Genomic DNA, 72,089 nt, shown 5'->3' with positions numbered 1-72,089 from the left:
CCAGACCGACTGATTGGAAGCGGGGATGGTGGAGGTCTAAGTACCACACTGAGTCCGGGACTCAGGTGTGGGGGCTTAGAGTCCAAGTTTGGATGGGGATGTGGACCCCTTGATAGGAGAGTGGTGGGTTGGTCCTACTTGTGCCTAGGGTACAAGCAGAGCGAGTGTTTTAGGGTACCCAACTAGGCATATTGATTCGCGAATCGCGTGGGTAATCCGGTACGACTTGTCTACGATCTAGCACCATAGTAAGAACTGGAAGGTGAAAGATGATAAAATGGTCCTGATTGCTTACCACCTGCTTGAAAGTAGCACAGGTGCTTACATAGAATGGTTAGTTAATGAACTAATAATGACTGCTAATAAAATTAATATAAGGACACATGTTTAGTAATGCTCCTGCAAATGCAATAAACCCACAAGCTAGATAGCCTTACAGATCTTTAGAGTCTTTTCTTTCTCTTGACGGGTAAGTCTTACAGAGTACAATCGAGTACTTAGGGTTTGTTCTACCCAGTTACAGGTGACAGGAACATGTGGAGCTGACACTTGTGTGTGGAAACCTCCTGGTGGGCTCAGCGAGGATTTCCTTAACGTTGCGGACATAGAGTTTATTTAAAACTTCCACCCAAAATGTTTTACAATGGGAAAACTTATAACCTGTTATGATGTATATAACGGATCATCAGTGTTAATGTTTAACTTGTCATTAAATGATTTTGTTTCCGCTGAAACTCTGATAACATGGTTATTTTTCACTGTTATAAACAATGAATATTATACTCTGATGTTGCATGGAAAGTGATGTAAAAAATGATGTAAGAATGTTGTAAGCTTTATTCTCTCATTTGTGATCCTAAAGAAAAAAATGTGGATTTTTGGGTTCTCCCTTGGGGTGTGCTCGATGGAATCACGTAATTTAGTGTCCTCCCTTGAGTACTTAGTGTCTAATGGAGGACAACTACTCCTAGGAGGCATTAGATTAGGTGGTTCTACCACAAGCATCTAGTGCTGACTACGGGTGCGTCCAGTCATGGCACGACTTTGGTGCATGCACGCTTGATTTGATGTGGATCGGTGTGTCCGGTCGTTACTTAACCATGTGGGTAAGGCTTGTGACCATTGGGATCACTTAGCCGAGGTTAAATCATGAGGACATAGGGTCGAGCGTCTGGTCGATCTGACCAGCGCATTCGGTCACCCCGAGTTAGGCTGCTTGTTGAGCCCAACAGCTCTATTTCATGGGGGCTTCTATTTAAACCCCATGGCTAGCTCTAGCTCTCTCTTGGCCATTTTTCATTGACATAGCAACCTAGTGAACCAAGCCAAAGCCCTCCCACTCATCTCCATCATTGATTCATCATCTTTGTGAGATTCGTGAGTGAATCCAAGTGTATTTCTTGAGTGATTGCATCTAGAGGCACTTGGTGATTGTGTTTTCACTGTGGATTTCGCTTATTACTCTGTAGTGGTTGCTGCCATCTAGATGGCTTGGTACAGTGAGGATCATGGAGCAGAGGAAGGTGCTTATCTCTAGCTCTGATCATGGTGATTGTGAGGGGTTCTTGACCATTCCTCAGCAGAGAGCCAAAAGGTACTCTAGTGGATTACTCGTGACTTGTGTGATCCTCATCTTGCGTTGGTTGTGTGGCACCCGATTGCGGGTTAGGCATGTGATGCCTATAAGCGTGTGAACCTCCAAGTGACTGAATCGCTACAATGGAGACTAGCTTGCCAGGCAAGCAAGTGAACCTTGGTGAAAAATCATTGTGTCATCTTGTCCTCCGAGGATTTTATTAGTATTCATTGTGATTGATTGATTGATCATCTCTTGCCATGGCGGTATAACATTCACTACCTCTCTTGTATTTACATTCCTAGTGTAGCCTAAGCTCTTTAGTGTAATTAGTTTTGAGAGCTAGCTTGCGAGGCTCTTTAGTTAGTCTTTGAGAGCTCACTAACTTAGTGGTAGTGACTTAGCCTCTTGTATTATATAGAGATCATAGATAACTAGAATTATGGATAGGAGGCTTGCATTTTGAGTAGGCTAGCGCAACACTCGCTTCGCTTCATAATTGTCTAACCACTTGGCTTAAGTGTTGTTGTAGAAATTTTTATAGCTATCCCCTCTAGCCATTAGGACCTTTCAGCGTTCGTTGGGGTGGAGGGTCTAGGACGGCATGCTCGACGGTCGACCTGTCACATTCGTAGGCGCTCTAGAAGTTTTTGTCCACCATGATGATGCCACGAGGGCTCAACATATTCATCTTGAGGTAGGCATAGTTTCAGATGACCATGAACTTCGCATAGCATGGCTTCCTAACTATGGCATGGTATGGGTCTTTGAAGTTGACAACCTCAAAGAGAGTGTATCCTTATGATAGTGTATCACATCGCCGAACATGACCAAGAGGATGATAGTGCCTAGAGGCATCATGTGGCAGAACCGCCTAATCTAATGCCTCACAGGAGTGCTTGTCTTCCATTATACACTAAGCACTCAAGGGAGAACACTAAATTACTTGGTTTCATCGGGCACACCCCAGGGGAGAACTCGAGAATCCACATTTTTGCCATCAGGATCATAAATGAGAGAATAAAGCTTACCTCATTCTTAACCATTTCTTACATCACTTTTAATATGACATCAGAGTATAATATTTATCATTATAATAGCAGAATGTAATCATATCATCAGAGTTATGATTGATTTAATTTAATAGCGGAACATAAACATGTGATCAGGATTTCAGCAGAAATAAATACCTATTCATGAAAGGATGAAGCATTGATATATAAACTATGACAATAGGTTATAATACTTTCATTCGTAAAAACATTTAGTGAGAGTTATTAATAAAAACTACGATCGCAGCGTAAAGGAATCCTCACTGAGCCCACTAGGAGGTATACACACACAAGGGTCAGCTCTAGCATCCACCTGTCACCTACAACAGGGGAAATAAAACCCTAAGTACTCAATTGTACTCAGCAAGACTTACCTAACAGGAGGAAAGAAAAGACTCTAAGCGTATGCAAGGCTATTTGGCTGGTGAGTTTATTGCATTTGCAGGAAGCATTACTAAGTGTGCGTCCTTATATTCGATTTTCATTAATAGCTGCATTGGTTCATTAACTAACCATTATATATAAGCACATGTACTACTTTCAAGTAGGTGGTAAGAAATCAGAGTTTCTTTTTCCATTCCATCTTTCATCTTTTAGTTCTTACTATGATGCTAGGCCGTAGATGAGCCATACCGGATTTCCCGGTGATTCGCGAATCAATGCCCCCAGCTGGGTACCCCAAAAACACATGCCCCGCTTATACCCCAAGCACAAGCAAGACCAACCAATCACTCTCCTATCCAGGGTGTCTAGGTCCCCGTCCAAACTAGGACTCCAAGCCCCTGTCCCTGAGTCCTGGACTCAGTGTGGTGCAAGGACCTCATCCACCAAAATAAAACCCTAACAGTCGGTCCGGAAAGAGCTGGATCCACGACAAGAGAGCAACAAGTCTTCTAAGCGCCCATACCCAAGTATGTGTTCGGGATAATAAGTCTGTGACTTGCCTAGAGCCTTATGCAACGACCGGTCCTTAACCGACACAAACAGGGAAAACAGTGTAACCAAGCCATGCCCCGCGTCCACGGCGACACAACCTCTTATACCCACCAATACCCAAACCATATCCCTGCCCGACCACCATTTTCCTTTCCACCATTTATATTTTCCAAGTGATAATAATACAGTAATATATTTCCTATCTCTCGTGAGTGATAGGCAATCACTCGGCTTCTACTGGAGTCCTGTAGCATAGCAATCTACATGATCCTATCATACTAGTAAGACTCATAGGATAAAGATATATATGCAAGTGGGTTTCATTCAACTCCTTAAAACTTAATGCACAAATATAATTTAAACTGCAAAAAAGTAGGGGTTATGCACCGAGGCTTGCCTGGGTAAAATATAATCAGAAGTTAGCTTTCCATCATGGCGACATAATCTCCAAAAGCACTATTTCTCCAGCAACTCCCGATGACTCTATGATCCATCGACGTCCCTATTACGATATGCAATGTAATGTAATGCAAAGATGTAATTAATTGACTGCAATCATGACCCGTAAAATACAACGTACGCCTCTCGAGTTAACGAACTAATTCTAACGACAACCATACTTAGGCTACATATACACGTTGTCAGATAAGGCATTAGTTCCCCACAATTATTTTAGTTATATAAACCAAGGTGTTTCTTTATTTCATTCTATCGATTTAATCCTTATTCGAAATAGAGCATCATTAACTACCTAGTAAACTGATTATTCTGGAGCTACAAAAATTACCATGAGTACCTAATATTGCTAAGAGCCTACTGTAAAAATTTTAGATTCAACACTATCACTGATTTATCACAACAATTTATATAAGTTATATCTTTGCAATATTAAGTATCCCAATTTAATTATATAGCTCCTAAGAATATCATCAAACTATGTGAAAAAATACACTATTGGATGGATCATGATTTTAGGAACTCAACTAAACTGGTTTGGCATTATTATGATTTTTCTATGATTTACTACAATTTTTACAAGTTATTTCATCAACTAAATTGACAAATGACTTAGAACTATAAAAGGGCCAGCAGCTAATTATTCGGCCCAACTCGAGAAAATCCGCGCACGTGCGGCCCAGGCGCGACAAAGCCGAGCCGGCCTAGCACGCGGCAAAGACAGGCGAATGGCCCAAGCGGCGCAGCGGCCCAAGCGTGGGTGTGTGGCCCAGGGACGCATAGTGCGCGCGGGTCAGCGGCCCACAGCATGCGCGGCATAGGCTGGCCCAATCGGGGACGCGGTCGGTGGCCCAGTAAGCCGGCCCACATGACCAGGGCAGGATGGCGGCTGCATTTAAGCGATGAGACCCCCGCGTTTTCCTCAAATCAACCCTAGGTCCTGAGTACTATTCAAATGAGTCATGTATTTCGCAAAAACAACCCTATATAATTCTTTTGCTTGGACTCTTACCCTTCTACCCACCTCTTCATCTTCCATGAACAGAGCACTAGCGGAGTATCGACCGGCAGTGGCAATGGAGGCAGTGCACAGGGCAGCGAGGACCGCAGTGCGGCCTGGCGGATGCGGTGAACTGGCGAGGCATTGCGGCTGTGGTCCAGCACGGGTCACGGGCGGTACTCTAGGCACGGTCGGCTATGGCACGACCTAGGCAGTGACTATGGAGTACCGATAGCAGCGGCTCTAGAGGGGCATAGGAGGACCTACGCGCAGACACCGTTGAGCTACGGCGTGGTGTAGCAGCCGACTCGGTAGCAGGAGCGGGCAGTCGTGGCCATGGGGTTGTGGTGGAGCAGCATGTGCTCATGGTGATGGCGGCTGTGGGGCAACGCGGCATGGTTCACAGCGGCGTCGGCAGCCAAGCTGCGTGGTATGGGACACGGCAGTGGGGGCTCGTGCGCTCGCGCACGGTGGCATGGGTGAACCGGCTCGGCAGCGGGGCGCTCTAGAGTTCGTCGTGGAGGTGACACGCGCGAGGCACCGTTGAACTGCGGCGCGTAAAGACAACAAGGGCACGTCGGGTCTAGCGTGGCAACGGACGCGGACGAGAAGGGCAAGCAGGAGCGGCGTGTGTGCATGCAGAGGAGTAGGGAGAGCAACACTGCGGGTCCCGCGTGTGGTGCGATGTTGGCACAGACATCGGGGCACGTTAGGCTCGGTGGAGGGGGCGCTAGGGAGAGGCGACGCCATCGGTAGAGCAGCGAGGGAGGCCGGCACCAGCGGATGTAGCCATGGCGGGGTCGCTGTGGCCTTGCACATGCGAGGAGGGGAAAAGGGATGGGCGCGCGGGTGTTGCGGGAAGGGCGCCGGCAGTGGACGACGCAGTCAGGTAGATGCTCACGTGGGTAGTAGGGTGTGGAGGCTGGCGAGATGGCTCGATGTGTAGAGCTAAGACGCCTCCTCACGGCTCCAGAACAATAAAGGGAGAGGAGAAAGAGGACACGAGCGTACGAGGCAACAGTGCTAGTAGGCCACGGCTTAGAAAATCAATCAGAGATAGAGATAGACAAAGTAGAGAAGGACGGGGAGGATTTGGCTTGGCCCAAGGTGGCTGGCAGAGCGTGTCGGTTGGCATGGATAGCTCCAAAGAGGTGCGCCTGCGTCGGTCCACTACAACAGCGACGCGGCCGGCAATGCGACGACATCGAGAATAGACGAGGTAGACGGGTCGAGTATCAAGGACGAGTTCCAATACGTTACGAAGGGACTTCAGGATATTTTTGAGATAACCCCACCATGTCAAACCAACCTAGAACTACACCAAGCCAAGGTACTCGCCAGGAATCATCAAGCTATACAAAAACATGGATAATTTATTTTATCATTATATGTGGGTTAAAAACTTTAAAACATGAGAGCTTGGTTAAATAATTTCTTTTAGGCCCTAATCAAGGTGCTAAGCGAGATCGTAACACCATGGGTGTTACAACCAACCCCCCTTAAAAAGAATCTCATCCTGAGATTCGAAGCAAGAACCAGAAGAGGGGAAACGCGATCACATTCCGTAGATCAGGGATTACACGAAAGTTTACACGACTTTGAATACTAAACCACATGGGGATATAGGGATACATGGTTAAGAGAAACTTGGTACAATCGAGACCTACTCCAGCAGTCGAGATAGACGAGGACAATGGAGGAACAACAAGAAGATGATTATCCAAAACATGGCGTAGCACCAATAGATCCAAAAGCAGTCGACTGAGAAGTAAAACATCGTGAACCCTAAGATTAACTACCCAAAAGGGAACTTGAACTTCTACGACGAATCAGATCCTTTCTTCTCCTCAGATTACACCATCACCTTAGACTGACGAACCTAGCTTCACAATGTCAACTGGATCTCGTAGCTCTGCTCTGAATGCGAGAGAATGGGATGAAGAAGAAGAGCAAGGACCAAGGGTACTTTATAGCAGCGAACGGAGGTGGGGCGCAACACATCAGAAGTGGAGATGGCATGGATGAGGTACAAAGATAGGTCATGCTGTGGAGATAAGGTCGAAGACATGGTGCGCTTCTGGCATGAGCGGTGGAGGGGGAAATAAAGGAGAGGAGAGGGGGATCTGCTCGATGAGGCAGGCGTGCGGGCGATTGTGTCACCAAAAGAAGAAAGAAATGAGAGGGAAAAAGGGGGGGTTCGGTACGAGGGACGAGGCGTGAGAGTTGAGAGCCGACCGGATGCTGGGGAAAAGGAGAGATGCACAGTGCACAAAGACAGCGAGCACGGCATGATGCCACGGCCACGCAAAAATGGGGTGATAAGGGCCCAATATAGACAACGTTCGTAGGGCACGCAGTAGAATAACCCAGCATGCATAGCGTGGTCAACTAAGCATAGGGCTTGGGACATGATGTCCACTCAGACTTCCACAATCACTCCCGACTACCCGAGGCTACTTTCCTTACTACTCTTCTTTTTCTCTCCTTTACTCGACCACATCCGTCCTTCATGTAGACTAAGACCATTTTATACTTTCTTCCTCCAAAACCATCTCCTCTTGGTTACTAGAGAGAACACTTCTACATCAACCCTGTTGTGGATTTCTCGTTTGAACACCTGAACATTTCCAAGGAGAAAATTTTATAGCAAAAGTGATATGGCAGTGTAACTTGGTAAATGTACTTGGTTAACAACCTTGATACCATCACATGCTGAGCAGCGTCACATGTGGCAGCTATTCCACAGGAAGCCCTCGGTTTCATCGTGGCACCAAAAGGTACTAACCCAACAACTATTACCAATTTACACACCATGAAGGCAGTGGGGTCATAGACCACAGAGTAAGGGGGTATTGCAAAGGAAGATTCAAACAATAAGGGTTCCCTTCACAACAAGGGACAAGGAATTCAAATCCAACGGTGGATTTGTTTTAAAGAGATTCAAGTGTTCTACTAGGACATCCACAATTAGTCGATATAGTGTCCAATATTATCCAATCATAGATGATTTGCTGACATCTGAATGGCAACTTCTCTTGTAATCCACCTAACATTGCCCTTAAAAACTTTAAGCACATCTAACAAAACTTAAGGTAGATGAACGCAATAAACACCGTGAACTAAATAAAATGCATGCTCCAACGGTCTTATACGGGTACATCATACAGGCATTCAGGCTCCCATTCATGATATAGTATTCACCTTCCCTACTGGCGGATGATCTCAACAACTATGGACGACAACAACGACAAGAGTATAATACCGGAGGATAACGATGAAAAGCACTACTACTACGGGTACGGTATCCCAAGGCAACTAATCTACATCTTCTCATGGCAAGGGCTAAGTGAGAGGAATCAAGGGCTCAACTTCTGACACTTCTAAGGGTAGAGGTGTTGGCAGTGCTACAACACCAGTTCTTCTTCTTTCTAGCAGGTGGATAGGGATCCCTTCCAAGATCGGGGCATCCTGCCCTTCGGCAGCCAGTGTCCTCTGCTTGGCCCTGGTGACAAGATAGGCCACACGCAACTGATGAATATGTCGGTCTTCAGCCTCCTTCAAGGCTTCCGACATGGCAGTCTCCTAGCTCTCAGCAGCTGCAGCACTGGCATGCGGCAAGCTACACCTAGAGCATCCGGTTGAAGATCTCAGCTTCCTCGACATGCCAAAGGCACGTCCCTAGCTCCAAGGCTTGCCGGTCATAATGCTCATCCAGGACGAGCAGGTATGTGGTCAAGTGCACCACAGTTGGACTATCCTCTTGTGCATCCCACCCTTGCAAAGCCTCCATGCGAGCCCTCCATGCCTGCCAGTTCCTATCCAAAGGTGGAAAGAACCGCATGGGGGTACGGGCAATGGGCTCCTCATAGATCTGGTAGAGGTACTGCAAGGCTTTGCGGGCCACAACCTGGTAGGTGTCGGTGAAGCTAAACCTAGTTGTATTCATACTCTAGGCTTCAGTGAGGTCAGGGAACTCTTCACTCTTCCCGATGTAGACAGTAACCTCACACCACTCGGTGCCATGCTCCTCATACTTACGTCCCTCATACTTAGGATGATCTTTGACTCTGAGCTTTTGCAGGGTGGCATGCAGGATTCTAGGAAAACCCTCAATGTTCAGGCAGTAGGTACTAACCTAGGCTCCTGCCATCTCCAGAGGTGGTTGCAAGGAAGGCTGAGCGAAAAGCTGGCTCAAGGAAAAGCTAAGCGAGCTAAAGTGCATCAAGTGGTGGTACCAATGGCTAAGCCAGGTTCTACTTATAAAGGCGGAGCATTCAGTGGTCCTAGCATGGTCCACTAGGGTTCCCACGCGAGATCACTACGATGAATCGACCAAATTCTACGCGTTCGAGGTGAGCGACATCCGAGGCCATTACTGACTAGTATGACAGTAGGGCAAGGGTCTGACAAGAGCGTAGAAAAGGGGTATGGGGAGACGTGGGTCATGACAGGCGTGAACCATGGCGAATGCGGAACATGAAGCCATAGTGCAGACCTAACTCTAGAACAGAAACAGGCCAGTCGTGCACAATACGACACACGTGACACCTATGTATGGCGTATCTACAAGCAGTACTAGCGCTACAATGCACAAATAGGATATGCATGAATGCACATCCTATATGTCCTTTCACTATTGCCAACATATAGGGCAACCGTTCTCAGATTTTTGGCACATCATTCTCTCCCTATAACTAGTCGATACTATCGGACTATGCTTGAGTCAGTGTACCTATAGAAAACTTGATTAAGCCTACCTAAGTCAGCAGAGTGTCATCTATCCTACATACATAACCATAGTAATAGGGCTACTTATATAACTTCGCGTAAAAATGTCCTAACTTTTTGAAAGGAATTTGTTGTCCAATTTTAGTTTAGAAAATGTTTTCGAAGCCTTATTTCCTCATTTGCGCTCTGATACCACCTATGGTAGAACCGCCTAATCTAATGCCTCACAGGAGTGCTTGTCTTCCATTAGACACTAAGCACTCAAGGGAGAACACTAAATTACTCGGTTCCGTCGGGCACACCCCAGGGGAGAACCCAAAAATCCACATTTTTACCATCAGGATCACAAATGAGAGAATAAAGCTTACCTCATTCTTAACCATTTCTTACATCACTTTTAATATGACATCAGAGTCTAATATTGATCATTATAACAGCAGAATGTAATCATATCATCAGAGTTATGATCGATTTAATTTAATAGCGGAATATAAACATGTGATCAGGATTTCAGCGAAAATAAATACTATTCATAAAGGATGAAGCATTGATATATAAACTATGACAATAGGTTATAATACTTTCATTCATAAAAACATTTAGTGAGAGTTATAAATAAAAACTACAATCGCAGAATAAAGGAATCCTCACTGAGCCCACTAGGAGGTATCCACACACAAGGGTCAACTCTAGCATCCACCTATCACCTGCAACAGGGGGAATAAAACCCTAAGTACTCAATTATACTCAGCAAGACTTACCCGACAGGAGGAAAGAAAAGACTCCAAGGGTATGCAAGGCTATCTGGCTGGTGGGTTTATTGCATTTATAGTAAGCATTACTAAGCATGCGTCCTTATATTCGATTTTCATTAATAGCTATATTGATTCATTAACTAACCATTCTATGTAAGCACCTGTACTACTTTTAAGTAGGTGGTAACCAATCAGAGTTTCTTTTTCCATTCCATCTTTCATCTTTCAGTTCTTATTACGATGCTAGGCCATAGACAAGCCGTACCAGATTTCTCGGCGATTCACGAATCAATGCCCCTAGCTGGGTACCTCGAAAACACATGCCATGCTTGTACCCTAGGCACAAGTAGGACCAACCCATCACTCTCCTGTCCTGGGTGTCCAAGTCCCCATCCAAACTAGGACTCCAAGCCCCCGCCCCTGAGTCCCGGACTTAGTGCGGTGCAAGGACCTCCTCCACCAAAAGAAAACCCTAATAGTCGGTCTGAAAAGAGCTGAATTCGTGATAAGAGAGCAACAAGTCTTCCAAGCGCCCATACCCAAGTATGTGCTCAGGATAATAAGTCTGTGACTTGCCTAGAGCCTTATGCAATGACTGGTCCTTAACCAACACAGACAGATAAAATAGTGTAACCAAGCCATGCCCCGTGTTCACGGCGACACAACCTCTTACACCCACCAATACCCAAACCATATCCCTGCCCAGTCACCATTTTCCTTTCCACCATTTATATTTTCCAAGTGATAATAATACAATAATATATTTTCTATCTCTCGCGAGTGATAGGCAATCACTCGGCTTCTATCGGAGTCCTGTAGCATAGCAATCTACATGATCCTGTCATACTAGTAAGACTCATAGGATAAAGATATATATGCAAGTGGGTTTCATTCAACTCCTTAAAACTTAATGCACAAATATAATTTAAACTGTAGAAAAGTAGGGGTTATGCACCGGGGCTTGCCTGGATAAAATATAATCAGAAGTTAGCTTTCCATCATGGCGACATGATCTCCAAAAGCACCATTTCTCTAGCAACTCCCAATGACTCCGTGATCCATCGATGTCCCTATTATGATATGCAATGTAATGCAATACAAAGATGTAATTAATTGACTGCAATCATGACCCATAAAATACAATGTATGCCTCTTGAGTTAACGGACTAATTCTAACGACAACCGTACTTAGGCTACATATACACGTTGTCGGATAAGGCGTTAGTTCTCCACAATTATTTTAGTTATATAAACCAAGGTGTTTCTTTATTTCATTCTATCGATTTAATCCTTATTCGAAAAAGAGCATCTTAGCTACCTAGTAAACTGATTATTCTGGAGCTACAAAAATTACCATGAGTACCTAATATTGCTAAGAGCCTACTGTAAAATTTTAGATTCAACACTATCACTGATTTATCACAACAATTCATATAAGTTATATCTTTACAATATTAAGTATCCCAATTTAATTATATAGCTCCTAAGAATATCATCAAACTATGTGAACAAAATACACTATTGGATGGATCATGATTTTAGAAACTCAACCAAACTGGTTTGGCATTTTTATGATTTTCTATGATTTACTACAATTTTTACAAGTTATTTCATCAACTAAATTGACAAATGCCTTAGAACTCTAAAAGGGCCAGCATCTAATTATTCGGCCCAACTTAGGAAAATCTGCGCACGTGCGGCCCAGGCGCGACAAAGTCGGGCCAGCCCAGCGCGCGGCAAAGACAGGCGAATGGCCCAAGCAGCGCAGCGGCCCAAGCACGGGCGTGTGGCCCAGGGACGCACAGTGCGCATGGCCAGTGGCCCACGACGCGTGCGGCACAGGCTAGCCCAATTGGGGATGCGGTCGGTGGCCCAGTAAGCTAGCCCACATGACTAGGGCAGGACGGCGGCTGCATTTAAGTGATGAGACCCCCACGTTTTCCTCAAATCAACCCTAGGTCCCGAGTACTGTTCAAATGAGTCATGTATTTCACAAAAACAACCCTGTATAATTCTTTTGCTTGGACTCTTACCCTTCTACCCACCTCTTCATCTTCCACGAATAGAGCACTAGCGGAGTATCGGCCGGTAGCGGCAATGGAGGTAGTGCATAGGGCAGCGAGGACCACGGTGCGGCCTGGCGGATGCGGCGAACCGGTGAGGCGTTGCGGCTATGGTCCAGCGCGGGCTCGCAGGTGGTACTCCAGGCACGGTCGGCAGCGGCACGGCCTAGGCAGTGACTGCGGGAGTATCGGCAACAACGACTCTAGAGGGGCATAGGAGGAGCCATGCGTGGACACCGTTGAGCTGCGGTGTGGTGTAGCGGCCGACTCAGCAGCAGGAGCGGGCGATCGCGGCCATGGGGTTGCAGTGGAGCAGCACGCGCTCATGGTGATGGCGGCCGTGGGGCAACGTGGCATGGTCCGCAGTGGCGTCGGTGGCCAAGCTACACGGTATGGGACATGGCAGTGGGGGCTCGCACGCTCGCACACGGTGGCATGGGTAAACCAGCTCGATAGCGGGGCGCTCCGGAGCACGGCATGGAGGTGAGACGCGCGAGGCACCATTGAACTGTGGCACGCAAAGACAATGAGGGCACATTGGATCTAGCGTGGCAACGGACGCAAATGAGAAGGGCGAGCAGGAGCGGCGCATGCGCATGTAGAGGAGTAGGGAGAGCAACACTATAGGTCCCGCACGCGGTGCGATGTTGGCACGGACACGGGGGTAGAGCACATCAGGCTTGGTGGAGGGGCACCAGGGAGAGGTGGCGCCATGGCCAGAGCAGCAGGGCAGCCAGCACCAGCGGATGTAGCCATGGCAGGGTCGCTGTGGCCTTGCACGCGCAAGGAGGGGAAAAGGGATGGGGCGCGCGGGTGCTATGGGAAGGGCACCGGCGGCGGATGGTGCAGTCAGGCGGATGCTCATGTAGGCAGCAGGGCATGGAGGCTCGACGCGCAGAGATGAGATGCCTCCTTGCGGCCCCAGAACAATAAAGGGAGAGGAGAAAGAGGACACGAGCGTACGAGGCAACAGCGCCAGCAGGCCATGGCTTGGAAAATCAATCGGAGACAGAGACAGATAGAGCAGAGAAGGACGGGGAGGATTTGGCCTAGCCCAAGGTGGCCGGCAAAGCATGTCAGTTGGCACGGATATCTCCAAAGAGGTGCGCCTGCGCACGGTCAACTGCAACAGCGACGCGGCTGGCAACGCGACGATGTCAAGAATAGACGAGGTAGACGGGTCGAGTAGCAAGGACGAGTTCTAGTATGTTACGAAGGGACTTCAGGATATTTTTGAGATAACCCCGCCACATCAAACCAACCTAGAACTACACCAAGCCAAGGTACTCGCCGGGAATCATCAAGCTATACAAAAACATGGATAATTTGTTTTATCATTATATGTGGGTTAAAAACTTTAAAACATGAGAGCTTGGTTAAATAATTTCTTTTAGGCCCTAATCAAGGTGCTAAGCGAGATCGTAACACCAGGGGTGTTACACATCACATGTCGGCTTGGTACGATTTTGTGGAACAGAGATTGTGAGGCATGTAGCTTCCCGACGTCGAACTTCAGCCTATCGAAGGCATCCTTGTAAAGGATGTTAATGCCGCTTCCCCATCCATAAGGATCTTTGTCATTCTCATGGTCTTGATCATCACGCTGACCACAAATAAGAATCATTCGGCCTCAATAACATGGTTGGGGTGGTTACTTTTATCGAAGGTGATCGGTCTCTTTGACTACATAGGTAGAGTGGCCTAGCGAGTGCGACGACATAGACGTCCTTGTGCGTCAGCTTCTAGCACCATCGATCTTCATAGGCCTCAGGTTTGCTGAAGATAAACATGATATCTTCGACGTTTGGGAACCCTTCCTGATCAGGGTCGTCCTCCTTGTGCCACTTGTTACTGTTCGGGTGATCTATGTTCAGTGCCTTCTTCTTTTTTCTCTCTGAGCCGCCTCCTGTAGGCGATGCAATCTTTGGAGTGGTGGGTCACCCGAAAGCCATAGTTCTAGCATGGACCATTCATGATCTTGTTGCTCTGCTTCTGCTTATTGCCAATGAACCTACCCTTTGTGCTTGCGGCCATTCTTAGATGAGAGGGCCCATCTATAGGGTTGAGATGGTGGGCTAGAGGGGGTGAATAGTCCTTTCTAAAAATTAACACGCCGGCTAACCAAAACAAATGCGGAATTAAAACTATTGGTCTAGACAAGACTACACCCCTCTAAGTTCTCAAGCACCTTACAAAGATCCTAATTAGGTAACGAAGGTGCCGGGCTAGCTAGAGCTCACCTAAACAATTCTAGCTTGCAAGGTCACATAAACCTATGCAACTAGTACTTCAAGCAACTAGGAGAGCTCCTACACAATCTAGTAAGTAAAATCACTAAGCTCCTAAGCTCACTAGCAATGCTCAATAACAAGGCTACACAAGCCAAATTAGAGAGCGTAAATTACTTAGCTACACAAACTAAGCAATGTAACTAACAAGACTACTCAAGACAATTAGTCATGCAAGAGAGCAACTTATTTACTACCAAAGTAAACTAGCTACACAAGGGAGTTACTTTTAAGCTACATAAGCAAGAAGATAACTAGCAATCCACACAAGCTAACTAATTACAAGAGCAACTACACAAGGATAATTTATATGAAAGTAAATACAAGCTTGTGTGAGGGGGAATGCAAACCAACGAGAAGAACAATATTGACACGATGATTTTTCTTCTGAGGTTCACGTGTTTGCCAACATGCTAGTCCCCGTTGTGTCGACCACTCACTTGGTAGTCCGGTGGCTAATTAGCATCACCTACCAAGCCCACACATTGGACACCGCAAGAACCTACCCACAAGTGAGGGTAGCTCAATGACATGCTCTAGTAGTGTTGCTCTTCGTGGCTCCCACAGGGTGAGCACAGTTGAAAGCCCTAGTTTGGTTTTGAATAATTGATGAACCTAGGACTAACCTTTGATCTAAGTGTATGAATTAGATAAGGTAGTCCAATCCAAGTGGTGGAGCTAGATGATGGTCATGGTGAAGGTGATGGCCACCAAAGAGATGATCAAGTGCTCCAATTTGGAAAATAAGAAAGAGAAAAACAAAAACCAAGGAGATCAAGGCAAAGGTATCAAATAGGTTTTTGTTTTGGCACTCAAGACACCATAGAGGGTGTGAGTGTGTTCATGATCGATAGTCATACTATAAACAAGGGAAATCTTTGGCTAAGCGGTTATCGAGTGCCACTAGGTGACATGATTCTTGCATATGCATTAGGAAATTAGCGTGCTAACATTTGACCCTTGTAAAATACTCTGATAAATGCTAACACACGAGCACACAAGTTCTACATTTTGTGGTTACCAACTTAGAAGTAAGGGCAAAGAGGTTGAGGAGATAGAAAAAGAAAAGGGGGTCACTACATGTGACCGAGCGCTAGTCTTGGCTTGGTCGGACGCATCTGATCAGTGTCCCTAGGTGGCGTAGCACTTGGCCAAGAGAGCCAACGTGTGATCGGACATGGGGGCCACGTCTGGTCACTCAGTCTAGAGGCGGCGCAGCACGACTTGTCGATCGGATGTAGGATGATCCTGTGAATGGATGCGCAGGGGGCGCATCAGGTTTACATTGACGTATGCTGGCGTCAGCCTCACAAGTGAGCACAAAGGAGTGGAGTGACGACCGAACACTTGGGCATGTTAGGTCACCTCTGACAGGACGTGTTCGGTCAATAAAAATCAGCTCTGAAACCTTTCTGATTGTGATCTGACATTCGGTGGTTGAGAGTCCGGTCATTCCAACATCGAGTTTGGTCATTCTTTATCATGTGTACACAAGTGGATTCGACCGTTGAAGATCGACACACCGCATTCAAAGGTAGGACACATGGCGGCCATCAGTCGACTAGACGTTAGGGTGCGTCCAGTCAGGTGTGTCCGGTCAAGGCCCTGATAGGCAACGGCTAGTTGAGTCCTCAGGGCTCTATAAATAGAAGGGGCACAACTTGGGCTCACTCTCCTACACATTTTCATCAGTGATACATCCTTGTGAGACTAAGCAAACCCCTCCCAGTCATCTCCATAATTGATCCATCATCATAGTGAGATTGGGAGTGAGTCCAAGTGTATTTGTATGAGTGATTGCATCTAGTGGTACTTGGGGATCATTGTGGTTGTGGATTTCTTGTTACTCTTGGTGGTTGCTGCCACCTAGATGGCTTGGAGCAGCGGACAAGCATTGAGCAAGAGTTGGTGATTGTTCGTGACCGTCTCTCGGTGATTGTGAGGGGTCTTGTACCTTCTTCGATGGACCATCAAAAAATAACTCTAGTGGATTGCTTATATCAGTGAGTTACCTCACTTGTGGATAGGTACTTGTGGTGCCATTTGTTGGCTAGGTGTGTGATACCTATTAGCTGTCAAACCTCCAAGTGTTGGTTGACACAACGAGGACTAGTGTGCCGGCAAGCACATGAACCTCATGAGAAAAATCGTGTGTCATCTTGTGATTAGCATTCTCCCGATGATTGGATTGGTATTCATCTTGATATTAGTTTATTCCTCTACATAACAGTATAATCACCCTACTCACTCTCTCACATTCTTGCAAACTAGTTGTGTAGCAAGCTCTTTAGTGTAGCTAGTTTTGAGAGCTTTCTTGCAAGTTTAGTTTCATCTAGTGGAGCTCTTTAGTGTAGCCTTGTTGAGAGCTTTTAGTGAGTAGTGATTTAGCCTCTTGTGTGCCTAGAGATTATAGCAACTAGAATTATTGGGTAGGTGGCTTGTAACCCTTGTAGAGCTAGAGCACAATTGCATTTCACCATTTAGTGTACTAACAAATTGCTCTAGTGATCTTGTAGAGTTTTTAATAGGCTATTCACCCCCTCTAGTCATATTAGGACCTTTCAACGGTACCCCTCACAAATCCTTCTCTAGAGCACCGCACAATCTTCTTGCGTGCTTCATGATGGAGAACTCGCCACCAAGCCATCTAGGAGGTGGCAACCTCCAAGAGTAACAAGCACCACCACCTTACAACTCGAGCACCTAGTGCCACTCGATGCAATCTCACAATACAACGCACTAGAATTACTCACTTGCAACTGGATCGCACTCTTGCAAGCACAAGTGAGTTAGAGGGCATCCAAGCACTCCTACACAAGCCATATAGGCATGAGGATGCTCAGCATCCAGCCTAAGGCTAGCTAAGGCTCCTATTTATAGCACCACGAACAAATAGAGCCGTTACCCCTTTACTAGGCGATCATCGCACTGACCAGACACGTTCGATAGGGTGATCAGACATGTCCGGTCATAGCATCCGATCATTGTTGCGCTACCACATGTAATGCTTAAATGGTTATAGTCATTGGCGCCCAATGGCTAGCACTAACACATGCAGTCAGACCCTGATCGGACGCATAGGACCATGATCGGACACACCCAAGCTGAGTTCGATCATCTACGCGCCAACTTCGTCAACACCGAGACCGAACGCACCACTACGTGACCTGACGCTCAGCCAGCTAGAGTCCTATCAACTCCAATAAGGGTCCAGAGGCGAAAAATGATGACCAGACGCGTCCGGTTTAGGGTGACTGGATGTGCCATGCGTTCGATCCTCTCCTACTTTGCTCTAGTGCCATGTCACCATGGCTAGATGTAGGAACAGCATTCTTCCTGAGTCTGGTCACAACCCTGAGCCAGAGTCCAATCACTTCGCGTCTTTGCCCAAGCCTAGGGCTTAACACTGAATGCGTCCGGTCCTAAAGTCGGACGTGTCCGGTTAGTTCGTGACCAGCGTTTCCAACTCCTTTTCGTCATCCATTTCTTCTCCTTTGCAAATGTGCCAACACCACCGAGTATACACCACCATGTGAATGTGTGTTAGCATTTTCACAACCATTTTCAAGGAGTTAATCACTCAATTCACCACGCCACTCGATCCTAGCAACGATGCAAAGTTAGATCACTCAAGTGGCACTAGATGATCGATATGCAAACAAGTTTGCCCCTCTTGATAGTACGGCCATCTATCCTAAACTCAGTCATAAACTTCTCTAAACACCTATGACTGGTGAAATGAAATGCCCTATAGGTTATACCTTTGCCTTGCGCATTCTATTCCATCTCCAATGTTATGCAACACATGCACCAACCATGTCACAAATGATACGATCCACTTCATATCATCATGTGACCTTGTTGGTTCATCAATCTTGACCTCACTTGCTTTTCACCGTTACCTTCGTCCATCGGTGCCAAGTCTTGCTCAAGCTTCACTGCCACGCGGTTCATCGCTCCAAAGCCTCCAACTTGCCCTTCACGCTTGCAACCGGTCCATTAAGCCAAGTCTTGTCTTAATCTTATCCACCTTAGTCACATGACTCAATGTCATGTCTCATATGCAATGAGCTCCTTCATCACATATGTGAGCCTTGCAACAATTCCAAGCCATCTTTATCGTCATGGAATGAGTTGCTCACACAAGTGTACCTGTGAACTAATCACCTATGTATCTCACGTTTAAACACATTAGTCCACCTAGATTGTTACTCAATTACCAAAACCAAACAAGAACCTTTCACCAGCCTTGTGTGGGGTCTCAATGGCTTAGCGAAGCTAAAAGGAGCATGGTTAGGAACCTAGGTAGGACGTAGTCGGGTAGTGACGGTGGATCCATGTCACGGGTCCAGCATGGATCTTTCTAGATCTCAAAGGCTGTCTCAAGGAGGTACTCTCGACCATAGTTTTTAAGGTGTTGCCTAGGCGATGACTAGTCATCCGAGCGGGTTTTCAAATGTGGCATCATTGTCGCCGCATCCTCCTAGCGTATGGTGTCGCCTCGTGGTCGAAGTCGTCGCCTAGTCATCCTTCTCGCTGAGGCGGACACCGTGGGACTAAAAGGCATGGGGAAAGAGTGGCGCCACATGCTCGAGCGGGCGAGAAAAGAGCAGCACGATGCCCTCACGTGGGAAAAGCAGCAGTGCCATGCCTACACCTCTCGCCAAAGGCTCCCAATCCCCATCGTGTTTGAGAGAGCAAGAGAGGGAGAGGAAAGGAAGGAGAGAGGAAGAGAGGAGAGGGCGGCAACGCACCTCAAATCCAGCAGCGGCAGCGGCGGCGGCGCAGGCGATTGCCCCACGCAAGTCCGTCCCAGCTGCGTGAGGCCACCCGTCCACGTGACTCTACTCCATTGCTGTGGCCACCCGTCCTAGCTGCGTGAGGCTGCCCATCTACACAAGTCCGACTTCGGCGCCATCCGCTTCCACGACCGATTCTGGCCCCACGACTATGCTCTACTCCGCGTGACTAGCAGGTATATCCTTCCCTCCTCTTTCCTCTGCTGCTCACTGCAGCTCTGCTCTTCCTCCCCCTTCTTCCTCTGCTCTTCTTCCCCCTTCTTCCTTTGCTCTTCCTCCCCCTCGTTCTCATGCTTTGCTCCTTCTTGTAGACCTATACCCCTCTGTTGTACTTTGCTTTGCTCTCTCAAGAAAATTCACATTAGTGTTATTTAATAGAAAAGGCTCCAAAGCTAGGTTAAAACTCACTTGTTTAACAGATAAAATACCACTGGCTTGCTATACAATGTCTCAATCTCTCTTGCTGCTGCCTCTAAGTTAGCAGCTTCTAGGGTCCAGATCTCCTATAATGCATGTAGGCAATTGGCAACTACCTGAAAGTCACCGATATAATCAACTTATCTCAGAAAAGCATAGTATTCAACAAGATAGCATCCAATCATTCATTAGTTGAACCAAAACACAAACTGCAATCATTCAGAATAATAAAATACCTCACAGGCTCATAGATGAAACCATATGTAGAGTTTGATAGTTAGAATGGATAGCTAACAGGTGTGTTCCTTTGTCTGATGTGGTTGCCTAATTGCTATGAATAATTAATATATGCCTGACTGCTTGTCCGTTTGATGACTGAACTTTGTTGCATAAGAGAGATTAATTTATTGATCTGTATCATTGACTCATTGTTATATGTGTCACTTGAGGCTCTGATGGTGAACACCAGTATAAAAATGGCTGCTAGTATTTTTTTGATCTATTGGTTGCTAGTATTCAATCTCCTTAGTTTTAATTACTCTCTTGGTTCTTTCTATGCAGCACAAACCAACAGGAAAGAATGGCAAGTCCACCTTCTGTCAACAATGAGAACTATGATCCTAAGGTAGACAAAGCAAGAAAGGCCAACTCAAATGATCCAGGCTGGAAGTATGGATATTGGGCAAACCTTCAGAAGCCAGATAAGGTGACATGTACTCTTTGTGACACTAAGGTTTCTGGAGGGATAAAAAGGTTGGAGCAGCATTTGGCAGGTGGATATGGAGATGCAAAAATATGTCCTAAGACCACCACTGCCATTAGGAAGGAGATGAGAGATTACTTGGAATCCAATAAGAGGAGGAGGCCATTGTTCAACGAAGAGGGTGATGAGCCACCCGAGGAATCAGCAGATGTGGTGGTGGTGGATGCAGAGCAGCCCTAGCAGCTAGAGCTGAATCTATTCAAGTTGAAGACACTACACCTATAGAATCCAAAGCTTTCATGGTGCAGCCAAGTTCAGGGACTGTAGCTAAACAAAAGCGTGCAAATTATTTATTCAAGGCTACTGCAACAAGCAATACAAAGGCAAAGCCGAAGGTTAACAAGTCAATTATTGAGATGCTTCGGAAAACACCTGAAGAACTTATTGATGAAAGGCGTAAAGGATGTTCTCAGCCAATAATTCCAGCCAAGATAAGGACCAAAGAGGAGAAGCACTATGTGGATCAGCAGTGGGCCTTGTGGTTCTATGAGTGTGGTGTGCCATTTAATGCAGCAGTAGTAAGATAGTTTGAGATTACAGTTGAGGCAATTGCACAATTTGGTTCAGGTTACAAGCCTCCTACTCCCTATATGTTAGGTGAACCATTGCTTAAGGATGCTGTGAAATTGACCAGTTCTATGAGGGAGGAACATGAGTAGGCCTGGAAGATGTATGGCTGCACACTTATGTCAGACGGCTGGACTGATAAGAGAGGCCGCCATTTGATCAACTTCCTTGTGAACAGCCCTACAGGGACTTATTTCTTGGAGTCTGTTGATGCATCAAGTGAGGTACATGATGCATTTATGCTTGCTAATTTATTGGAGGCAAAGATTGAGGAGATTGGAAAAGACAAGGTGGTTCAAGTTATCACTAATAATGGGGCTAATTACAAGGCAGCTGGTAGAATTCTAATGGAAAGGATTTCTACGCTGTATTGGAGCCCATGTGCCCCATGTGCTGCACACTGCTTGGATCTTATGCTGGAAGACATAGGGAACTTGAAGGAATTTAAGAAGCCCATTGCAAGAGCCAAACGTGTCACAACTTTCATCTATAGGCATAGGAGAATTCTTAGTTTGATGAGAGAAAAGATAGGGGCTGATCTTGTGAGACCTGCAGCCACTCGATTTGCCACCTCTTTCCTCACTTTAAAAGTTTGCACAAGCACAGAGATGCTTTGAAGGCTTTATTTGTTAGTGAAGAATGGTTGGGGAACAAATTGGCAAAAACTGTAGCCGGTCAAGAAGTGCACAACACTGTGCTCTCTATGGAATTTTGGAATTTAGTTGAAGATTACCTTAGAGCTTCAGCACCTTTGCTTATTGTTCTTAGGGTGGTTGATGGTGATGAGAGGCCTGCAATGCCAGAGGTTGTAGCACTAATGAATCATGCAAAAGAGAAGATCAAGCTCAGCTTTGCTACTAAAAACAAGAAAACCTTGCTCAAGAATATCATTAAGATCATTGAGAAGCGTTGGGTCACAAAAAATAGACCATCCTTTGTATGGGGCTGCATTGTATTTGAACCCAGGAAGACTGCATTCTCTCATACAAGCTAATGATGATGCAATTGTTGGGCAGTTAAGAGGCTGTTTTCTTAATGTGCTTGGAAGAATGGTGGAGGATGAAGAAATTAGAAGCAAGATTGATGCTCAATCCTTGGACTATAAAGGCCTTAGAGGAGATGCATTCTCAAACAAATTGGCCAAGCAAAACCTACAGAATTTGAACCCTCGTACGTGTTGTTTTTCTTATAATTGCAATAGGTTTTAGTATGTGCAATTTAATTCCAGCAAGTATATTTCATCTCAAAATGCTAATATATATTTGTATTTGGCAATATAGTTGATTGGTGGCGTTCATATGATGGTCGTGCTATTGAGCTTCAAAGGTTTGCTAGACGCATTGTTAGTCTTTGTGCTTCATCCTCTGGTTGTGAGAGAAACTGGAGTATATTTGAGTTTGTGAGTATTGCCAACTTCACTAGTCATTGTTTTCTTCTAATTGATTTGTGCTTAGCTTGCCAATTAATGACACCTTTATTTGTTGTTTTCCCATTCTTCTTTTGTAGATGCATACAAAGAAAAGAAATAGGTTGTTGCATAAGTGATTAAATGACATTATGTTTGTTTCCTATAACCGAAAGATGAAGATCAGGTTTTAGTTAAGGCGTGAGAAAAAAGGGAAAAAATTTATCCTTTGATCATTGAGGAGTTTGATTGGGACAATGAGTGGGCGGACTCCTCCTATGTTCATCCTTAAGGTGCCTGTGGGTGTGAAATGGTGACAATGGTAATGATCTTACATGGGAACATATGGATGAAGCTGTTGGTGCATCAAACTCGCTGCGAGGCTGCAATCTTCCAAGGAATGCCAGCAGCAAACGTGCAAGAAATGAACAGACAAGGTTGGCTGAACTTGAAGAAGACTTAGGTTTGGCCAATGAAGAAGAAGAAGAGGAAGATCTACATGACGATGCTGATGTGAGTGATTGTGAGCAGGATCCCAATGGCTCCAACGGTGGCAGCGAAAACATGGAGGCTCCAAACATCCTTGATGAGTTTGATGACGAATATTGACTGTTGAGAGTTGGCTGCTAGCAGATTTCAGATCTGCACTAAAATTACTTTTGTGTTGTACTTATGCACTACTTAGCATGCCATGAGACTCTAACTTTTGATGGTTCGGCTATGTTATGTAATTGTGGCTGTGGACTACTAATTATGCCACTAAGACTATCTTATGTAGTTATATTTGTGAACTACTTGTAATGTGGCTAACTATGCCACTAAGACTCTTATCTATATTTCTGGAATGTTTGTAATGTGGCTAACTATGCCACTAAGACTCTTATCTAAGTTTATGGGCTGATGTAATGATGATATATTGATATTTGCTTGTGTCTTTTGTTGCTAAATTTCCTTGCTGTTGCTAAATTCCTTATTGCATATGCAGCTTGTTGTTTGGGAGAAGAAAAGAGAGTTCAGATCATCAAAAGGTATTTCACTATCCATATTTAATCTGATTACAAAGTATTTCTGTTACATAATTATATTAATGAGTCACACATGTTGAAACTTGTTAGGGGCTGTATGGCACATGGAAGAAGACAACTAGAAACAGGAGGATCACTGCTACATGGGCTCCAAAATTGGCAGCAGAAAGGTATGTATAAGTGTATGTTTGTGCTATCCTATGGAAGATTAGAGTATGTATATGGCATCGCCTCGCCACGCGCCTAACTCGCCTAGGCGTCTAGAAGGGGGTGGAGCCCTACACCTCGCCTTACCGCCTTAAAAACTATGCTCTCGACTGAACTTGGAGAAAGCTTCCTTAGCGTAGAGGTTCATGTGGTGGGCCAAGGCGATTGGCCCTGCCTCCATGGCACCTTTGAGCCCGTTGAGGAACATGCAGAAGGTGGGCGGTTACTCATCCTGTTGTGTGGGTGGTTCGAGGTCTTGTAGGCGCAAGTTCCCGAACCGGTCGGCGATGAAGCCCAGGCCGCCAGAAGCGATCTTGTCTCCTAGTTGCATCTGGTCGGCATCATCATCGATCCTGGTGATGAGGCCCATCTAAAACATAACGAATTTGCGTAAAAGTCCCCTATCTAGAGCGCCAACTATCGAAAGTATTTACTCCGGCAATACAAATCAGCGTATTTGCCTAATGGGAATCAGATGGGTAGCACGTAAGACATAGGGATTATACTGGTTCAGGTACATGGTACCCTATATCCAGTTTGAAGTGGATCTCTGTGTATTCGTATGCTTGGTTATAGGGGTTGTTGATTATAGCTATGCACTAGAATGTAAAGGAATATGATTCTCATCGGGGTCCCTACCCCTCTTTATATAGCCTGGGGCTATGGTTACAATAGACCCGATCGGGTAACAGATATGTTTCCTTGTTACGTAGAAAATATAACATATCATTCGATCATATTTTTCGGATATCAAAATATAGGCTGTCTACGCTTAACAACTTGATCGGCTAACATATGTGTTTACTGATACGTCGGTGTACATGAGCCTCATTCCTTAGAGCCAGGCCGACGGAGGCCAGCTTCTGCGTGTGCAGGCAACAGTGTTTGGTTGCTTGTGTCGCTGAGGCCAGACTATACCGCGCGATTGAGGCCCTGTTTAGATCCCACCCAAAATCCAAAATTTTTTAAGATTTCCCGTCACATCAAATCTTACGGCACATGCATGGAGCATTAAATGTAGGTAAAAAGAATAACTAATTGCACAGTTTGCCCGTAATTGGCGAGACGAATCTTTTAAGCCTAAATAGTCCATAATTGGACATTTTTTGCCAAATACAAACGAAAGTGCTACAGTAGCCAAAAGCAAAAAAAATTCGCATCTAAACGGGGCCTGATTGGTTGTCCAGGTTTTTGGGACGTCCTAGAGAGAAGCAGCGTAAGAAAGACCGCACGCCCGCGCCGCGCGAGCCTGGCTTGGATGAAACGGAATGGATTCTCGTTTCCCGCGGCCTGGCTCGGCGGGGCTTGCTGCATGCGGTGGGCTAGGCCCCAGCGAGCATGTAGCCAATCAATCGTCGCAAAGCTCAGGGGCAGGGCCGGTGCTTGCATGCCAACCAATCACACCCTTATTGTCTTCGGCCTAGTTGTCAGGCTTGGGCCGGAACACAGGCGGTAACCGGTCCCATATATCCAATACCATTTGTTTCGGACCTTAGTGGACTTAGCCGCTTAGTGGGTTTTCACTAACGCCGTCTCATTGATTCCTACTAGCTCAAACCAAAGTAGCGCCGTTATATGTGCGCTACAACTAAGCAATTTGGTGGCACTAAAACATGATATAGCAGCAGTAGCTGCCATAGTGCCAAAATCAACCATAGCTTAGTATAAATTTTTAGAGCAACTATAGCAAGAAGATGAGCGCAAACATGTCGTTCCCCCTATCTTGTCTCTCTCGTACCCAGTGAAAATTATATTTTAATAGAGACGGTGTGTTACAGCAAAATAAAATGATTTTCGAGTGGGCCGAAGCCAATATCGCAGTTAGCGGTGTGTCGTAGCTAATTACATGTTTTTCAAGTGTCCCACGCCCAAATCTGTCTTATTAAAACCATGTTTAGAACGAAGCTATGCCATCAACTGAGGTACAAGCTTTTTTTTTGTCCATGCTTAACATTGTATGAAAAAAATCATTTGTGCTATACTCTGTATATTGTATATATTGTATCGGGGCCTGTTTGAAATACGGGATTTTTTTTTTCTATTTATGCATTTTTTGTGAAATATTTCTTGAACAATGTTTAGGGCCTATTTGGAACGCAGGAATTTCACAGGAATCAGTTCAATTTCACAGAAAAACGCAGGAATAAGAAAAAATCCTGCATTCCAAACCTGCCTTAGGTTTTGATTCCTGTGAACTTCGGCGCGATTTCTGCGAAATGGTGCGTTCCTAACAGGCCCCAGCTTAAAAACACTCGTTAACGAATCCTGTGCGTTTGCTACGGATCCGACAGCTAAATACGGTTCATCTAGAAGAGAGTAATTAATAATAATATAATCCATGCGGGGCTTTGTACTATGGAGGGCAATCCCGTCCATCCTAGACCGGATTCGCGTCCATGCCCAAACCAAGCGAGAGAGAATAAAAACACAAGTGGGGGAGTATTAATACGGCGCCCTGGCAAAATTACAGAAAAACATGGTCTTGGTCTTCTCCTCCCACCCGCAGGCGGCGAAGTAGCACGCACAAGGAAGGGGTCCAAATAAAAATAAAAAAAAAATCGCCACCGGCGGCGACGGCGAGGCGGCTGCGGCGGCATCGGCGGAGACAGCAGCGGAAGCCGCGGCAGGGAACAGGCGTTGTCGATCGATCGGCCTGGCCCGGCGCGGCCAGAGGTCAAAAGCCAAAAAGAGGAGGAGCCGCCAGGAATTTCTTCACACCCAGGCGCCCGCAAGGAATCCAGGGAGTGAGGGAAGCCATGGGACGGAAGGGTTCGGATTCTTCTAGCTGAGTCCTGGGAACTCACGCGCAGGAGCGTGGACAGGAGGGAGAGGCTGACGCGGACGCGGCGGCGCTGGTTTTGATGAGGAAAGCTGGAGCAAAAGGTATTTGCAATCCTAGATCTTAGAAATCTGAGTACACTCCGCGGCTGCTGCTTTGCCGGCCGCCGCTGCCCCGACGCCCCGATTTGGCGGGGGGTGTGGTTCTGCCGCCGGCGCCGCCGCCACGGAGATCACCCTGGGTTCCTCTGGTTTCTTCATGTGGTGTGGATGAAGGACAGTTTCTCGCCCGTCAGACTTCAGATCTGCTTTGTCTCAGGGATCCTGGACTGTTGACCGCGGATTTCTCCTCTGGTCAACTAACGGGCTTGCAGCAGTTCTTCGTCGTCTCTACTGGTCCGCTGGAAGGAGGTGTTCATCGGAAATTCGACCCGATTCCAGATCTACCTGCCTTACGTGGAATCAGTTGTTTCCAAAAAGGAGGGAAATTGGTGCTCTCTGGTCTGAAGGCCGATAGCTGACGGCAGAAGGCTGTTGATTTGATTTGGCAAGGAGCTGTTGTGTTAGTTCGTGGGTACTGGGTTCAACTCAGGCAGAAGGACATTGGTTTTGGTTTAGCCTCTGGCTTTCATTGTGTGCTGCAGGATAAGATTGCTTGTTTGTATATGCACTGGGCTGGAACCTGGAATTTGGAACTTCTTTCTGAATTGCACTGGGAGGGTTCAAGTAGTGGCTGATGATGGGTGACCAGTGGTGGTGGCAAGGCTGCGGAGGCGTTCTATAGTTTTTTTACCTCTTGCTTATGTGCATGCTATGTGGACTGATGCTATTATTCTTCAAACAGTACCATAAGCTTTGGTGGTGTGGTGCTCAATATACCAACCTTATGTTGTTTTTGTTTTCCAGAGGGATCAATTGGATCCAAGGGTGCGGTTGATATGAATAGTTCACCTGTTTCCACAGCAATAGCAGGAAGACCATCAAATTTGATGGTATGCATACAATTTGCGAACACAGTGGTTTCTATCTTTCATAGACTGTGCCTAGCCAAAAGCTTGTTTTAGATCAGTTTGCTAAAATACCAATATTTTCTTCATTGTATTCTTCACTTTCTGCTGTTCAGGATCTTATGGTTAGCTTGGCTAATTTACAGATCAAATTTTGCGCTTGCACTGGAAGGCTATCATCTTCATCGCCTCATAATCTTGAGAACACAGATATTTCAATGACCTGCAAAGGCTGTACTGGTGAATCAACAGCAGACAGAGGTGGGCCATCGTGTAGCGGCAAGCTTAAGAATATGGGCTTGGAGCTCCCAAGGCCTTTAGATCTTGAGGTTAGATGGAAGACTGGAAACAGAAGGCAAAGAGCCACCAGGAGAGCAAGGACCTCCTTTGGCGAAGAAACAAGCAGGGATGGAATTGGATCTTTCTATTTATTTGGCTGTGCTACAAATCAAGAGATGTCACAAGATGCTGCAGTCTCTGAATCTGAGAAGGTTCTTACTTTTCTCCATTGAAATACAATGAAATAATTTAGTCAATGCATCCTTTAATGACAAAATTGTTGAATTATCATATTGTGTCTTTGCAGCTTGGAGTATCCATTCTCGGTAGACGCTTTAGTGATCCCATGGAAAATGTTCCTATAAAAAAGAGGAGATTTCATATGGATTGTTCTCCATCACCTCCACCAACTCCATTGCTAGTGGATCCATATGAGAAGATACTGGGAAGCTCTTCTAAAGCTGTCAGATCATATGAGAAGCATTGCAAGCTTAAGATGCAAGGAATTGAATATAAGGAGGAAAACAAAGGCCGTTTTGGTGCCGATGATTTTTCTGGTATTGATATACTAGCTTCTGCTGCTTGTGAGAGTGAGATGGGTGGTGAATTATTAAATGGGGAATGCTCAAAGTTAGCTCACCCACCAGAAATGGAAAATACTACTAGTAGCAGCAAATTGAGTCTATTACATAACATGGAGGATAAGTTAAATATTCCTGGTACTTCACATTGCATATATGATAGGCCTCTCGGGTCTTCTAATTCTGCTCCAGATATGAAGTCCTTATTTGTTGCCACACCAACTATCTCAGAAAATCTTGTTGAATCGGCATATGCTCCCAAGGTTAATTGTTCATCCTATTCTGCACTGAACAGTGCAAACAAAACAGAACTTGTTTCTGATGCTAAGTCTTCAAGTTTTGCAATTGCAAACCGCTCAGACAATCCAGAAAAAACTATAGGATGCTCACAGGATACAGTTGTGCAAACCAACCATGCCAATGCGACTCGCGATTCTAGGCTGCACTGGGATCTTAATGTTGCCATGGAGGCATGGGACACTGATTGTGGTGATGTTGACGATCCTTTAGTTTCTACTGTAATTGATCATGATGATGCTAGAAATGACATGAACAAACCAGGGACACCTCATCATTTTGAGTCAAGAGATGGTAGTTTAGCTGATCACTCTACTAACACAATTCATATGGCTGATGCACTAAAACATGTGTCTGCTAATACAAAGGATACATGCGATTGTCCTGCTGCCGGTTCGTCTCACCCTTTGCAAAACTTGCAGCTATTGGAATATGGATCTGTAGGGAACGATGCCCTTGCAGAAACAATGGATTTGCCTGACCAGCAGAATAGTAGGTTTGCTTCTGTTATGGATTCAGACATTACATCTGATCCAGAACCAGCTATTATCATGGAGCATTTTGCTTCAGCTGCAAATGTAGAAAAAATTGATGGTTCACATCCCCAACCTGTTCATTCTGAAGGTTTGTCTAATATGTCTTCTATCAATGTCCATGTTGGAAGTAATTCACTCCAAACAAGTGAATTGGGCACCACATTAAAGCCTTTGGCTAGCAGATTAGTTTCTAAGGATAGCACAAACCTTCCAACAACCGTTATGGATTCACACATTAGATCTGATCCAGAGCCAGCTCTTATTATGGAGCATTTTGCTTCAGCTGCGAATGTGGAGAAAATCGATGGTTCATATCCCCAACCTGTTCATTCTGAAGGTCTGTCTGATATGTTTTCTATGAATGTCCACGTTGGAAGTAATTCACTCCAAACAAGTGAATTGGGCACCACATTAAAGCCTTTGGCTAGCAGATTAGTTTCTAAGGATAGCACAAACCTTCCAACAACCGTTATGGATTCACACATTAGATCTGATCTAGAGCCAGCTCTTATCATGGAGCATTTTGCTTCAGCTGCGAATGTGGAGAAAATCGATGGTTCATATCCCCAACCTGTTCATTCTGAAGGTCTGTCTGATATGTTTTCTATGAATGTCCACGTTGGAAATAATTCACTCCAAACAAGTGAATTGGGCACCACAGTAAAGCCTTTGTCTAGCAGATTAGTTTCTGAGGAAAGCACAAACCTTTCAACAGTTGGCACTTTCCATAAAAAGGTTGCTGACTTTCGCTGGAGTGATAATAAGCTTGAAGAAGCTTCTGAACAAAGCATATCTGAATCTAAGAACCAGGAGCTTTTGGATGTTGATTCAGGAACTAGTAAGAAGGGTGAACATGAAACTGATATATTTTATGCCAACAAAAGAACCAAAGATGCAGAAGATCTCACTCATCCAGAGGACAATCATGGATCTTCTGATTGTGATATGGCTCATGCACATGAAGAAGATGGTCCTGTTACAATGATTAATTCAAAAGATTCTTTAATTACTTGTGCCAACAGTAGCACTTTAGAGACATATTGCATTTCAGATGCGGCTCCTCAGGTTCCTGGCCCCAGTTCAGAATGCCACAAACCGGAATTTATTACTGATGCGGGCAGCACTGTGGATTCAAAAGCTGCAGCACACAGCTACCAGAATGGTTGCGAAAATGAGCTTGGGAAGGTCGTATCAAATGTTTGTTTAGATCAATGCTATGAAACTGACACATCACATATTAGCAAAAATGTAGCTGGGGTTGAAAAAGTTGATGTTGAGGAGGATGATTCTCAATATGAGGATGGGGAACTTAGAGAATCTGGTGATTGTTATTGGGTGGGTGATGGATATGAAGGAGTTAAACTTGTCAATTGGCATTATCAGGTATCAGATTACAAGAATGAAGAAGCCACTCCTGGCCTCGCACCTCTCCATACTGATTCTATTGCAAAGAATGTGGTTATTCCTGTTGCTAATTACAATGGAACACAATCTAGAAAGGAAGACGTTGCTGTTTCACCTGTCTCATCTAAGCGTTCATGGTTAACAAACTGCTTAGATGGTGGACCTATTGCTGATGGAAAGGCTCAAAGTATTCATTCGAGAGGTGATACTAAGATGTATGGGTCAAACACAGGCCGTGTATCAGTTAGATCTGCTACAACAGTCAGCCAGTCTGAAAGGTGCAATGATGCCTTAGGTGATGATATGTTAAATATCAGAATGAAGAACACAGGTTGGGATATGAAGCCTGAAGATCAAAAGCACTCTCAACATGATGCAAGGGACGTGACTGATTCGTCTAACCGGTGTGTTTTGAGCTCAGATGCAGCTAGAGATGATGAGTCACTGCGAAAAAAGGGACTATCAAATAGAGATCTTCAACGAGTGGAGCGGCAAAAATCATTTGACAGACCCCAGAGGAATGAACTGAGCAGGTATAATTTTTTAGTGACTTCGTTTTATAGTCTTGCAGGTTTTTCAGTTCCTAATGATTTCAGTGTCTTGACACCATTGACTAAGATCTTGATACCCCTTATTTTATGCAGATCTGACGATGGTTATGGCTCAGGCTCAAAATCTGAAAGGACAATGGACTCTCATAGATCGCATGGCATGTATGGCGCATTGCGGCATGTTCAGACAATCGGCCGGGGGGAGTGGGTGGAAAATTCCAAATATCCTCGTTCTACTCAGCGCAAATCACCTGAATATTATAATTATGGCCCATCAGGTCCAAGGAATGCTGCAGAAGCTGCTGTCGCAAAGATGGAAAGCAGTGGCTTTGTTGTTGCACGTGATGGCACTCTAGTAAGAGCTGTTGATGCTGCAAATGCTGGTCAGATGCCCAGAAGGATGAGAAATACTTTAAGTAGCTCAGGCCGCCTGATTTCTGGACGGGGTTCCCCAATTGACAGGGATGGAGCTTGCGGGATGTCCAGAGGTCCCGTGCATGCTAGGGAAGCATCTCCAGAGCACCACTTTGGTGCAAATAGTAACCGGTCCAGTCGATATGGTCCTGAGATGGAGAAAGATCATACTACTGATGGAAATTTGAGTTCTGTCCGTTGCTCACTGTCCAGTAGACAACGAGGCACCCCAACGTCTAGAGCATCACTTAACCTTTCCCGTGCTCACAGCAGATCTCCTTCTGGGTCCAGGTCTCGATCCCCACATGATTGGGCACCTAGGAACAGAAGCAAGATCATGGCAAATGGAGGTTCAACTTTACGGAGGCATAGTAGATCTCCACCTAATCACATGGCTAAAGGTAGAATTGTTAGAATGGCTTCACCTCAGAGACAACCTGGATATGATGATCGAGCTATACATTACAGTCCATTATCAAGAAACAACACTTACTCCCAGCATGCTTCAACATGGGTTGATGGAAAGAACGGTTCAGCAGTAGATATTTCTGATGATCATAATAAAAGATATTCAAGGAGAAGCCCACCCCTGAGAATTGCCTCACGGAATGTCAGATTTGATGCAATGGACTCCCAAGGACGACCAAGGTCTGGAGAATTCTACCGTCCGACACAAGGAAGACGTCTTTATGGTTATGATAGGGAAAACAAGCATGACAGAAATGGTGAAGATGAAAGGGAATACACTGATAGATATGCGAATCATTCTGTCAAGCCATATGACCGGAGTGGTGCCGTAAAGCAATTCAGAAATAATACTGGAGATAAATTTCGGACTCGTATTTCTGCTCCCAGATCGCCAGAACTCCAAAGGAGGGCGAGTCCTCGGAGATTTGACAGAAGCTTTGAGAGATAGCTGACTAGCTGGCTGTGAATTTGCCTTGTAGGACTAAAATGGAAATTAAAGATCTGTCTGGATGATTGAACCGGAAAATGTTGCAAATCCTTGATGGAGTTCAATCATAGGGATTTGATAGAAGACTCTCTTGGCAGCACTGCTTTTTTCTGCTTATGCTGCATATGTTCAAGGGACAGAAATACTGGAACCATGCACTTCTGTAGGGGTGAATTCAGATTAACTTCATAATTTTCCTGTTTCAATTTGTAAATATTTATGTTGGTAGCAGAATCACAATCACTCCTTTCAGCTTTATTATAGCTGTTCTTTTTTTTTTTTATTTCTGATACTTTCTCATGTTTATCCCTTTTGCTTTTTTCAATGGGCATTATCCCTGTACGAGGTCCATTTAAACATGATGAATCAATTAATTTTGAGCTCAAACACTTGTGTACTTTTTACACTTATGTTTTTCATCTGGCATTTTGTATTATCCCGTTGCCAGTGTACAGTATTCCATGTGTTGTTGAATATACAATAATTTACAGTGGCCTGTGACCATGTTAAACTCTGCTCAAAGTTTGGACCAGCTGTGAGGTGAACAATTTTCTTCTTTCCTCTACATTTTCCTTCAATGTCATGAAACTGATAAATTTCTTCTTTCCTCTACATTTTCCTTCGATGTCATGAAACTGACTTTGATGTCTTTTTCTCAGGAGAAAGGTTGGCTTAGTGCTTTTGACCTTTTGTACATCAAATAGGATACCAAGGTATTTTGGCCATAATTAGTTTTGTTCCATTTTTTAGTACTTATAATAATGACTGCTTTCTGGAGTACTGGAGGAAGTCTCCGACCATCAATATTCCTGCCGTTACAAGGATTGGCATGCCATTTAAAAAAAAATGTATACAAGGGAATAAGGGACAGGCTCGACCACCACCTGAATTAAGGCAGTATTAGCATATTACGGCTGTTTGTTTACTGTCACACATTACGTGATCCAATGGTTATGAATGCAGAGCTGCCACATTGTGTCTTGTCAAATTGGCCAAGAAGTGCTGACCTGATTGTGGCATAATATACGATGGTTTAAGATGGAACAGTAATAATTTAAGTAGACAATTGGTAAACAGAGTGAGTACAGCATGGTTGACTCTTGGCATGTATACACAATACATATTACATATATCATATATATAATATAATGGATTTAAAATTGTACCATTTCAAAATGCATAAGAAATTGTCAAGAATTAAATAACATTTTTTTTGACTGGTTATTTCTGTCAGCATGCCTGCTTTGTTAATGTGTAAATCATATTAAGTTGGTTAATGTAATGAACCTAAGCACTGTAAGTCTGTTGTGTTTCTTGAACATTTGAATCCATTCAGCTCAAAATGGATGCTTTTGCATAACTACCCCATGCTGAGTAGGGCAAATGTCCATTTACTATCTTATCTTTGGATACATTTTATATACTGTCTTCATATTATAGGCAGCATAACTAACATGGAGAAAGTTATCAATCATCATGTTATTTTTCCCCTTCACCTGCACAATTGTCTGCAATCTTGTCTAATACTAGTAGTATAGAGAGTGAAATACACTCTGGGTCCCTAAACTTTTCCTGTTCTCATTTGGGTCCATAAACTCTCAAAGTGATCATATGGGTCCTTTAATTTTTCAAGTGGTTCATTCGAAGTTGAATTCAGGTCCATGATTAGAATGAACCAGTTGAAAAGTGGAAAGGATTGAATGACCTAGAATCCCAGATTATCACTTTGAGAGTTCATGGACCCAAATGAGAATGTGGGTAAAGTTTGGACCAGTGGTGCATTTCTTTCTAGTATAAATATGGTTTGTGTGGCAACCATATGCCTCGTATGGGCTTAATTGGTTCAATAGTCCATATTTCGTTATAATGTTTTGCAACATGGCTTTTGTAGTGTTGATGCTAATGTATGTGAAGACAGTTATCCTGCTGATTGTAATGCCCAGCGTGATCTTTGAGGTCCTTAGTTAAATTAAGTAGACGAGGATATTTCTATCCCTAAGGACTAAGGATTCAATCCAGCCACAGGTCCCTCTACGGCTTCCCTGACCCTAGTCGAAGACCCCATCGTGATATGCACGAATAAGACCACCAAATGTCTTTGTGGCACTAATGGTACACAGAAGTCAATGCGTGGTCATTGGTCCAATGCTTCAGGCGAAGTCAATGCGTGGTCATTGAGGCATGCTAATCCTATTCACTTAGGATTAGTATGTGAGCCATTTGCCCTAATGCTGCACTCCTGAATCCATAAATCCATTACATGAAAGTGAAATGGTTGATTTTTTCCCCACTTATGTGCTTTGGATGGTGGCAATTTTCTGGAACTTGTGACTCTTTTATGCTTGATGGCAAGATGGAGGCCCTAGTTTTGTTGTGTGCATGATGAAGATGAATAACTTGAAATTCCAAGTAAGATTCCATGCTGTCACTAGTGATTGTACACATTTGTTACTCATATTTGAAAGGGATGGATGTCATATTCTGCATCTCAATTGATCCCTTTGTTATCATGGTACCAGTATGTGTATGCCAAATTGCGGTGGTTAAACTAGGAAAGGTAACAAAATGGGTTAGAAATGAAAAAAAATAGTGCTTGTACTATTCATTAATCCGATTCTTCGATACTGCAGCTGTAGTGCATAGAAAAACTTTTAGAAGCTTAATAATTCTTTAGCTTTGAATGCATTCACCACATTCTAGGCTGCTACACTAGGTGTCTGGGGGCCAGGGGTGACGAAGCTGGCAAGTGATAACCAGTAGTTTGGATTTTAACTGGTGTTCCCTGCAATTAGCACCAGGTGTTATCATGAAGGACGTTGGACCATAGAAAAGAAAATTTAAGGGGAACACCGATGGTTCCACTGCAATCATCATTATCTATGGATCAAACCAGCATCCAAGATACCTGCATGGCAGCTTTGTTGTTGCTTGATTGCTTGCAACGCAAAGCCTCTGTTACCTCATGGCAGTGGCGTTTCAGTTTGTTGTCCTCTCATTCTTTTTTTTTCTGCACCCTTCCTCTAGGGAGCTGATGGCAACACTTGTTCATCAGAACACAAGCTGTATTCATGGTTGTCAACAAGAGAGATTTGCTGATTTTAAACCGACCTGTAGTTTCTGGTTTTTGATAAAAATTCAAGTTCAGGGCGAAAAGCGTGAGGTTGTAGCTGAAAACTTAGACCTTGGATCCTGTTACTTAAATATGTTGTTGAGTTAGTTTGAGGTCAATTGCTGCAGCATGTGTTCCACTTACCTACATTTTGTCGAACTGTTTTTTTTTTCTTTTAAAATAATATATATAATAGACATGACTCTGAACTTACCTATCTTTGTTGTAAGATTGATCTGATACACTTTATGATCCTTTTGATTTGTAGCTTAGTTATTTCTGCAGGTGTTGGGAACAAGCAGACACTGGCTCACAACAATCTGTGGGACACCTCCCGCAGCTCTATTGCAGAAGCTTGGAATAAAGCTTGCACATGCCATCTTGAAGCAGGCCAGGATGAGAATCTCCTGAACTTGTTGCAAGCATTTGCTCCTCTCAAGCCTATTCCGGAAAATGCCGGAGGTGTGACTGTGATGCGGCTCCTGGACCATCCAGACGGTTTCATGGTGGCTAGTTGTCACTGAAAAGATGTTGGAAACACGCTATTTGGTTTCAGGAATCAGGTCTCTCTGCGGTTTGCGCCCCTGAGCAAAGATTCCTAAATCTATCTGGCGTACTGCTAGATCACGTCTGTGTCTGCAGAATATGTTTTGCCAGCTTTCGTCTTCTCAAGCTGGGCGTGATATTTGCAACATGTTTGCTTATAAATTTCACGATAATGCGTCGTAACATGTGCAGTAAATTATCTCCATCATAAACGCTCGCGAAGGCCTTTTTTTAAATTAATGATGTCAAATGTGCTTAATATAAGCAATCTTTTGTTTTCGAGATGTGTGCTCAGTTGAATAGTTTTACATATCATTTGTGAATAAAAAAAGGAGCCACTGTCACCTGGTTGCTGTCGAAGAAATGCAAAGCTCTCGTCTCGATCAAGTCTTAGTAGTCTACGCCCCTTCTTGATTCAACAAAGCACCGACATTGTGGAACAACTGCCAGTTTTTGCCACTCAGTTTTGGACTTTTGGTACACTTCGCAACACCAGACTTTTTTTGGGGGACATTAGCTACGTGTTTGCAATAAATTGGGAAATCAAATATTCGCAAAATGTGCCGTGGAAAATGATTGAAATAAATTGTTACATATCTAATATCGTTGTCATGAAAACGTATATGCATGGCATCCTCGCTTTCTTGTTCTCAAGAGTCACCGGCTTAGTATTTAGCAGGCCAGCAGAACAAGTCTTCCGCTGAAGTTCAGTGGGAAGTATACAACACTCTGAAGCGAAGAGAAACTGCTTGACATGTGAAGAGGTGCAGTGCATGTTTCACAGGAATGAGGCTCAGAGGCCAAATACATCCATCCGCCTGGCTTGAGTTTTAAGCTGCATCCAAAACCGAGTGAGGACTTATTTCAATGAATTTTATTATAATCTCAGCCTCCAACTTTCAGTTTCAGGTGCATTCTATTCAATCAACTCACTGAAAAAGACCTTGTGGCCTTTGACCTCTATGTGGTGTCTGGAGGTTTGTGATACATCCTATTAAGAGACTACTCTTCCCTAAGTCACACCCATCTGAAGTGACCACAATAGTTTTCTGCTACTTGTATCAAGTGGACAGTACCAATGTTCCTTGTAACAGAGCATATATGGTACTAGTGATGACTGAAAGTGAACAGAATAGAATAAAGTCACACAGAAATATTTCTTTCAAGGAATGACTGACTTTGCCATATGCTTGCACAACAGGCATTTTTTTTCAACTGCTGAATTCACATATAATCTTGTTTGAAGTGGATTTCAACCTTTGGTTACAGGAACTGATGACTACCATGATTCAAATGTGAGTTGTGAATTCAGATAAAAAAAAAGCTTGTTTCTTCTGCAGTTGTGAATTGTGGTAACTGAATGAACTGACCAGATATTTGTACCCCACCCACCGCATGCTTATCATGACTCTAATGAAAACCCAGAAGCCCAAATGAAGGTATCAACTGAGATGCCTTGGCCATAAACAATCTGTTTCAATATTGAAGATATGCTGCTTCTTTTCACTTAGTGGCAGGACTGATTGCCACACCAGTTGTACTTAACTAATGCAGTTATCTTAACCATGCCGGTTTGCCACTTTATGCCCAAGCACTCCCTCCCCCCACTAACGCACCACAAACTAACTCTCAAATTTATCAAATTGGCCTCTGCTTTCCGGTTCAAAGTCGGTCAAAAACTACTTTCTTCCGCATAGTTGATCGCTACCGTTGTGTAAACAAACAAATGTAACCAACAAACAAGAAACTGCAGGTTGTTCAAAACACTGGCATCATGTTTGTTTCACAGTACTGAATTTGAATTGTTTCCTTTGAAATTCACGAATAGGCCGAACAAAAGGTGAAACCTCGAGCGAATGAACGATGGGACCAACTGAGCGAACAAAACTTGCTAGCTAGCCTTGTTAGTTGCGCATTGGATGTTCCACCTCGTTATATATATATATATATATATACACACACACACACACACACACACACACACACACATGCAGGGTGCTCTAGCGCAAGCTGCCACTGGCACTGGCACTGGCAGCTGCGAACGGAACAAGGCCAGCATGGCATTGGGCGTGGTCGTCCTCGTGCTCGCGTTGCCACTCTTGTTCTTGCTGACAAGGGCGGCATGGATCACTGTCTCCTGCTACTACCTCACGCCAGCGAGGATCCGGACAATCCTGGCCGGCCAGGGCGTGCACGGCCCGCCGCCACGCCTCCTCGTCGGGAACCTCCGCGACGTCTCTACCCTCGTCGCCGAGGCCACCGCCGGTGACATGAGCTCCCTGAGTCACGACATCGTCGGCCGCCTTCTGCCCCATTATGTACTGTGGTCCAAGATGTACGGTGAGTAGCTCACGACACGACACATTGCCGGCCGGCCGGTGCTGGTTCGCTGAGGCGGAGCTGACCGGAGGAGGCTTTTGCTTGCTTGCGCCTGTGCAGGGAGGCTGTTCGTGTACTGGTACGGGAGCGAGCCCCGGGTGTGCGTGACGGACGTGGGCATGGTGCGGGAGCTGCTGTCGTCGAGGCACGCGCACGTCACCGGCAAGTCGTGGCTGCAGCGGCAGGGCGCCAAGCACTTCATCGGCCGCGGCCTGATCATGTCCAACGGCGCCACATGGTCGCACCAGCGTCGCGTGGTGGCGCCGGCGTTCATGGCCGACAGGCTCAGGGGCAGGGTGGGCCACATGGTGGAGTGCGCCCGGCAGACGGTGCGCGCGCTGCGGAAGGCGGTGGCGCGCGGCGGCAACGAGGTGGAGGTGGGCGCGCACATGGCGAGGCTCGCCGGCGACATCATCGCGCGCACCGAGTTCGACACGAGCTACGACACGGGCAAGCGCATCTTCCGCCTCATAGAGGAGCTGCAGCGGCTCACGGCGCGCTCCAGCCGCTACCTCTGGGTCCCTGGCAGCCAGTGAGCACTAGTACCTTTTTTTTTTTGAGAGCATCACTAACAAGTGGGACCAGGCCGCCGCACTGAAAAGCGTCACTGGGCCCTTCCTGTCAGTGTACACACGCCTTTCACCAGTTTTTAAATATATTTTTTATTAAATAAATTGCAGGTATTTCCCAAGCAAATACAGGCGGGAAATAAAGCGGTTGAACGGGGAGCTGGAGCGGCTGCTCAAGGAGTCCATCCAGCGCAGCCGCGAGATCGCCGACGAGGGCCGGACGCCGTCGTCGGCGTGCGGCATGGGGCTCCTCGGTATGCTGCTGGTGGAGATGGAGAAGAATGAGAAGAAGGCGAGGACCAAGTCCGGCAACGACGGCGAGCTGGGGTACGACGCCCAGTCGGCCCAGACGATGATCGACGAGTGCAAGACGTTCTTCTTCGCCGGGCACGAGACGTCGGCGCTGCTCCTCACCTGGGCCATCATGCTGCTCGCCACGAACCCTTCGTGGCAGGACAAGGCGCGCGCCGAGGTAGCGAGCGTCTGCGGCGACGCCCCGCCCACCGCCGACCACCTCCCCAAGCTCACCGTGGTAAGCCAAGCCATTGACTCTGATCCGGCGATCCATTATTCCGTCCACGCTTGCCAGCCACTGGCCAATTGTAACGGCTTGGTGGTGCATGCATGCCCGCAGCTGCAGATGGTGATCAACGAGACGCTCCGGCTGTACCCGCCGGCGACGCTGCTGCCGCGGATGGCGTTCCAGGACATCACGCTCAGCTCCGGCTCCGGCGCCGGCGAGCTGCGCGTGCCCAAGGGCGCGTCTCTGTGGATCCCCGTGCTGGCCATCCACCACGACGAGGCCGTGTGGGGAGCGGGCGCGCACGAGTTCAGGCCGGACCGGTTCGCGCCGGGGCGGGCCCGGCCGTGGGCGGGGCGGTTCCTGCCGTTCGCGTCGGGCCCCCGCAATTGCGTCGGCCAGGCCTACGCCATGGTCGAGGCCAAGGTAGTGCTGGCCGTGCTGCTCGCGAGCTTCCGTTTCGGCATCTCCGACGAGTACCGCCACGCGCCCGTGAACGTGCTCACGCTCCGGCCGCGCCACGGTGTGCCCGTGCGCCTGCTGCCGTTGACGCGGCACTAGTAGGCCTCGCCGAAGTTTGGGCTTGTTTGCTATTGGGGTTTTTGGTTAGTTGTTCACAATTTTGGAACATACACTACCGGAAACACCTAAGTTGCCGAGTGTCCCCACCTTTGCCGTGGGCACGATTTCGGGCACTCGGCAAACATGGTGTTTGCCGAGTGTCCCAAAGACGACACTCGGCAAAATAAAACCCACGGCATAACAGTTTATACCGAGTGCCTACACTTGGCACAAAATAGGCACACGGCAACATCATGTCCAATAACACCGTCGATCTCCGTTATCCTATATGCCGAGTGCCAAAATACAACACTCGACAAACACACATCGATACCGAGTATCACCTTTTGACACTCAGCAAACGGTGTTATATGCCGAGTGTCAGAATCTTACACTCGGCAAACAAATTTTTTTTTTTTGATTTTGCCCCCCCAAACTTTTTGTACTGTTGTCTTACAATACCTGTTGCTCTCTGTTCAAGTAATGTACATTTCTGAGTTATTTTACTATATTTCATCAATTTATTTTAGTCAAATGAATTTTCGGTAATTTTTTGGATTTGAACTGCAAGTGCTTCGAATATCCGAAAAAAGTGAATAAAAAATGATATTCTTTTCACTGAGTTTGTTTTGATATCGTATCCAAGGCCAGACCAGAAATCTCGAACATTGTGTTCGCGAAACATGAGCAGAAACGCGTGGCGGAAACGTCTGAAAATTCTATAAAAAACAAACGAAGTCTGAAAATCATGAAATTCATCGAGTTGTCATGATATCATACGTGGAGGCTATGGTAAAAAATTGAGAGTGTTTCGGCAAAGTTGACTCGTACGTTGCTTACAAATCGGATCATCTCCGGAGAAGTTTCTGAGATGTGAGAAAGATCCAGTAAGATGAGGAGACAATTTGAATGTCGATTTGGAGTTTCACTTCAATTTTTTTTGTATATATAATAGAGAACAAAGATCACTTCTTGTGAATTTTTGGCAATTTTTCGAAGCCATTTCGTAATTTTTATTCTTTCGTCGCAATTATTGAATTTTATATGCGTGATATACAAACACAGGAAATAATAGTCCAATTTTTGTACAAGCTTGAAATATACATTTGTGAGTGCACCTAACAAAGTGTAATGCAAGTTCATTTCATGAAATTAGTGAAACATGAAATAGAGGAAAATAATTAAGTAGAGGAAAGAAAAGGGTAGCATGAAATATAGAAATAAGTTTGCCGAGTGCTGCATAGATGGCACTCGGCAAACTGATGGAATTTTTTAAGGGAGAATAGGGATTTTTAAGTAGTTTACCGAGTGCGCCATCGGCCGACACTCAGCAAACTGATGGAATTTTTTTTTAAAAACATTGCCGAGTGTCGTATTGGGCCGACACTCGGCAAACAGGCCGCAAAATAGATAGGCCGCGGGCCAGCTCTGGCCATTTCTCCATTCCTCCCCACTCCACTCCCTCCCCACTCGCGCCGCCGTCGACCTCCCTCCCCTCGCGCCGCCGTCGAGCTCCCCCCCACGCGCCCTCCTCCCTCCCCACTCCATCGTGCTCCCCACGCCCGCCGCCGTCGAGCTCCCCCCCACGCGCCCCCCTCCCTCCCCACTCCGCGGCCCCCTCCCTCCCCACCCCGCCCGCCCGCCCGGCCGTCGACCTCCCCCCCCGCCCGGCCGGTCTGCCACAGCCACTGGCTGGCCCACGCCCCTGTCCCTGCCGCGAAACCAAGCGCGAGCGCGAGCACGCCCACGAAACCGCCCTAGGGTTGTGGAGAGAACCTTGAGACTTCGCCATCGCCGCAGGAGCCCACCGCAGGATCCCACCGCTTCCCCCATTCTCCGGTAAGCCCCATTGTATTCTCACTGCTTCTCATATTGTCCTACTTAGACACCATCAGAGTGATTTCAAAAATAGCTGTTCATTTGAGGATGGAGATAGTTTATAAATTAGAGTTGATGGCTGATGAATGCTTGAATTGGTGTTAGCAGGTTGTCATGATTTGTGATTATTAGTCTGATTATGTTCCTACTGTCCTTGATATCCTTTTTTGAGTCAGATTTGCCTTTTGAAGTCTGATTGCTTAAAGTTTAATCTACAGTTGATTTGTAAATATCGTTTTGAAACCCAGAAGGGAGGAATGGACTAGATATTCCTCTTTTGAGCATGTCTTTCATTGTGTATGCGTGATCATGGGTGCGAGTCTTATGGTTGGCCAACTTTTGAAGGATGATTATTGGTAAATAAAGACAAAAATAAATACTCCCTCGCTCCCAGTCGAAATACAAAGTATCAAATGTTCAAAAAAATAAGGTATTTTGATCGTTCAACATTAACTATGCCTGTTTGCTTTTTTAAACCACATCCATGTATGACTTTTAGGTCCATCTTGAACAAAATGACTTCTATAATTGATAGCTGAAATCAATAACAAGTATGACTTCCTAGTTGTAGCATGCCTATGAATATAGTCATATGTCTGTCTTTACAAAGCTCACTTGGTGGACTAGCAGCTGTTCTCTTGGCCATTTAGTGTGTGTGTGTGTTGTTTATCTTAAAATAAAATCCTGTGGATTTTCCATTTGAGCTAGTTGTTGGTGACACACTACTGGTGCCATCCAATGAGGATAGATGCGCAAGGTCAATCCTGTTATAGATGTGGAGAAAAAGATGCTAACTAGATCATATCCTGGTGAAGTGAAGGAGAATAAAGCCATTTGAGGCTATAGTGCAGTTGCAGTTGCAATGGCAAGCATGAGATGACACCACTCAGGCTAAAGAGAGATCTGCTTTACTGCTAGCTGTTACAGCCTCACTTTCTCTTCTTGTGTGGTAAGGGTAGAAGCCAAAGCATGCTGTCACTTGCAAGCTGTGCGTGATGCCCAGCACCAGCAGTAGCATTAGTGGATTGAATAAGGGCAAAGGAAGAGAAGGGCTAGAGTCATGAATATACGGGAGAGACATTCCTGTAACTAACCACTTTGTTGTTACCAGGACCAAGATCTTTTCACTGAAAACTGAATTTTTCCTTTTCACTGAAGACTAAATCTTGATCATCTAGTTCCAAGTGTATATGCAACTATGCATGTATTATGCCTGCTAACTTTGATTGTTTTGCAAAAATTATGGGGGTGTACATATGCAAATGGACACAGCTCTGCCTTTCTAGAGTTCAATTCTCCTGATGCAAATTCGACATAGATAGTACTGGTGGCCGGTCTTATTCTAGTATTTTATTTTGGAGTGAGTGAGGATGCCAGTATATTAATTATATTCTAGCTACTACTTTGACCAATTGCTCTACTCACGCATTTCCTTGTTGTGCAGGCTGCAGCAGGTCCTCCCTTCTTCCGACCAGCAGCAACAACAAAAGGTTCAGATTTGAGCCGCCAGTCGCTGCAAGCCTCAACACCACCACCTGGCCCACTGCACTGGTATACACTGAGGCCGTTGAAATTCTTCTGCAGTAATATTTATAGAGAGAGGTCTACATATGGTAGTGCAATCATCCCCTGCTGTTTCTTTTTTGGGTCTGAACAGTACATGTGACCTAGTCAGGTAGTATGTTTCTGTTGAAACCAAGAAAGTGCACCTCCATGAGACGTGAATTGCCCATCAATAATGAGCCATGTACAAACGTTGCTGGCTGTGCAGGATATATATATATATAGATATAGCCTAAGCTAAGTGCATTATAAAGTAAGAGATTGAAGATTTAATTTGTTGGTGCTGCGATCATGTTTGAAAACGGAAACGTATAGTAGAGAGTACGTATGTTTTTCTACCGTTTCAAGCTAGTCAATAATGCGTCGTAACAATGACGATCTATCGCTGCTAAAGTAGCCAATCGCATCATGAGGATTTATTAGTCTTGTATACGATTTCAGTAACCTAATGATGATGAACGAGGACGCAGTCTACTTTGTATGACACTAACTAGCTGATAGAAGGTAACTCTAGAATAGTGCTAGATCAAACAATTTTTAGTTTGACTGATAGAAGGTATATATATTACAAGATTGCCATGTCCGGCTGCTGACTGGGCTCAATTGGAAGCTGACAAGTGATGTGGTGGTCCATGATTGGATGAACATGATGACTGGATAGGAGTTTTGGCTTACAGTGACTTAGGTCAAAGGCAAAGTCTAGCTTGCTGTCGGTGGTTAAATTCATACATGTTGATACTATTTCTTATAAATTCGGTTAAATATAAGATATTTTAAATTTGAACAGACTTATTCTTTTAGGGAGGACTGAAGCTTCTGGTTGTTTGTTGGTGTTCCGTGGACCTTGTAGCGGTTGAGGCTTCTCCTGTTTGCGGGACAACGAGGTAAGGCATAAAACACCCCTCTTTTCTGTATCATGCATGTTTGTAGAGCACGTAACCCGGTTAGGCGTCTCCCGTTCGAAAGAGATACGGTTAGAAATATGCAGCTCTTTGCATGTCGATAACCGTATCTGTTTCGAATTGTCCACGTTTTTTGGATAGCCCTAGGATGCGTAGATGGGGTTAGTCTCCGTGGTCTACTCCGTTCCGAGGCAGAGTTTCGGCAGCATCTCCCTGTTGTTCTCCGAATACACAATCTCCCTACCGAGACGTGTATTTGGAGAACAACGGGGAGGTGTGTGGCAGAACCTCCTAAGTTATAGGGCCCACATGCACCTGTCACTGTCCGACGACCTTTGACATTTATGCATATGTTTCCAATAACTTAAAAAGACTGTCGGTGTCCTCGGGGAACCCCGAATCATCCACGATTTCCGAGCAGGATCACGTTACAGAGTCATTGCAGTATTACAACATTTATTCAAATATCAAAACCAGAGTAAAAACAGCGGAAGTCTTACAATAACATAGTTTTACAAACAGTTGTTTCAAACCTTACAAACTAAGTTCCATAATTATTACAAACCATAGTAGTAGTAGAGTGGCATAACTAACATATACTTAACACACAAAATAAACATCCTGCCCAAGGATCACACATTTAATTCTCATCGTCAGAACGAACGATAGTCATGCAGCACGATCCAAAACAGATCTGCTCATGAGGCTCACCTGCAACAAGGGGTCAACGAACCCTGAGTACAAAGGTACTCAACAAGACTTATCCGAAATCTTAACTGATAGACTCAGTAATGCAGGCTCAAGGATTCAAGGTATAGCTTTAACAATGATCAAAGTTCTTTTGCGTAAAAGCTCTTTTAACAACATTCTTTATATAGAAAACTTCTCGAGAATTATATACAAAGCTGACACGATCCGCACTGAGATCATGAAACTTCATATCCAACATCTTCACAAGCCTTATTTAAGTTCTGGTTATTAATTCTACGATGATGAACAGTGAGTTGAGTCTCCATAACCGAGGAGCAACGACGATTCGAACCGATTAACACCCAGCTGGGAATTCCAGACCACACGACATATGCAGGTCCCCGACCTACATATACCAACCTACCCTCGGATCCTCTAAAACAAGAACGGGTCCGCGCCACCCGAGAATACAGCACACCTCAAATCCGGCCACATTCCAGCCACGAGGGTACACGCTATTCCCGCCATCTCTCCACTCCCAGTGCGCGAGTAGCCATTCTCGTAATAGAATTGCCAAGTTCAGGCTTACCGGAGTATGTGGTTAGTACTACAAATTCTCACCTCATGCAATTCAACAACGGACGTGCCTTAATCGACACAGGCGGAAAGAACCCGCTCACAAGACCTCCATGTCTTGTGGCTCACACTCATCGAGTCCGCCCGGTCTAGATTTATTACTCCACATTCCCATATCACATGTTAACATAGTTAACCAGTGTTCCATTTGTAACTTGCGGGTGGCAGGTAGTCACCCAACTTTCATCGTTCTACGCATAGCTAAGCAAGACTAGGCATATACGAGTTTAAAACTGGTAATATGGTAAATATGGAATAACAAGGGTGGTAATGCAACAATTAGGCTTTTACTTAACTCCTAATTACTTAATGCAGTAACGGAAAGCAAAAGCGAAATTAATTTATAAAACACAAGGTAGGGTTGTATGCATCCGGGGCTTGCCTTCGTTGACGGAAAAGTCCGGTTCCTGCGACGTTACACAAGTATTCGACCCGACCTCAACAGACGGATTAACCTCTTCAACAGCTTGATTAACTACCACGTTTTCACCTTCGTTCACTACACGTAATAACAATGCCATGTTTAACATGATGCGGAATTCGAAACATGATGCTCGATGAGGGATGAAAAATTAATAATTTGAATACAACTTTCCTTCGCGGTACAGTTGCAAGTCAAACAAACTAATTCTTTTTCGTAAACACATACATCAACTGCCAAGGATCATTAACAACAAATGACCCAAGGTCATCACTCAATCCAAAATTCCAAACAAAACCTAAATCACTAAAGGTTACTATTTGCTTTTATGAATTAATTATTTAATTCAAAATTATGAAATAAATCAACTTATTCTAATTGAGCCCAAAATTTTAGTACATGTTCATTACATGTTAACTAAGTGGCAAAACAAATTTCATAATTTTTGGATAAATAAATAAGCCTAGAAAAAATCCTGGAGATCCATTTATGAATAAATTGAGCAATTTTTATCATATTTAAAACTTACTGAAAAACACTATTTCATATTTTTCTTAAATACTATACATCTCAGAGAAATCACACAAAAATTTTTATAATTTTTGGAGCTCTAAATAAATCTACACAAAAATAACAAAAACAGACACTATTCATTTAAATCTGAAAATAGAAAAAAATCCATTTGAACGCTGAGTCACTGACATCGGACCCCACCTGTCATCATCTACCTCCCGCGTGTTGACTACGACGACGACGGCGCTGACCGGCGCAAACTCACCGACGGTGAGTCCAAAGGCGACGGTCAAGGTACCAAAATGACCACATCATCACGGCGCATCGACTGAAGGCACTAGCTAGACGAATTACTACGAGTTACGAGCTTGGCGTCGGCCATGGCGGATGCGGTGGCTCGGCGACGTTACGCCGGCGAAACGAAGCCGAAAACGGGGAAACAGAGGGCATGGGAAGGTCCAGTAGCTCACCACGAACACGTTCAAGCAAGAATTAAGGCCGGAGAAGCAACGGTGAAGCGGGGCGGCGTTCACAGCGATCACGGCGGTGCGAGCAATAACGACGGCGGTGTTCCAGTGGCTGTGGTGGACAAAACGAGCAATCAACAAGATATTAAGCACCACGGCATCACGGAGAAGCTGAAACAATGCTTCCCGAGATCAGAAGCTCACCGTAGAGTACTGGCCACGACGGCGCTCGCTCGACGGGGACTCTGCCGGCCGCGAGGAAGAAGAGCGTGGTCAGCGAGTTCCCGGCGAAATCAGCCGACCACAGTTGGCTGGATGAATGCGCAAGAGAAAGACGGAACTGGAACGGCCTTTACCAAGACGACCGCGGCGCTAGGGAGACGGTGCGGGCTCGCCGGAGCTATGGCGGTGGTGTCGGGAAAACAGAGCAAGAGAACGGGGCCAACGGCGACGGCTTGGGCTAAATAGAGCAGCTCAGAAGCATAAGGAAGCTGCGCTGTGGCCTTCACCGCGCCAGCGCGACGCCAAAGACGGCCACGATCGCGCCTGGAAGCAAACCGAAGGTCGCCGCCGGTGTAGCTTTGAGCGGTGAACACTGTTCATCGAAATTACAAGTTTGCCATTCGCCAAATTTCATAAATTACTCTCAAATTTTCTAAACAACTTGAAAAACTCCAAAAACAAACTTTGTATAACTTGCCAAGCTCTACACTTTTGCTTTTGGGCCCAACCCCAAAATATGCTTAGATTTTGAAATAGATTTTCAGGGTAGGGTTTACATGTTGAAACGCGGGGTTTTCTCGAAAAATTCAAAACCCAGTCAAACTTTGAACTTGAGTCAAACAATACAATTCAACACTCATTACACAAATGTAAACTTGTTTTAGTAAATGCACATCAAAGTTTTCACCAAATGCCAAATGCGTTGCAATGCATATGATGACATGTCAGATTTTAACATTTAAACACCCGAGGTGTTACAAGGTGCTGCCAAAATTTTGTCTCGGATCGGAGTAGACCATGGAGACTAACCCCAGCTACGCATCCTCGGGTGGGATTAGGACCTATCCTGACCTATTAGATGGTAGGAACATCATGTACATGCAATTGATTCTTAATGTCTCGCTGGTATATATATATATATATATATATATGTGTGTGTGTGTGTGTGTGTGTGTGTGTGTGTGTGTGTGTGTGTGTCAGAGGATGGATGACCGTGAGTGGATGTACACGGGTCGCCCAAGTCAGCGTGCTTTGACTGATGAATGGATTGAGAAGACGGAGGCTTTCATAGATAGAGCATTTGCCCTAGTTCCAGGAGCGTCAGCCATTTGGTGTCCGTGCAGTAGATGTGCAAACAGGCGTCGACAACCAAAGGATGTCATGTCTACTCATCTTTGCAAGAATGGATTCACGGCAGATTATACTCGGTGGATCTACCACGGTGAAGCCGATCGGATGAGAGAGGAGGTCGTGAGAGCACGCGTCGAAGATTTCGATGCTGATGCCGGGGTAGGTGACTGGCTAAATGACTTTCACGAAGCACATGTAGGTGAAGAAGGTGGGGAGGAGGAGCCAGAGGCAACTGCAAAGGCGTATTATGACATGTTGTCTTCGGCACAGAAACCCCTTCATGGCCACACAAAGGTTTCTCAACTGGATGCCATTGGACGGGTAATGGCCTTAAAGGCTCAGTTTAGCATGAGTCGAGATTGTTACGATGCTACGTTAGCAGTTATTGGCAGCTTGCTTCCAGAAGCTCACATTATGCCAAAGAGCATGTATGAGTCGCAGAAACTCCTTTGTGCACTCAAGATGCCATATGAGCAGATACATGCTTGTCCGAAGGGGTGCGTCCTATTTAGGAAAGGACACGAGAAAGCAAAGTACTGTCCAAAGTGTCAATCCTCTAGGTACCTGGAGGTAGAGTCTGGTGATGGTCAGAAGAGGCAGCTTGAGATCCCCGTGAAGATCCTACGGTACCTTCCATTCTTACCGAGGATCCAACGGCTATACATGACCGAGGAAACCGCGAAATAGATGACGTGGCACAAAAATGGCACTCGATACAGTCCTGAGAAGATGGTACATCCATCCGATGGTGAAGCATGGACCCACTTTGATGGGATTCATCGTGAGAAAGCTCTTGAGGCTTGTAATGTACGTGTTGCGCTAGCAACAGATGGGTTCAATCCTTATGGACTGATGGCTGCCCCATACACTTGCTGGCCAATCTTCGTTATCCCCCTCAATCTCCCCCCGGTGTCGTGTTTCGACGACAGAATATATTCTTGTCATTGATAATTCTTGGGCACTCGGGGAGTAAGATGGGTGTGTTCATGGAGCCTCTGATTGATGAGCTGGTCCGTGCTTGGGAGGAAGGGGTGTTGACATATGACCGAGCTACGAAGAGGAACTTCAGAATGCATGTCTAGTACCACTACTCCCTGCACGACTTCTTGGCGTATGGGATATTCTGCGCCTGGTGTGTTCACGGAAGGTTCCCATGCCCATTATGCAAGACAGCTGTGGAGTTCATTTGGTTGAAGAAGGGTGGCAAGTATTCTTCGTTCGACAAGCATCGACAGTTCCTCCCTGTTGAGCATGCATTCAGACGAGACATCAAAAACTTGTCATGAGGACCCCCCCTCGGCGTACAGCAATCCCTCCATCCAAAGCCGTCTCACCGAGTACACAATGGCGGCCAAGGCGGTCCATGGGCCGGAGTACGATCCGAGCACCCAGGATTTCGAAGGTGACCTTGTCATGAGGGTGGGAGGAGGCAAGAAGCATGGCAGGTACTGGCTTGGCGACAGCGTCGTCGACACGGCCACTACCCCCACTCTCTCCCAGATCCGAGCAAGCGACATGGGCCAGAGGCCGCCCATACGCCCACGGCCGACCAGTACACAGCACGCCATGCAGACTTTACATGTTATTACTCTTTTATTCGTTGTTCATTGTTTCTTACATACCTTTGACTTCCATTGTAACAGTGGGGTGAAATTTTGTAGGCCGAGCTTGAAGAAGAGAGGAGGCAGAGAATAGCGTTGGAGGCGAAGATTGACGCTGATCGGCAGAGGCAGGAGCACATGTTTCAGTGGATGCACCATCTCGGCGCGAAGATGGGTGAACCTCTGCCACAAGCGCTATTCCTTCCTCCTCGTCCTCCTGAAGACACTCCTATGAGTACATCTATCCCCAGTGCCGATTAGTCTTTAGCAATGGGTGTTAAGTTTTTGAACATGGAGAATGGCGGTGGTAGCCGACCTGCACTATAAGGACTTGTTTGGATCAATTTTACATTACTAGAATCTGAACTATGAATGAGATTATAATAATCTAGATTATGAATTATGATAATCTAGCTAGGTTGTTTGTATCCTTGGGGTTTATTATAGGTTCCGGATTACAAAATTTGTAAGAAACAACAATGTGAGAAAAAAAAAGAATAAAGCTAGACTGACTGGAATATATAGAAGGAAAGAAAAAAATACCCGTAACCGGCCGGTCATACCGTATACGGCCTATCATATAAGTCGTTTCTCGTCTTCATAATTGCCTCTTGGCCTCGGCCGCTAGTTTAAATTTACACTTGAATTTGCAGTTTGCTTGCCTGAACAAAACTCTCTGATGCATTGAACCACACTTCGCAGTGGTTGACTTGAGATTAGCGTCATATATCAATATATATCTGGCATTCTTATAGTAAATGTTTTTCTTACAAATATTTGTGTGCAACTTGAGAATACTTTAGAGAAGCACCACCAAAATCTATGGCACTCATATAAATTTTTTTAGAAGGAGCAAAAGAGGCACTCAGAGTTGGAAAAATGAATCAGTCAAAAAGACTGACGCTGACATCGCCTCAGGTGAAAAGCAGCACATGCTATGACTGAAACATAGCACAAGTGGTATATATGAACCACATCCAAAGTGACTATTAAAAGAATTGAATAGGGCATACTTACCGTCAAATAAATGACCCTAAGCGTGTGTCTGGCAGTAGTAGTAGAATAAAGAGGGGAGGAGGACCTGGGCCACGTTTGAATGGAGCCAACAAGAGAGCCAGCAGTGGAAATAGTAGAATAAAGAGGGGAGGAGGACCTGGGGCTGCTGCCACTGCTGACTGTAGAGTGGACTGGCAGTAGTAGTAGTATTGCTGCTGCTACAGGCTACAGCATTGAGCAGCGGCAGCTGCCGACTGATCGAACAAGAACCAGCTTCCTCGCAGCCTGTTCCACGAGCTTATTCAGAGCTACTCCGTATTTTTTAAGTTATGAAATAGTGTTTTTGCCTCGCTAACGTTTCAGCCTAAATGTACCCGCACCAAAAGGACCCAACATATACAAAGTGACTATTAAAAGAATTGAATAGGGCATACTTACCATCAAATAAACGACCCTAAGCTATATATGTCTCAACAATTCCTTTTGCAGCTATCAAGTAATCTTATCTATTCTTTGTGCAGGGTCAATCGGCGGCATCAAACGATGTACCTCATGACCCACCGCAGCAGTCGCCGTGGTCTAATTGGTGATTTGCTTCTTTTCATGTGTTGAACTTATTCCTTGTGTTGCACTTATGCTTGTAATGCACTTGTGGTGGATACTTTAAACTCGAACCTTATGTTGGTATTGTGGTATGACATTTGTGTACCATTGTGGATTATTGTGACATATGTGATGTGGTGTGTGGAGATGATATATATGTGATATATGTGCTGTGAAACATATCTGTGTTGTGATATATATATATATATATATATATATATATATATATATATATATATATGTGCTGTGAAATGTAATGCAAAAACAAAAAAAATCATATTTCTGAGGCTTTGCCGAGTGTTATGACCAAGACACTCGGCAAAGAAACACAATTTGCCGAGTGTTATCACCAAGAAACTCGGCGAAAAGCTATTTTTAAAAAAAACCAAATACTGTTTGAAAAATGTTTGCCGAGTGTCTTACAGTGCCACACTCGGCATATGTTTATTAGTTACCGAGAGCAACACTCGGCGAAAAGGATTTTTAAAAAACCCAAATACTGTTTGAAAAATGTTTGCCGAGTATCTTACAGTGCGACACTCGGCATATGTTTATCATTTGCCGAGCGCAGCACTCGGCGAAAAGGAATTCTAAAAACCAAAAAATATTTTTAAAAAACTAGTTGCCGAGTGCCTTGCCGTTTGACACTCGGCGAAGTAACTGTTAACGGCGGGTCCGGCGTTACGACCGTTTACTTTCGCCGAGAGCTAAACTGCACACGGCAAAATGTTTGCCGAGTGCCCGATAAATGGCACTCGGCAAAGTTGGCTTTGCCGGTACTATTTATGGCGAGTGCTATTCGCCGAGTGTGGCACTCGACGAACAATTTGCCAAGTGTTTTATGTAGTTTGCCGAGTGTTTCGGGCACTCGGCAAACTCAAGGAGTCCAGTAGTGATATGTGTTTTGCGTTTGTGATTTTCGTTTTTTTCTTGACTACTAGTAGACGGAGAAATTTTTGTGCTTCGGTTTACTAGCGGTGGTCTGACATGTAGAAATAACATAATTATTATTTACTTATTTAGAGTCATCGTTTTGTTGACGGTGTTTTTGTCACTAAGAAACAATCTTGCATATAAATGCATAATGTATCAATAATCGAAGTGTAAAAATGTTGTTGAGGGCAGATGGCATAGCAGATTCGCCGGAATTAGAGTCTGTCTACCTAACAACCGTATGTTTTAGCACCTGGTTACACCCAAAAATTTTCCACGCAATTACTATTCATCTTCCTCCTATCTTCAGTACTGTTCACCTTCCTTCTTAGCACAAATCACATATCACAAGTAAATTTTTTTTTCTATGAAAGGTCATAGACAAAATTTAGGGTGGTGCCGGAGTTGGGGAAGAAGAAGCTCGCCAGAGTTGGTCTCCTATCACTACCGGAATCCTCAAATTTGCCGAGTGTTTTTATGTTCGCCGAGTGTATTCCCTCGGGCACTCGGCTCACAAGTTCTTTGCCGAGTGCTGCGCTAAAAACACTCGGCAAAAAAAAACACTCGGCAAAGAGGGGGTTTGCCGAGTGTAAAAAAAAAACACTCGGCAAAGAGGGTGTTTGCCGAGTGTTTTCTTTTTTGCACTCGGCAAAGAAATAAAATCTTTTTTCTAGGAAAGAAGCAGAAGAAAAAAAAATAAATAAAACTTTGCCGAGTGCCCAGATCTAGGACACTCGGCAAAGGACAAAATCCTACTTAATTAACCGGCCCCAGCGCCCCTCCCGAGCACCCCACCCTTCTTCTTCCCCAGCGCCCCTCCCCTCGCGGCCCTAGTGCCCCTCCTCTCCTTGCCGCCGCCGCCGGCGCCCCGCCCCTCCCCCTCCCCTTCTTCTTACCCGGTGGGCGCACTCCCCCCCTTCTTCTTCCCCGGCGGGCGCCCCTCCCCTCCTAGCCCCAGCGCCCCTCCTCTCCCTGCCGTCGCCGCCGCCGCCCCACCCCTCCCCCTTCTTATTCCCCGGCGGGCGCCCCTCCCCTCCCTTCTTCCCCCGCCGGCGCCCCTCCCCTTTCCCTTCTTCTTCCCCCGCGGGCGCCCCTCCCCTCCCCTTCTTCATCACCCGGCCGGATCCGGCCCTTCTTCTCCCGGATCCGGCCGGTGGCAGCCGGATCTAGCGACGGGCGGCGTGGTGTGGTGGTGGTGGCGGCGGCTTTAGTAGTCGTGGTGGTGGTGGTGGTGGCGGCTTTGTTGGTGGTGGTAGTGGCGGCAGCGGGGCGTGGTGGTGGTGGTGGCGGCGGCGGCGTGGTGGTGCCGCCGACGTCTTGTTTTTTTCCCGAAAAATATTTGCCGAGTGTTTTTTTTGGCACTCGACATTGTCTTTCCCTAGTGCCCGACGATTGACACTCGGCAAACAACTCTTTGCCGTTAAAACCTACGTCGAGTGTCGTTTGCCGAGTGTTTTTGGGGCTTTGCCGAGTGCCCTTGGCACTCAGCAAAGCTCCTGTATCCCGTAGTGTATGCCTGTCGCAGCAGTGGCACGGGCCGGGTACAGGTGGGTGTGGGCGCGGGCGCGGCAGCGACGCGTGCGTTGGCGAACGTGCGGTTCCGCTGAAAAAAATATGTGTGCCCAGAAGCTAAAACACACATGTGTTATATAGCATTTCCGTTCCATTATAGGCCCTGTTTGGACGGGACGGGATGTACTTGATACCATGGAATATTTACACCTCTATATCAAAACACACAAAGTAAATATGATTTTGATCTCCGCCGGACAAGACTGTGATGCTGACTATAATAAGAAATAAATTGCCCACTCGGGCACTTAGGCAAAAAGGTTAGCAGTGGCCTGCTATCACTATAATACCGTACAGCTGCTGCATATGTTCATCCACAAGTGGGAGCTTAATCTCGAGTTCTCGACAAAGGATTATATTTTTTTATATCAAATTAATAGGTCTAAGGATTCCATCCCCTAAATTAAGACCCTATACAGGTCACCTACTTAATTAATGGAGGTAAAAGTAAACTTTTGTTTGAGGAAATCAGGAGGGGCTTTGAGCTCATAATGATAAATTAAACTAATTTCATGAGGCATGAGAGTAGGCAGTGGAAATGACTCATCACAAGATGCAGACATGCATATATGGGCCATGGGCGGGGGTGGTGCAATTCGAGATACGAACTTGCTAGCGTCCGGACGTTTGGTCCGGGCGCTAGCATTTGAACGCTGCCCGCACAGGAAGGGAACGAGTGCCTAGCGCGTCGGGTTCGCGAGGGAGCGCACCAGTAGTGGTCCCGCGTCACTCCGGGCATCGCCCACGCCACCTTGGACGTCGTTCAGGGCGTCGGCCACTTCCCACGTGCATCCTATACCCGATCTACTTTTGAAACATCCAGATGCAACAGTTGCAACATATACAAAATAAGACATATGAAACACTTGCAAAAACGCCTGAAAAATATTTGAAAACCATGGCAAACATATGCAACATCTAGATGAAACATTTGCAAACATACGTATGAAACACCTGAAAACACTTAAAACATATGCTTACAACATGCATGTATATGCAATATCTAGATCCACTTTTGCAACATCCAGACAAAACACTTGTAACATTCATCTGGAACAGAAGAAACATTTGGAACATACACTTGAAACATACATGTATAGACATTACAACATGTGCAATATCCTGATGTACTTTTGCAATATCGCTATACAACACTTGCAACATACCTCGGAAACATCTAAAACACTTGAAACATACTATTACAACATGTGCTTTGAGCGTAACATCTGCTTGTTGCTTGGACAAATGGAGGCTTGTCGACGCGGAGCTCGACACCGGCACGGTGCTTGAAGCCATGGAGTGGCATGGAGGTCACTGGTGTGGAGCTAGTCGGCGACACGAACCTCGGCAGGAGCAGGGGCAGGTGGATGGAGCATGGACGCAATGGGAGGCGTGAGTCTAGGAGCGATGGGCTCACCGTGCATGGTGTAGGCGGGAGGCGGGGGCACGAGTGGGGGTGGCGCGGGCGATGATAGGTCTGTCCCATGAGCAGAGCGAGCGGGCGACGCAGGTGGGGGTGGCGTGGGCGAGTGCGGGGTCCGTCCGTCCGGACGGACGAACACCCTATAAAGAGCGTTTCCATTCGAGATAGAGAAGTAACCTAACTATCTAATATCTAATCTTTGGTGTCCTTGTCAAAGAAAAAAGACCCTAATCTTTGCGTTACATTTTGTATATTTATCTTGTCGGTGGAAAATAGTCTTGCACTATAGTTATGGCAATGTGAAGTGTTTTAGAGAAGAAATTTGGATTGCCACATTAGAATTCACACCAAAGGCATCTCCACGGCACAAAATGCAACGGTGCTATCCATTTGGGTATATGTCATGATGTCAACCGGTCTCTCCCATCTCAATCCTCATGCTTCTGCAACTAAGATACCATCAATAGGTCTGACCAACACCAGCAAGCTCCCTTGCTGCAAAATGGGACCAGCTACAGTCGGACACTGGTATTTACCTCAATATACAATCCATGCGGCCTACGTTCTCTCCCGTCAATTCCCATTTCTCCTCCAACCTCGTGATGGACTGAGTTTTCAGAGAAACCACCGTCATCCTCATTGACCATTGCCCTGTGAATCCTCTACAATTGAGGGTGTACGTTCTAGTCAAGCTTCGATGAGTGAACTCAAAATGACTCCTAGTGTCAATCGAATCGCACCTACTGTTCATGTTTCTTGGTTTCAGAAATTCCCAATCTTAGCTGCTGTAGTTACTATGCTTAAATATGCAGAGAGCATATCCGTCTCCACAGATAAACATGGCATTTCTTCTGGTCAATCCTACACCCTTTGAATTTGTGGGATATGAACTTATGATGATTCTTATTTTCCTCTCTTAAGCACTAAATTCATACTTTGGATTGTTGGCTGCTGGACATGCGCAACATCCCAGCATGGTAGGTGTTGATATTTTTTAACGACTATTGGAAGATTCCACAAGCGCACAGAACTATCGCGTAGTTCTATGCGCTTGTGGAATCTTCCAATAGTAACTACAAGTGATAGTAACTACAAGCTAGAATTTATAATTGGACTAGGATTTTCTAAGACAAGGCTAAGGTTGATCCTAGGTAGGTGAACGATAGTGAAGGGTGAATGTGAACTACCTAAACTAACTACTACTAACAAGCTAACCTAGAGATAGCTAGGTGGAGAGCGAGTGATTTATCTTTCATAGTAACTAAGGGTAAACAAATGACTAGGAGAAATACGATAGTACTTCGGGGCATAGCCCGCCTACAAACTAGGAGAGTTAAATAGACAAGGTCTACCACGAGCCCTACGATTTAATAACTAGACCTATCGTGGTGGAATACAGAGGATGGACAAGGCTGTCACCACTTGCCACCTACCACAATCTATCCGGAGGCCTAGCCGTATCCACAGGTAATCTATAGCCTAAGCACCACGCTTAATCTACAGGCTTACTACTTCGATCCGAGCTCCGATGAAATGAGATCAAAGTACCCTAACCAGACAGTGGAACCGATACTCACAAAAGACTACTAATTATAAGATAACCTATGCTACTAATGCCAAACAACAAGCACCTAAGCTCACTAATGATGAACACTAATGACTAAGTACTTAAAGTAAAGCAAAGCAATAATACTAGAATAAAGTACTGAAATAAATACTAAATAAAGTAAATGCTGAAATAAAAGAATTACAAAAGAACTATACCAGACCCAGAAGACTCTTCCGGACTCCGAGCAGCTCCGCTCTTGCTCTACTCCACTACTAGACTACTACTCTATAGCTAAGCTAAGCTAGAAAGCTAAGAGAAGCTTGGAGAGCTTAGAATTAAATGGGACACTTCTCCACTGAGCTTCACACCCAGTATTTATAGTGTATAGTGAGGGGAGGGGTATTTGTAGTCAGTGGCAAGGTCAATGGAGGACCTACGGCGCCGAACGACGCTACAGCCGACCCTTGCATGCACCGCCTTAGCATCCAAGGGTTTTTGGTTGCTCCTCCAAGGCGGTTGTGAAGCCAGCACGTGGTGAAACTTGGTAGGTAAGTTGGTTAGTAAGTCGGTGGAGGCTCCCAAGTTTATGACAATGGGCCCATGAATCCACCATAAACAAATCTTGTCCGTTGATTAAACCGGCTTGAATGGAAGCTTGTGATTGGCTCTAGAGCAGCTCCCATAGATCAGTGACGTGGTAGGGCCACTTGGGGGGCCGGACGGCACCCATGTGGGGCCAGGCGGTGGGCCCAAGTGGGCTCAAGGCCTCCTGTCACTTCCACTTGCTTCCTTGGTCCATGTTTGTCTCCATTTTGGCCAAATTTTGCTATATTTCCTACATAAAATAATTCTACAAGCACAAGTGGAACTAGGTGAATTATAAACAAAATTCTGCACATGTGATGATGGTTTACCTCACTTTGCCATGCATTTGGGTAGAATGTTGATGGTCAAAGCGGGTGTTAGTGACCGTCAACAGTAGGGGAAGCACCAAATCCTTGTGAAGCATTTGCATGAAGTTAGCAATGGGTGTTGACTACGATCTAATGGGAAATGACATTGATGTCATGGAAATTGACCTAGATCGCATGCAAGTCGACCAGGATGTAGTGGAAGTGGACCATGATCTCATGGACGTTGACTAGTTGTACAACTAATTTGGTAGAAATGAGGACATGTTATATTTTCCTATGGGGTATTGCTAGGTCTACATCTAATGACTTTGCATCTTTGCTTTTGTATGACCAATGTGGAGTTATGTTGTAATGTTGCCTATGAACTGGTAGTCTGGAAATTGTAGTTAAATCAATGATCTTGTATGACCAATGTGAATTAATGGCATATTCCTTTGCTTATGAACTAAGGTATTTGTATCTTGATGTAATGCATGTATCTTGATTAATTAGTAAGGGCATTAGCATATAGGTGCCCCCATTAGTTGTGGTTGAATCTAAGTACATTCAAGAAGTTGAATTTGTCCACCTTATTGGTTAACAACATATGATACTATGGTGACTATGTTAACCTCACCATATCATATGTTATGCTCCTTTTCCTTTGGTTTGGTGATTTGACCACTGCTCTGGTGATCACTGGATGACACGATGTTGCTTATATGATACTATGACGTATCGTCTGATGTTGTATCTACTTGTACGATTTTCCAATCTCCATCAGCGGTGATCACTACCTTCACCATTGGCCTGTGCGTTATAATCTAGTGGTGAATATTTGTATGAGTGTCATTGATAACTCTAGCAGTCGGTAGGGATAGAGCCATTCATTATAATTTTGTCATGTGTGGGGTTGAAATATTCTGACAAAATTTTAATTCCTCTCACACCCACTTTGGTGGTGCCCCGCCATGCACGCTCACCACCTCCATGTCTCTTGCTACCCGGTGCACCTGCTCACCGCCGCTCCTACTCACTGGGGTGCACACTCACCGTCGCACGTCCTCAATGGTGAGCGCGCTCCCTTGCGCTGTCCTCCCCACCACCCCTACTCAACGATGTGCTTGCTCTCTATCGTCCTCACTCCCTTGCCCTCAATGCTGGCACCCATGCTTCCATCCACTGCAGCCAACATCGATGCCCCTAGCAAGCCTCGGCATTGCTAAGATGGATGACCATACGCCCTCTCGCCCCTGTTGACCCTGACACCCCCACTTGCTCAACATGCATAAGGTAAGGAGTTGTGGAATGGGAGGCGGAGCTGCATCTAGGTTGGAGCCCCATCTATCACTACCGGAGATGGCTTCTTTACCGAGTGTCCCAGACTTTGCCGAGTGTTTTTTATCGGGCACTCGGTAAAGAGGCTGTTTGCCGAGTGCCAGAGAGAAAGCACTCGGCAAACAAATGGCACTCAGCAAAAGGGTGGTTTGCCGAGTGCCGAACACTCGGCAAAGAATAACACTCAGCAAAGAACAGGTTTGTCGAGTGTCAAACAATAACACTCGACAAAGGGCCACCGCCGTTAACGGCAGACAGCCGCCGTTAATCCTTTGCCGAGTGTCTTCTCCTGATACTCGGCAAAGAGGCTCCTTTGCCGAGTGTCATTTTTTGACACTCGGCAAACCATATTTTTTCACTTTTGACCTCCAAACTTTTTCTGCAGCCCTCAGACAATACCTGGTACTCCATGTTCCAATGTGGCACATTTCTCGGACTTTTTCTATATTTCTTTAATTTATTTTATTTAATTGAATTTTCTTGGATAATTCAAATTATAATTGCTAGTCATTCGAATAATGAAAAAAATGAATGGAAAATGATATTCATGTTATTTAGTATAATGTGAGGCCATATCCAGGAACAGACCACCAATTTTGAACATCTTGTTCATGAAACATGACCACGAACTTGCGGTCGAGTTGTTTTTAAATTCTATAAAAAGCAAACGAAGTCCAAAAATCATGAAACTTGTCAAGATGTCAAGATATCATATGTGGAGGCTGTGATAAAAAATTGAGGAGGTTTCGCGCAAGCTGTCACGTACGATGCTTGCAAACCAAAGCCAGCCTAGCCGTCGCCGCCCCCCACCCGCGTCACCCTCCGCGCTGCGCCGCCGGAGGAGGAGGAGAAAGAGAGGAGGAGCAGGAGGAGAGGAGGAGAGGAGGAAGAAGGAGGAAGAGAAGGAGGAGGAGGAAGGAGGAAAGAGGAAGAAGAAGGAGGCGCCAGCCCCGCCCACTCCAGCACCGGCCGCGCCCGTGCCATCGCCGCCCTCGCCCACGCCCGCGCCATCCCTGGCGCTTCCCTAGCCGTCGCCTTGTCCACCGGCACCCTGGCCCCTTCACAACCGCCACCCTATGACGCCCACTAGGTATGCCCTACCGTCGTCGTCGTAGTATTACTAGTAGTTGTGGTAGTAGTAGTGGTAGAGTAGCAGTGGTGGTAGTCGTAGGAGTGGTTGTGACATTGTTATATATGTGGTTGGATATAATCTTGTGCATGTCGGCCATCATGCCGTTCATATATATGTGCATGTCAGCCATCGTGCTGTTGATTTTCTTGCAAGTTTTGGAAACCTCACCGTGCAGGGGAGGTGCTGCCGAAATTTTGTATTGACAGTTTTATGTTTCTTTTTTTATAGAGAAGAGTCCGTCGGAGCAGAGCCGGAGTATCTCGGCGACCCCGATCGCCTTCCTCGCCGCTGCGGGTCTGGCTGCACCGCGTCACCTCGCCACTGCACCGACTCACCATGGCCCCGCTAGCCTGACTCCACCGCCACCCTAGGTATAACCCCTCTTTCCGTATCATGGTCGTAGATCACGTAACCCAGTTAGGTGTCTCCCGTTCGAAAGAGATACGGTTGGAAATATGCAGTTATTTCCATATCTAAAACCGTATCTATTTCGAATTGTCCATGTTTTTGGACAGCTCGCGGATGCGTAGGTGGGGTTAGTTTCCATGGTCTGCTCCGATCCGAGACAGAGTTTCGACATCATCTCCCTATTGTTCTCTGGATACACACTCTACCTAGCAGGACGTGTATTTGGAGAACAACGGGGAGGTGCTACCGAAATTCTATCTCGGATAGGAGTAGAGCATGGAAACTAACCCCACATACGCATCCTCGCGTGGGATTAGGACCTATCCTCACCTATTAGATAGTAGGAACGTCATGTAGATGCAATTGATGTTTATATTACTCGTCGCTATATATGTTAGAGGATGGAGGACCATGAGTGGATGTACACGGGCCGCACAATTTAGGGTCAGGTCACCAATGAATGGATCGACAAGACCGATGCTTTCTTGGAACGAGGCATTTGGCGTGGCTGCTAAAGGAGCGAGTAAAATTTGTTGTCCCTGTAGTAAATGTGTAAACAGGAAAAGACAAACGAAGAAGGTCATGGGGGAACATCTTTGGAAGAATGGATTTATGGCAGACTATACCCGATAGGGTCTACCATGGTGAAGCCGATCGTATGAGAGAGGAGGTGGTGAGACCATGCGTCGAGGATTATGATGCTGATGTCCGGGGTAGCAGACATGTTAAATGACTATCATGAGGCACAGTTCGCTGAAGGACGTATGGAGGAGGAGCTAGAGGCAACCGCAAAGGCATTCTACGACATGTTTGCCGTGGCACAGAAACCCCTTCACGGCCAGACAAAGGTTTCTCAACTAGATGCCATTGGACTCATAATGGCGTTAAAGTCCTAGTATAGCCTGAGTCGAGACGCCTTTGATGGTATGTTGACAGTTATTGGCAGCCTACTTCCGGAGGGTCACCTTCTGCCAAAGAGCATGCACGAGTCACAGAAACTCCTTCGTGCACTTAAGATGCCATATGAGCAGATACATGCTTGCCCAAAGGGGTGCGTCCTATTTAGGAAAGAATACGTGGAAGCAAAGTACTGTCCAAAGTGTAAATCCTCTAGGTTCCTGGAGGTAGATTCTGGTGATGGCCAGAAGAGGCAGCTTGACATTCCTGTGACAATCCTACGGCACCTTCTGTTCATACCGAGGATCCAATGGCTATACATGACCGAGGAATCCGTGAAATAGATGACATGGCACAAAAATGGCAAACGATACAATGCTGACAGGATGGTACATGCATCCGATGGTGAAGCATGGACCCACTTTGATGGCATTCATCATGAGAAAGCTAAAGAGGCTCGTAATGTACGTGTTGCACTAGCAATAGATGGGTTCAATCCTTATGGAATGATGGCTGCCCCATACACATGTTGGCCCATGTTCGTTATCCCCCTCAATCTCCCCCCTGGCATATGCTTTCAACGACAGAACGTATTCTTGTCGTTGATAATTCCTGAACACCTAGGGAATAATATGGGTGTGTTCATGGAGCCTGTGATTGATGAATTGGTCCGTGCTTGGGAGGAAGGGGTATGGACATACGACTGAGCTACAAAGAAAAACTTCAAAATGCATGTTTGGTACCACTACTCCCTGCATGACTTCCTGGCGTATGGGATATTCTGCGCCTGGTGTGTTCACAGGGAAGTTTCCTATGTCCAGTATGCAAGGAAGGTCTGAGGTTCATTTGGTTGAAGAAGGGTGGTAAGTATTCATCATTTCGACAAACATCGGCAATTCCTCCCTCTTGACCATGCATTCAGACGAGACATCAAGAACTTTACGAAAGGTGTCGTAGTGACAGACCCTGCACCATCGATAATGACTGGTGACGCGGTTCATGAACAGATAGATGGTCTCATGGTCAATCTAGAAGGTGGTTTTGTGGGATATGGAGAGCAACATATGTGGACTCATAAGTCGAGGCTTGACTCGGCTCCCCTATTTTGATGACCTTCTCCTTCCACACAACATTGATGTAATGCACACTGAAAAGAATGTCGCCGAGGCACTTTGGGCAACAATCATGGACATTCCTGATAAGTCAAAGGACAACGTTAAGGCTAGAGTGGATCTGGCAACGTTATGAGATAGACCAAACCAACATATGAAGCCTCCTAGTCGTGGCAAGACATGGAGAAGGCCTAAGGCCAATTTTGTCTTGAGCAAGCCCCAAAGGAGGGAAGTACTAGAATGGATGCAAACGTTAATGTTTCCCTGATGGGTATGTAGCTAATCTGAGGAGGGGAGTGAACTTATCTACTATGCGAGTCTTAGGGATGAAGAGTCATGACTACCACATATGGATTGAGTGGCTTCTTCCGGTGATGGTTCGAGGCTATGTCCCTGAGCATGTCTGGCTAGTGCTAGGCAGAGTTGAGCTATTTCTTTCATCAGCTTTGTGCCAAGGAGTTATCTCGAACTATGATTGCTGACTTGGAAAGAATGGCACCTGTGTTGCTCTATAAGTTGGAGAAGATCATTCCACCCGGCTTCTTCAATCCGATGCAGCATTTGATTTTGCACCTCCTGTATGAGGCACGAATGGAGGGGCCGTGTAGGGCCGTTGGTGCTATCCAATTGAGAGATGTCTAAAGGTTCTTCGAAAGAAATGTAGAAATAAATGCAAAATCAAGGCTTCCATTGTAGAGGCATACATTCTAGAGGAGGTGGCGAACTTCACAACAACATACTATGGATGACAACCTCCCTAGCGTGCATAATCCACCCCCTCGTTATAATGCTGGCAAAAATGAATCGAACCTCAGCCTTTTCCGAGGGCAACTCAGAAGCGCAAGTGCATCGACCCCCAAGACCTTGAATCATGAAGAGTGGCGCCATATCATGCTATACGTGTTGACCAACCTTGATGAAGTGGCGCCGTACATGCAGTAAGTTCTCAACGAACTTGTTAAATACGCCGTCACTATTCTGCATCCAACCCCCTTGTTTCTCGTTGGTACAGGGAATTTCTTCATGAATTCTGGCATCAATCAAGGGATCCTACCCCGCAGCAGGTAGATACCCTTCTTAGATAGGGTGCGGAAATGGAATGCCTGATTTCATTTCTTGGTTCAAACGGAAGGTACCGTCCAATTTAGCTCATACTTAGTTTGACATTCCAAGTTAATCGTACGTGCGAATAATATAACGATGTATCCTGCTTGAGCTTGCAGGGCCAGAGGGATGTGTCTATGCGTGCCGAGTTGAGATAGGTTGCCGATGGCTTTGCCTATAGGGTCAGGTCATTTTCTGGTTATGACGTGAATGGATATCGCTTTCGCACAACAAGCTACGAGCAGAGTCGGCCCAATCGAAGAACCACAAGTTCTAGAGTTTTTACGCCCGGCGTTGATGAGGTCGAGTATTATGGAAGAATTGAAGAAATATACGAACTCAAGTTTCATGGTTCCAAACCTTTTAATCCCGTCATATTCAAATGCCATTGGTTTGATCCTAAAGTAACGAGACGGACATATTCTAATCTTGGGCTAGTCGAAATTCGACATGATTCAGTCTTACCAGGAGACGATGTCTATATTGTGGCCCAACAGGCCACACAAGTTTATTATCTCCCATATGCGTGTCAAACCATAAGGCATCTTAAGGGTTGGGATATTGTGCACAGGGTATCGCCACACGGTAAAGTGCCTGTCCCAAACGATGAAGATTACAACTTAGACCCAAACACATATGACGGAGAGTTCTTTCAAGAAGAGGGACTAGAAGGGAGGTTTGAGATAGACTTAACCGAAACGATCGGAATGGAAGTAGACAATGAAACGGTTATTGAAGAGGACGCTGGAGATGAGGTGCAAAATGTGAAGGACTTACAAATGCTTGAGCGATTACATTTAGACAATGACAATGACAACATTGCTCATTCGGATAGTGTTAGATTATTTCGACATGATTGATAGTGATGATGAGACTTATGATCCAGCTAATCCTGATCATGAAGATTATTTCTAATACATGTAATACTATGTTATTTTGTAATTATGTTTTGTTTATTTTGCATCTATTTCTAAGTACTTCTTGTTTATCTGTGCTTATTGGTTTACTCTTTTTAATTGCAGGTGATTGAACAAAGATGGTGGGCGGTGGGATGAGGAAGCTAACGTCCTTGTACCGAAGGACAAGGACCGCTGCACCGGGGGAGAGTAGGAGGAGGAGCAGCCATAGGAGGGAGTCAGTCGCCTGTTGCCCCGTCGCGTGAGGAGGAGGAGGAGCAGGTGCCCCTAGGAGGACACCGAGGAGGCACAGGAGGACGCGCAGGAGGACGACGAGGAGGCACAGGAGGACGCGCAGGAGGACGACGAGGACGAGGCGACAGCGGGAGGTTCTGCTTCCTCTAGTTCGTCGAGCGTCTACTTGCGAGGTCCCGCGAGCCTCCCTCAGCGACCGATACCTCGTGAGAGACGCCCGCTGATTCGAACCGAGGGGGAAAAGTAAGTAACTTTAGATGTTATCACTACTTTATATGATATGTTGAAAATCAAAATAGAAATTAATAATTTTTCTTAATCACTTGGGCAGGAACTGGACGATTGTGGCGAGTGGAGGTGGTCACACACGCCAAGTCAATGGCATCCTCGGTCTTCTGTGCAAGGAGCACTTCCCTGGCCTGGTTGAGTACGCCTGAAGTGACGGGGCCAGCCTACTCAGTTTGACCACTATGTCCGCCGCCCCTGATGCTTACAGATCGGGCCCGTAGGGTATTCAACAACAAGGCGGAGCGGGTGAAGCAAGAGCTGTGGGTAAGTCTTCCTTGCACTACATTGCTCAATACATTCTTGAAATAATGAATGGATACATCGTGTTTGTATGCAGGATTTCTTTAGATGCCAGGACGGACATGAGGCCAGGGCGGATGCGGTGGCTACCAAATGCTGCAAAAAACTCGTCGTGGACATGCATTACGAGGTGCGTATCCAGGCCGTCGTAACTTACCACAGGACCGTCCTTGGAACGAAGGTCACCAAAAGGGACGCAAGATCCATGACGCTGACCCAGGGACCAGTACCTGCAGGTAAATACAGAACATTAATACTGATTCCTTTTGAGATTAAGTAGGCTTAATTTCATCTTCTGATATGTCATGTACTTGATGGCCTAGTAGATGATTCCTTATTGGTGCGCCGTGCATCCCTAGTGCTGGGAACAGATGGTGGACAGGTGGTGCTCACGCGAGTGGGAGGAGACGCATAACTTGTGCCGGGAGCGGCGTTTGATGATGCCAGGTGTAGCACACCATCAAGGCAGCCGCAGCCTTAGCGGATACACAGAAACATGGGTACGCAAATTCATTTATTTATTCTAACGCTCAATTCTGCATGATTTCTAATCATCTTGCATTTTTTCTCGCAGTCGGCGTCACATGGTGGCCAGCCTTGCTCCATCTTCAAGGCATTTGCTATGGCCCACAAGGGCAAGGCGACGTCCGACATCAACTACAACCCAGAGGACGGGCCCGAGGCGATACAACAATGTGACCGTCCACAACCGCCTCAGTGAGTACACATCGATGGCAAGGGAGGTCCATGGGTTAGAGTACGATCCGAGCACCGAGGACCTTGATGGAGAAGTCGTCATGAGGGTGGGAGGAGGCAAGAAGCATGGGCGGTACTGGATTGGCGATGGCGCAATCGACTCGGCCGCTACTCCTAGTCTCTCCCAGATTCGAGCAAGCAGCACGAGCAGGAGCCCGGCCATACGACCTCGGTAGGACACTTCACACCACCGGGTGGAGGCACTCGAGGTTATTCCTGGTTTATTCGTCGTTCATTGGTTTTTTCATACCTTTCCTTTGCATTATTGTAACATTGGGGTGAATATATTGTAGGCCTAGCTAGAACAAGAGAGGAGGATACGGGAGCAGATGCAGGCGAAGATGGAGAGGGTGGAGGCCGAGCGGAGAGGCCGAGCAGCGGAGGATGGCGGAGATTCTTCAGTACATGCAAAGTCTTAGGCGCCGCTACGGGTGTAGCTCCACCACCTTCGCTATTTCGCCCTCCACCTCCTCACTATTCTACTCATGTGAGTATAAATGTTTTAGTTTGTATGTTCATGCTTACGATCAAACCTAGTGGAGTATGAAAGTTTTATTCATGTATGGTATATATTTATCTTGTCTCACACATGCAATCTCTTCTCCTTTGTGCAGAATCAATCGGCAGCATCGAACGATCCTCATGCTTCAGCGAATCCTTCACCAAATCAGTGATGATACTTGTGGTTGTTAATGATACTTCTATTTGCAATTGTGGTTGACGATGATGGAGCACTTGGATTGCTTGTGAACTTATTTGTGATATATTGTGAGACATGTGACGTTTGTGATATATATGTGGTGTTGGTGATATATATGTGATGTTGATGATATATATGTGATGTTGGTGATGTTTGTTATATATATCTTCTGTTTGTTTGGATGGGATGTAAAAAACAAATACAAAAGGCTGTTTTCAGTCACTTTGCCGAGTGCAATGGCCATGACACTCGGCAAAGTGACTATCTGGGAACTACCTGGGAACATGCTTTGCCGAGGGCCACGGTCCAGGCACTCGGCAAAGGTCGCCACTTTGCCGAGTGTCTTGTCGGCGACACTCGGCAAAGTGGCCACCTTTGCCGAGTGTCTAAGTCAATGGCGCTCGGCAAATCGGGTACCTTTGCCGAGTGCTTGACCTTGACACTCGGCAAAGCCGCCGTCACGGTGGCGCTCGCCGTCATGGCCACTTTTCTTTGCCGAGTGTCGGATTGGCACTCGGCAAAGCCTTTGCCGAGTGCCCGATAAAGTGCACTCGGCAAAGAGGTCTTTGTCGATAAACTGTTTACCGAGCGCCCTTTGCCGAGTGTAACACTCGGTAAAGGCTTTGCCGAGTGTATATCGGCCTTTGCCGAGTGCCTCAGGCACTCGGCAAAGAAGCCGCCTCCGGTAGTGTATGAGTTTGTTGTCTCTTCCTTGTCTAGGTGGTTCATGTGTGTTCAAAGGATTTTTGTGAATTATATATTGATACTGATGATACTACACAATCCTTGATAGAAAGTTGAACCTATGCATCTGTGTATATAGTAATGTTAATAGCACAGTTGTAGAAACTTGAAGTATCACATCTAGGGGTAGTCCAACTTAGTTAGGACTAAAACGCTTTGTTGTTCATTGTGGACTATGATCAAATAATGTCACAAAACTTGACTCTCATATTACATAGACTAAGCCGATGTAATCAAACAGGGATGGACTGCACAACGGGATCATAAATAAGGAGTTGTGCTGGTAACCAAACAGGCTATAATAAATAAGTAAGATGCGCACTATGGTTTTGCAATGCTACCTTTAATCTGATGATGAGGCACTAGGCAACTAATACAATAGCTAATAATATCAAAGATATATTTAATCACTACTCCTTCCATCCCAAAATATATACAAATCTCGCTTCTCGAGGACTTAAATAGTTTTAAGTTTGACCAAGTAATAAGTATCATTAGATTACTAGTGACATATATTTTTATAATAAATTTATTTTGAGATATAAATACTAATACTATTTTCTATATACTTAGTTAAAATTTTTAAAAATTGACTCATCGAAAATGTGACGTGCATTTTTTTTTGAGTGGGAGTAGATGGTTACCGTGTTTACACTTGACAAGCCGTGATTTAATTTGTCGCCAAGTGCTTAGGTGGTGCAGCGCCCTTTTCACATTTTAGGCTGTCAGTTGGAGGCCCCTATTTTTGAAGAGAAAGAAAGGCCCCCAGTTTGGCCTGTTCCTACGTGCGCGCGGCACATCGAATAATATCGGTCAGTTGTATAGTTGATTGGATTCGCTGATTGCAAGTGTGTGTGAACCCGATCTTAAACATTTTGGTCATGTCGACTGAAGGATATATCAACAACATGGTGGGGGCACCCGGAAACTCCTGGTACATGCATGACATCACAAAGTTCCCCTGCATATTGCAAGTCAAACTGGACTTGTGAGTCCCTGGAAAAGAAAACATGCAATGTTCCGCCAAACGCTAAACGACATTGTCGTTTCATCAGTTGTCCATCCAGCAAAGAATGAAATCGTAACTATAATTCTAAAAAACAAAAATGGTGCCTAAATTATCTGAAAACAAAATCTATCTATTGGTCCTCTACTTATTTGTATCCTTTTTAATGTTTTATTGTTGTTATTATCATCATATTATTTATTTAAATTATTATTTTGTGATATTAGACCACGAGATGTATTGAAATGAAAATATTTCGGTCGAGTGCCACATAGCCACGACGGGTCATTTGGCGCACATATATTGCAGCCAAGGACTGGGCTTCATAGATGATCCGCAGAATGTAGGGTGCTACACAAGTACGCAAAATCATACAGTGACCACTTTGTTTCTTAAGAAAAGTATTTTTTATGATAATGCGGATCATAACTTTTTTCTAATATATCTACTAACGTCATAAAAAATAAGATATTTTTTTGTGATTGATAGTTGTGATAAACCTTTTGGAACTTTGGCCATTACTTCCCATTCCCATCTCCTCGCTATGTCGTCGTTTGTGGCTTTACCCTCGATATCTGCACCCCTGGCTCTATGACTATAATGGTGCCAACACTAACTATCATTCTGCTTATATGTGATCCCTGTACTTAAGTTGCCTCCTAATTTTACTACTACAGAATTGGACATCACTGTCGGCCTCATCACCGTCGGATCTTTTTGGCTAAAACTGGCAGTGATAGGACCAACCAACATTAATATTCAGATATTCACTGTCGGTTCATATCACTATCGGTTTTAGCCAAGAATCGGCAGTGATATTAGGTCATTACTGCCGGTTTTAGCCAAGAACCGACACTGATACTATCACTGTCTGTTCGTGGCTTGAACCGACAGTGATATGCCGCAAGAAAACTTCATAAGTTTCTCATATGATGTCCGATGAAGATGAACTTTATATCAAAGTTGTAGCACTCGATGAAATCTATAACTTTGTCGTTCAAACTTTTTAAATTTGAAATCGTTTGGATGTCCAAATATTTTCATTTGCAATAATCTATCTAACGAAAATTACTGTTTGATTTCTCAAATTTAAAATTTGAATTTTTCAAATGACCTCAGATAGGAGAAACGCTTAAAACAAAAGTTATAGATCTCGAAAAGTTATGCAACTTTGTAGTTTAAACTTTTTCATTTGAGATCATTTACTACTTGAAAATGCTATTTTAAATTAAAATTTAAAATTATTGATGAACTCTGATTTCTCTTTTTAATCTCTGGCTAAAAGTTGTAACTAGTCTTTCTCTCCTCGTACTAACTTTAAATTTGATGATTTTTTCTAAAAATTTCTAAAATCATGCTCTATCTAATTTATTGTGTTCTTACCGCTATTATTTTATCCATCTTTTCATGTGACTGTGTTTTATCTATTTGAATTTTGAATTTCAAAAAATAGCAACTTCAAACATCATTTTGGAACACTAAATGATTTCAGCTGAAAAAATCATAAACATAGAAGTTGTAGAACCTATCAAGATCTATAACTTTTATTTTAGCCATTTCTTCATCCGATAAAGTGGTAATAACATTGTTCACAAAATTTACATATCTCTCTTATAGTTTCATAAACAATAAGAGGGATATGTAACATTTGTGAACAATATTAATACCACTATGTCAGATGAATAAATGATCAAATGACCAAATTAGAAGTTGTAGATATCGAAAAGTTATGAAACTCTGTAGTTCGACAACTTTTTGATTTGAAATCATCTTGTCAAGGAAAATTACGTTTGAATTTCTAAAATTTGAAATTTAAATTTTATAAATGACATCGGATGGAGAAACTACCAAAATGAAAGTTGTAGATCCCAAAAAGTTATGAAACTTTGTAGTTCGACAATTTTTTATTTGAAACCATCTTCTCAAGGAAAACTATGTTTGAATTTCAAAAAATTGACATTTGATTTTTTTAAACGACCTCGGATGGACAAACAATAAAAACAAAATTTTTAGATCTCAAAAAGTTATGAAACTTTGTAGTTGATAACTTATTGATTTGAAATCATCTTGTCATGGAAAACTACATTTGAATTTCTAAAATTTAAAATTTAAATTTTGTAAACAATCTCGGATGGAGAAACTACCAAAATGAAAGTTGTAGATCTCGAAAAGTTATAAAACTTTGTAGTTGACAAGTTTTTATTTGAATTTGTTTAGGGTCCCAAATACTAATTTCAAAATTAGATGAACATAAAATGGCTAGGACCAAAATCTCATTTGAACACAAACAGCTTGCAGGTGGAGTGGTTAGGGGCCGAAGTCGCGAAACAGGATGACAGGGGTTCGAGCGCCGGTGGTCGCGAAGCATGCGTTTTTAGAGCGAAAAATCGCTTGACTTGTGACTTGCAACGTGCGATCGTGTGGCTGTCCAGTGGGGCCTCTCCCGATATTAAAAAAAATTTCCTATTTTTTCAATGAATTTTTTAGCTTTCCTATAAACCACATCACTGTCGGTTCACATCACTGTCAGTTCATAAGAACCAGCAGTGATGTCAATCCCACATCACTGCTGGTATACCACTGCCGGTTCAAAATCCGGCAGTGAAGGGGGTTTTTGAACCGACAGCGATGTCAAGA

General features: G+C 45.1%; 2 protein-coding genes and 1 pseudogene across 3 annotated transcripts; all 3 read left to right on the top strand.

The window, feature by feature from the left end:
* Positions 1-26,764: 26,764 nt before the first annotated feature.
* LOC136500781 (uncharacterized) lies at positions 26,765-33,226 on the top strand. 2 transcript variants are annotated; one of them, XM_066496208.1, is made up of 5 exons: positions 26,765-26,920; positions 27,722-27,807; positions 27,969-28,313; positions 28,409-31,452; positions 31,564-33,226. In XM_066496208.1, the coding sequence occupies exons 1-5, from the start codon at positions 26,899-26,901 to the stop codon at positions 32,798-32,800; spliced, it is 4,734 nt and encodes a 1,577-aa protein (XP_066352305.1). In that variant the 5' UTR covers positions 26,765-26,898; the 3' UTR covers positions 32,801-33,226. The 2 variants fall into 2 exon arrangements, with proteins under 2 accessions (XP_066352305.1, XP_066352306.1); XM_066496209.1 differs by lacking the exon at positions 27,722-27,807 and having other exon boundaries at positions 26,783-26,920.
* On the top strand, positions 33,156-37,313 carry LOC136500783 (uncharacterized; annotated as a pseudogene).
* Positions 37,314-38,551: 1,238 nt separating this feature from the next.
* LOC136502010 (cytokinin hydroxylase-like) lies at positions 38,552-40,854 on the top strand. The gene is made up of 4 exons (XM_066497499.1): positions 38,552-38,834; positions 38,934-39,405; positions 39,554-39,974; positions 40,077-40,854. Exons 1-4 carry the CDS (start codon positions 38,552-38,554, stop codon positions 40,521-40,523), a joined length of 1,623 nt encoding a protein of 540 aa, XP_066353596.1. The 3' UTR covers positions 40,524-40,854.
* The last annotated feature ends 31,235 nt before the right edge of the window (positions 40,855-72,089 follow it).

The sequence above is a fragment of the Miscanthus floridulus genome, chromosome 13 (assembly GCF_019320115.1).
Source record: "Miscanthus floridulus cultivar M001 chromosome 13, ASM1932011v1, whole genome shotgun sequence".
Lineage (NCBI taxonomy): Eukaryota > Viridiplantae > Streptophyta > Magnoliopsida > Poales > Poaceae > Miscanthus > Miscanthus floridulus.
The sequence above is the reverse complement of the archived record's forward strand: the minus strand, read 5'-3'. Positions and strand labels throughout refer to the sequence as shown.

What these genes read in the sequence shown, in the direction of transcription:
- LOC136500781 (XM_066496208.1), top strand. Translation starts at nt 26,899, where the DNA reads ATGAGGAAAGCTGGAGCAAAAG. An exon ending in CAGTCTCTGAATCTGAGAAG is followed by an intron (nt 28,314 to 28,408) that starts GTTCTTACTTTT and finishes GTGTCTTTGCAG; the next exon opens with CTTGGAGTATCCATTCTCGG. An exon ending in CAGAGGAATGAACTGAGCAG is followed by an intron (nt 31,453 to 31,563) that starts GTATAATTTTTT and finishes TATTTTATGCAG; the next exon opens with ATCTGACGATGGTTATGGCT.
- LOC136502010 (XM_066497499.1), top strand. Translation starts at nt 38,552, where the DNA reads ATGGCATTGGGCGTGGTCGTCCTCGTGCTCGCGTTGCCACTCTTGTTC. An exon ending in ACTGTGGTCCAAGATGTACG is followed by an intron (nt 38,835 to 38,933) that starts GTGAGTAGCTCA and finishes GCGCCTGTGCAG; the next exon opens with GGAGGCTGTTCGTGTACTGG. An exon ending in ACCTCCCCAAGCTCACCGTG is followed by an intron (nt 39,975 to 40,076) that starts GTAAGCCAAGCC and finishes GCATGCCCGCAG; the next exon opens with CTGCAGATGGTGATCAACGA.